Raw genomic sequence first — 72,089 nt, 5'->3', positions numbered from 1 at the left:
TTCAGGTTTTCCTTTATTTCTTCTTTGTATTCATCGGCTTTCATTGTTTTTATTTAACTTTTTCTTGCTTTTCTTTGCTTTCGTTCTTTTGAATTGGTTTCTTCAAGTTTTTTGTATACATTTAATTATTTCCTTTGTTTTTTCCTTTGGGTTTTTATGGGTTTCTTCATTTTCCTTTGTTTTTTTTGTTCAACATATGTTAACTTATTTCTGTACACATTCAATAAAATTCTTATACATCTGAAACCTTTTTAATAAACATATTTAACATTTTGAAATATATGATTTAAACTTTTTGAGAACTTATATTCTTTTATGTCTATTTTTTCCCATACACATTGTACATTGTTAGTATATATCTAATAAACGCTTAACATCTTTTGAATAGATCATCGAGATTTTTCTTTACATACTTAACATTTTGCACATACTTGGTTAATTATTATTTTCTAAATACAAGATTAATTTTTTGAATCATGGTCAACAATTTTTCTCTACACATATAACATTTTTTGAATGCTTGATTAACATAGTAAATGCGCACGTGCAACGCACGTTAAATATTTAGGCAATATATTAGTTGCGCGTGGATTTTAGGTATGCTATTATTTGTGTGTTAATCCTGTGATTAGTGTAATATATTTGGTATGATATTAATTGCATGTTAAACACGTTTACCGCTCGCCATTGGAGCAGTCTAGGTCATTGGATTAACTTAGTTCAATGGCTGAGATCAGTTGGATCTGCCCCTTTGGGTCTTTTTATATTGGTATAGATTTTCTAAATACTTGTTTAACATTTTTTTAATACACGTTGAACATTTTTAAATACATTTCGCTTTTTGAAATAATTGATTAACATTTTTCATATACAAGGTTAAAAAAATTTGATTACATGGTCAACATTTTGATATCACATTTCAAATTTATCAAACGGTTGATTAACATTTTTAATACCTTTTAAGAAAAAAGTCAAATAATTGATTAACTCTTTTGACTTTTTTCACATACATTTTATTTTTTATATACATTGGAACATTTTCTCTATATGCATTTAACATTTTTCAAATGCTTGGTAAACAATTTTTTCAAATGTTTTATGTAAAGTTCTTCTTGGAATATATTTATTTACTACCTCCGATATATATTACTTGTCGATCAAGCGGGTGTATTTAGCACTGAAATGCTTCTACATGCATCCATTTGTGCGACTAGTATGGATCGGAGGAAGTAGAGTATTTTGAAATATAAACTAAAGTAAAAAAGAAGAAGTAAAAACAAAATAATAAAACATTAAAAACAAAAAGGAAACAAGGTTGTGGCTCTCCCAGCCCTGGGCTCCCTTTTTGGGAGGGTTACCTCTGTCTCGCGTGAAGCGAGACATAGGCGCGACTGGAGATGCGAATTTAATGTGTTATTCCTCGCCACTATAAACATCTCCAGTGTGCCACTTAAAGCATGAATCCTGGCAGGCAGGCCCAAGAATACGTTGATTGCGTTGCCTTTTTCTTGAAGTAGTTCCAGGGCTATTCCTCGCCTACTGTAAGAAGACGGCCTTATAGGACTGCCCATATCTCGCTGGACGCCACATGTACGCTCACCTCGTCCAAGACGCAACGCGACCAGGCCGGTACAGTACTGTAGCTGTCTTTTTTTTTCATTTGTGTCCGGATTATCACTGTTTTTGGGCCGGTTTTTCTGTGTTGTTTTCTTTGTATTGTCTTCACTGTTTGGTTCGGGTTTTCTAGTTTTTTATTTTATATTTTTTTATCTTTATTTTTTCACTGGTTTTCTTTGGGTTTTTTCTTCCTTATAATTCTGCTCCCTTTGCTTTTTCCACCTGTTTTGTCTGGTTTTTTTATATGTTGGTTTTCTTTTTTCCTTTCTTGAAATTCTTCGCTTTTCTTTGGTCCTTCGCTTTCTCTTTAGTAGTACGACACATTGTTGTTCTATACAAAATAATTTATTTTTTTACATTGTATACGCATTTTTCAAAATTTCACATATATTTATTTTAATCATATAAACTTTTTTGTTACAATGCTTTTTAATTTATGAACATATTTTTCACTTTGTCAACATTTTCAAAATCACGGTTTTAATACTTAAAAGTAAACTTAGAGTTTTTACAATATAAAAATTTAAAGTGTATACAAAAATAAAAAATAAGGAAAAAAATCAGTGCGATGTCGATAAGGTGTCAGTGCGATGACCCTCGCCCCTCTTGGGGTGGCTCATTACTGGCTCCCAGCAGCTGCTGCCGGCGAGGTTGCGGTTCTTATCGCGTCAGGAGAGAAAGTGGCAGACAGCCCTTGTAAAACACTCGCAAGTGGCAGACAGCCGTGCCAGGCGCAATCCGAACGGATCGGCAGATTTGGGATGCAGCGATGCACAGGCGTTGACGATGAACTATAGATACACAGTATTGTAGCGTCCACTGCACTATAGCGGAACTATTTTTTTAGTATTCTTAACATTTTTTCAAATATGAATATTATTTGTAAACATGAACATTTTGGAAGTTTCTTAACAATTTTTAGAATATGCGAACACTTTGTCTGAAACTTCAAACATCTTTTAAAAAAATTGTAGGTGTGAATAGTTTTCAAAAATATCAATGTTTTTTGAATATTGTTCGGTATGTTCTTCAAATGAAGTTCATCATATACTCCCTCAATTTCACAATGTAGTACGCCCGCGTTTCTCAGCATATAAGTTTGACTATACATTTGTGCTATCGGGAAGCACGGGCGCACTACATTATTAAATGGAGGGATTATTGAAAAGGTTCGGTGCGTACTAAAAAGGGTTCATCGCTATAGCTAAAAAACTATTTATCGTAAATTAAAAAATGTTTGGTGTTTATAACAAAACTATTCTTCATATATTAAGAAAACAGTGTCTATACAAAAAATGTTCATTGTATATTAAAAAAAGTTTGGTGTATATAACAAAAATGTTCATCATATATTACTAAAAAAGTTGATTGCGTATTTGAAGAAACATCATATACTATATTGCAAACTCTATTATAAAAGGAAAATGTGCAAAAATAAAAATAAAAAAACAGAAGAAACTGAAATATTAAAAATAGAAGAATAGAGCAGATCTCTCGCAAAAAAAGAAAGAAGAAAAGAGCAGATGAAAAAGAAACATCCCGTCTGGGTGTTTGCTTTAGTGAAGCCGAGACTATTTGCTGTGCATGGCGACATATAGAGCCACACCTATGTCTCGCTTATTATGAGACGTATGGCAGCCTGGCCTGATGGAGAGCACAAATCTAGACCGGCCCAGCGCGTAAGGCGATAGGCCACAAACTCGTTTCTTTCCTGTTTTCTTTTTATTTTTTACTTTCTTCTTTTCCATTTGTTTATATTTCCATAATATTCTTAATATGTACACCTTTGTATGATTGTCACACATATGTCTCGCTTATTATGAGACGTATGGCAGCCTGGCCTGAAGGAGAGCGCAAATGTAGACCGGCCCAGCGTGCAAGGCGACATGCCACAAACTCGTTTCTTTCCCTTTTTTGATTTTTTACTTCCATTTTTTTACGTTTGTTTATATTTCCATAATATTCTTAATATGTACACCTTTGTATGATTGTCTTGAATTTTTCCTAGATACAGATGTATATAACACTAAAACATGTTTAGATACGTATGTATCTACACAAATATAAGCCAACCTTTTCGGGGCGGAGGTATATTACAAAAAGCAATTTACATAAAAAAATTGGAAAATGTTAAACATGTATATAAAAAGTAGACCTCAAAAACCTATATTTTTAATTTTGTTCTATATTTTATAAAATGTTAAACATGATGTTTGTTCCCACTAAAAAAATGGTTACGATGTATTTGAAAAAAATGTTAACCATGTATTCAAAAAGTTTTCACAACTTGTATTTATGGAAAAATATACATCGTGTATTAAGAAAACAATGAAAATCGGGAAAGAAAAAACAAAAAATAAAGAAAGAAACAGTGAAAAATGACCGAGAAATAACAAGAAAGGAAAAGGCAAACAAAGAAACCAAGAAAAAAAGAAAACCAACATGTGAAGAAGAAGAAAAATAAAATTTGTGAAAAAACAAAGTAACGTATGGCGAAGAAGAAAAAGAAAAATCGAAAGAAAACCGGTGAACAAAATAAATAAAAATAAAATAAAATCATAAGAAACAAAGGAAAAATAAAGAAAAATAAACCAAGCCGACCCTGCCAAACCAAGACTAAACGGTGAAAAAGCCAAACAATAAAACAAAGAGAAAGAAAAACGAACGCACTGTCACAGTGATTGGCCGCCTTGGTCGCGGTCCACTTCAAACGAGGGGAGCTGCGATGTCGCTATACGCAAGATATAGGTTCGGCGATGTATAGGATTGGACTGCCACAAAAGATAGGTGCGTCAAATAGCCTCGCGACGCATGCACGGACCCATCGACTGGGTCAACCCAATGATGGCTGTTGTAGCAAGCGCGGCCGTTCACCCCTATAGTGATGGGATGTAAAAAAAAGGCAACACACCCTCGCTAGGATTTGAAATCACCACCTCTAGCTGGTGAAGAAGAGCAAAGGGATGGCATCCGGCGGGTTTGGATACGGTTGGAGCCACCCCATATGCTTACCCGTCCTCCTTGAGATTACCCATCACCCAGACCTATACTTGCCAACTGGTACCATTTTTTCCCATGCTCATCACCCATCAAGGTGTATGGGTACACATACTTATAATTTATAAACAACAACACTCCGTATTAGGAGCGCGTAATTATAAAACAAGAACCCATCGTAAGTACCAACACATTCTAATAAACATCAGGACTTTCTTGGAAATGTCAATATATCAAACAACAACACACAGTCATACACTTCAATTTCACAAACTCACGAAAAAGTGTAGAGATAATTTGGCCGTACATATGAGATTTTATACGCGTACGTAGGTACACAGGGGTGGGTATATGATCTCATACCCGTACCCTCTTTATTCGATGGGTTTGAGATTTTCCTATTTATATACCCGTGAAGAATTTATTTTGTCACACTCCAACCATAATACGGTTTTACCCATCGGGTACGTGGGTGATGTGCACCCATAGCCATCCCTGAACTGACCAGTGGAGAAGACAAACGATGGTGACCAATGAGGAACACGCAACATTAAGAACTAACTACAACATAGAATCCAAACAGTTTTAGATTTTTTAAAACATTTCCTGAAAATTGTGAACACATTTTTATAAAGCAAGTAATGTTTAAAAATCTGACAATTTTTTTGAACAACTCAAATAAATTTTGAAAATTACTTTTTAAAGGCATGAACATTTATTGATACAAACAAGATTTGGAAATTGGAACATTTTATGAAAAGTACGAACGTTTTTGAAATTCCTATACATTTTACAAAAACGCGAAGATTTTTTGAGTTGAAAAATGTGAACATGGGAACATTTCTTTAACATTCTGATTTTTTTAAAATATGATTTCTTTTTGAAATTTCGGAACCTCTTTTAAATTTATGAACAAAATTTGAAATCAAAAACATTTTTTAATTATTTTAAAATACAAACATTCTTTGTTGTTTCTGAAAGTTTTTCTAAACCACAAACGAACTTGACAAAACACAAAAATTTCAAGACAAATCTAAAACATTTTTCGAAAAATCTGAAACATATTATGCTTTTTCAAAATACAATACCTTTTTTTAGAAAGCGACATAAAATATATTGTTAAATCAAAACAAATAATGAAAAAGAACAGAAATAGAAAAATGAAAAGAAACAGAAAAACAAGAAGGAAAAAAGGAGAAACAAAAAAATGAGAGCAAAACCAAAAGAAACCCGAAAACCGGTAAAAGAAGAAAAACAAAAGTTTGAGTATTAAATAAGCCGGCCCAAACACGTCGTTCCGCTTCTAGCCCTGTGCAAAGCGCCAGCAGTTTGCCGCATTATGCTGCAAATAAGGAATTACTTGAAAGCTAGATTAGCCTTTCCTCCGCCCGAGGCTAGTGAGCAGTCCCATTATTGGAGCTGCCTCTGGCTCGTGTTGTTTTATTCCTATGTTGTTTTTCTTATCGGTTTTCACTGTTTACATCAATTTTCTTGGATTTTTATTTCTTTTTCTTTTGTTTACATTGTTTCTTTCTTCACCTTATTTCATTTTTTATTAACATATTTCTTCTTCTTTTTCTATACACCTTTTACATTTTCTAATACACGTGTAACAGTTTTTTAAATATATATGATATATTATTATTTCAAAAGTAAGTTTTTGGTATATTATTAATACATGTCAAACATTTTTAAATACATGGTTACCATTATTTTTAAAAACTATGCGGGCATTGCATAATTTTTTTTAATGTCACAAGCATATTTTTGAAATCCATGAACTTATTTTTTCTAAATTTTTACTTTTTTTGAACAGTATGTAACCTTTCTTCTAAAATAAACGAATTTTTTTAACACACTGTGTAAACATTTATTTAAAATATCAAGTGTATTTTATGAAATGTGTCAACTTATTTTAAAAAATGCTTGCACATTTTTCTGATTGGCACAAAACACGTTTTTTTCTGAATTATACGAGCATTTACTATTATATATTGTATAAGTGTTTTAAAAAATGCCACCAACATTTTTTTGAACTGCGTGTCCATTTTGAATTTTCATGTAGATTGGTCTTGGATGCTAACATTGTTTTTTTTTAATTATTCATGCATCGGTTTTACATTGTATGAACATTTTTGGAACCATGATGGACTTTTTAACATTTTAGGATAGTATTTTATTTTAGATATGGTAGTAGTTAGTAGTAGGGGGCAGGCGGATGAACCAGGGTGTACTATATAGCATAGCATACAGCTGGCCTCAACCAGGGTGTACTGCTCGAAGCCCTGGTTGCAACCCACGTTGTACATGTACCGGCTAAGGCTAGCCATAGTGGGGTAACTTAGGTAGTAACTTAACACAGCTCAAGACAATTTTGCTTATGTGACAAGTATTTAATGAGGAGAGAGGTGTTTGGAGTAACATAATATGTTACTGTAACATAGCGCTTCCCGAGGTAAAATGAGTCTATAAGGCAATAAACTAAACAATCTATCACACTACTACTAAGATACTTTGCACTATGAAAGTAGTAATTTAGACTAGTGTCATATGCATGACACTATGTAACATCCCAAATTTTCAATTTGGAATGTTATACATTATATCATCATTGCATATTATAATTTATTTGCTTTTGGTTTTGATCCTAGAAATTCTACGCAACTCAAGGACCCACGGAGAGAGAGTTGGGGATTTCGTTATTTTCATATTTGAGTTTTCTCAAATTTTGAGAATAGGATCATTTGATTTTAATTATTTTATCGTCAATTATTTCTATTACAAAAATATGATAGAGGGGATAAAATGACTTTCCCAAAATAAAGAAATATTGAGGATTTAATAATAAAATCAAATAAGATTTTATTTCGGAGTTTTTCGATATTTTATTTGAATTTAGGAAAAATGTGCGTTTTTCAAAATTGCATTTAGGCCCCAAATAAATGTTCACCTTGTGCGGCTTGATTTTAAAAGCTGGGAAAAATTTATTTCAGGATTTTTGGAGTCCGTTTAGTATTTCTTTTATTTTCTTTTCTGCGCGAAATTATTAAAAAAACGCAACCGACCTACGGGCCGTGTCCGACCTGGACACTAGGCCGTCCGGGCTTTATAAGCCGGGGAGCCCAGCCCGGGGTCTCCCCCAAACCCTAGCGCGCCGCCCCAGCCCCGCCCTAGCGCCGCCGCCCCCCGCCGATCGTCGCCGACCGCCACCGGAGCCTCGCCGGAGTTGCCGGGTAGATTTTTTTTAGACGCCGGTTTTTTCCGAAAAACTGTTCGGTTTTTCCGACGGTTTTGTTCATTTTTTTAGTTTCGGTTTTTTTAAATAGATCGGTTTTTCCAATTTATTTAAATAGCGAGCGTTTGTTCGTTCGTTCGTTCTAGCGAACGTTCATCGTTTTTCTTTTCTCGGATTAAATCCGCGATTTTTCTGATCCGATTTTCATTTTAGTATAACTTTTCGCTCGTTTATCGGAATCAGGCGATTCAAGCGCCTGGAGTTTTGTCTCGAAACTCTCTATCCGTTTAACCAACTTAAAAAAGTTTTTGCCACTGTAAAAATTGCCCTAGATTCAGAATAGTAAACGAAGCCTGTTTCTTTTGCCGTTTGACTTTCGTTGCTTCGTTTGATTTGATTCTTTTTGCCAACCGGAGTTCTTAAGTTGAACTTTCTGGTTAGATCTCTTATTTGAGTTTTACCTGTGCATTAGATGAATACTTATTGTATGCTTGTTTGTTTGAGTTACTTCTACGTTTTCCTATTATGCCATGCTAGTAGACGTGGATTGGGTGAGTGATATCCATGACAGATGTGAGTTTGTTAATTAATGGTTTATCTAAGGTGGCAACTTAAACACACATCTGGGTGGATTGAGGTACCTGAGTATTCCAGGATTTGCCTGTTTTTCTTTATGGACCGCCACCCAGGCCCAAAGGGATCATGAGATTTTCATACTAGAAACTTCCGTGTGCAGCCACAAGCTATTATGGGCTCTAGCATAGTTGATTAAATCGTGCGAACTCTTACAGGGTAGACTAGCAGATGTAGGGGAAAGTAGGTGTAACGGTCTACCCATCGTAAGGTGCTAGCGCTTCTAAAAGACTATGTTTCGGTCATCCGTTTCTCAAACACCGTGTAGTGCGAGAAACCAAAAGGAGGCGATCGAGTCTTGTGGGGAAAAGTGCGCAAACCTCTGCAGAGTGTATAAAGTAATCATGGTTAGCCGTATCCCCGGTTATGGACATCTTGAGTATCTAGTACTTGGATTATCATGTGAATCTCAAGACATTACTCTAAAATTTAATTTTGTTGGGTTTTGTTTAATGATGATGCTTAATTGGGATTGAGAATGCTGTCAACCATTTTTAATGTTTAACAACTACCATGATAGTTAAATAAATTTTATTCCTTTGCAGTAGGGAAAAATTAGCTTTACGCAAAACTGTAACCATAGAGCTTTCCACCAGCCAAATATGCATATAGTATAGCTGTTTCATTCCATTACTCTCTATGTGTTACTTTGCCAGCATATTCCATGTGCTGGCCCGTTTTCGGGCTGCAACGTTAATGTTGCAGACTTTTTAGACGATGATTAAGGAGTTTTAGGTCGTGGTTCTATACTCAGTGATGCCGTTGGAGTTGATGGACTCACTTATCTTCCAAGCCTTCCGCTGTTATCGTTATTAGATGGCCTTAAGCCATATTTATTGTAATAAGTTCTCTATTGAGACACTCGATGTAATAAGTGTGTGATTGCTACTTTGTTATAAATCCTTCAAGTACTGTGTGGTGTCAGCATTGCTGATCTAGGGATGACACCTGAGCACAGAGATCAGACTGTTTGAGGTCTGGTCGCTACAAAGATGGTATCAGAGCACACGCTGACTGTAGGACACGACCACTAAGCTAAAGACCTAGATCACTATTCACTCTCTTCTCTTTTGACCTCTCATCTTTTCTACTCTTTAGGATGGCGGGTGCAAGGAACAAGTCCACGCAACCGGATGAAGATACACCCTTTGGACGTCACTTGAAGGAAGTCACTAGATACCTGAACATAGGAGTACCAAGCTTCACTGGAATCTACAACGCCACTTTACCTGAAGAAGAGCGCTGGATGATTCAAGTTCAAGTTCCAGGAAGGACGTTCATGCCAGTCATTGAGCCTATAGAGTTTTCTTTTGATGCACCAACTTGGAGTCTAGGAAAGAGCATGGCAGCTCACATCGCCATGGGACGCATTGGAGAAGTCTACCGCAATGATCTCAAGGATACTATCTACCAGATTTGTGGGTGCCGAGATGAGCACTGGGAGATGATCAGCACCAGGAAGGATAGATCAATTATAGCTTTTATCCAGGAATTAAACCAGCACATTCGACGACAGGAAAATCAGATGTGCGCCGACTTGATAGACCTAAAGAAGGCAAGGACAAGAATCAAGGAACTGGAGGAAGAACTCAAGGCTACACGTGAAGATTATGAAGAAGAAATAGAAGTATTGGTGGAGAAGAATGATGATCTAATCAAGAAGATCGGAATATTTATGAGAGGCCCTACACCAGTAGATGAAGACGAAGAACCCAAGGAGATTCGCCCGGAAGACTACATCATCATCGATGACACCGACTCGGATCCAGATGATAGCGATGATGACTATATTGATGAAGTCAGAGCAGATATCATGGAGTCTGCAACCGAAGAATATTTCTAGTAGACCACCTCATCAGTAGTAGTAGTCCACCATGTAAATACAGTAGTCTGAGCACTTTTGCGATAGTTAGATCGATTGTATGGCCTTGTTTGATTGAATGAAGTGAATTGTTTGATTTTGCCTCATGTGCATATGTGTAGTGTTCTCTCTTTAGACCCCCTCTATTCTTAAATCTCATCTTTTCTAAACCCTCAGATGCCTCCGAGACGTGACCCCGGATTTACCTTTCCACCGGAGCTCACCCAGTTGATCCAGCAGCAGAACACATTGATGCAGTTGCTAGTCCAGAACCAGAATCAGGGGAACAACAACAACCCACCACCACCACCATCACATGTTGATCACTTAGCCCATTTTCTTAGGCTGAATCCGCCGGTGTTTTCCAGTAGCACCGAGCCGATAGTAGCAGATGATTGGCTCCGCAAGACAGCTAGGGAGTTGACCACAGCGGGATGCACAGATGCGGAGAAGGTGAAGTTTGCCGCACATCAGCTTGAAGGACCGGCAGCATCATGGTGGGAGAATTTCACAGCCACTTTCCATGTCGACATTGTCACATGGGACCAGTTTCAGCAGGCTTTTCGAACTGCCCATGTTTCAGCAGGAGCTATGGCCATGAAGAAGCGTGAGTTTCGCAACTTGCGCCAAGGAGGACGGACAGTTGGCCAGTATGTGGAGGACTTTAGTAAATTAGCACGTTATGCCCAAGATGACGTTGCTACGGATGCAGCTAAGCAGGAGAAGTTTCTGGAAGGACTGAATGATGAGTTGAGCATGCATTTGATGGTAGCAACATTCAACAACTACCAGGAGTTGGTAGACCGTACTCTTATGATTGAAGGCAAGCAGCAGCAAATTGAGAATCGCAAGAGGAAGTATGGACAAGGGGAGTACAATCCTGGAGCTAAGCAGAAGCCACGTTTTACCCCTAGATCGGGAGGACATTTTCAGCATACCCATGGAGGAGGTAGCTCGCACAATCACAACGGCACCAAGAATGGTAATGGCAATGGAGGAAGCATCGGCCAGGACCGTACCAACCCATCAACCCCAGCCAAGAAAGACCTGGGCCAAGTCACTTGCTTTAAGTGTCAGAAGACTGGACATTATGCCAATGAGTGTCCTGAAGGCCAGAATGGCAATGGAAGCTCTGGGAAGAAGCCGAACCCTTTCAACAGGGGACAGGTGAACCACGTTAACGTGGAGGAGGTTGAAGAGCAGCCGGATGCAGTAATCGGTAAGTTTTTGGTTAAGTCATTTACTGCACTCGTTCTTTTTGATACTGGTGCATCGCATTCATACATATTAAGGGGATTTGTGGATAAGTATAACCTGCCCACTAAGGTTCTTAGAACACCTATACTAGTAAGCTCACCAGGAGCGGAGTATATGGCCAGTCAAGGATGTTTTCAAGTGCCATTGAGTATAGGTAGGCATGTGTTTCCCTCGGATTTAATCATTTTGTAATCACAAGGATTGGCTGTAATTCTGGGTGTGGATTGGTTGTCGATGTATGGGGGAAACATCGATTGCGCCAGTAAGACAATTTTGCTTACCACCCCAGAAGGGAGAAGGATCAAGTATGTATCCCGACATGTGCCAAAAGGGACTCAAGTAAATTGTTTAATAGGAGTTGTGCAGGAGGAAGTACCAGTGGTAAGGGATTTCCCTGAAGTATTTCCAGAGGAGTTGCCAGGCATGCCACCGGATAGAGATATTTAGTTTTTGATTGAGCTATTGCCAGGCACAGGGCCAATATCAAAGAGACCATACAGGATGCCCGCAAAGGATTTGGTGGAGATTAAGAAGCAAATTAAGGAGTTACTGGATAAAGGTTATGTTCGCCCAAGTTCGTCGCCATGGGGATCACCAGTACTTCTAGTGGAGAAAAGGGATGGATCGTTAAGGATGGTTGTTGATTATCGTGGGTTGAATGAAGTAACGATCAAGAACAAGTACCCACTATCAATGATCAATGATCTGTTTGATCGATTGCAAGGAGCTAAAGTATTTTCCAAGATCGATCTGCGATCAGGATACCATCAGTTGAAGATTCGAGAACAGGATATACCTAAGACGACTTTTACCACCAGGTATGGGTTGTATGAGTATACCGTTATGTCATTTGGTCTGACTAACGCACCTGCATATTTTATGAACATGATGAACAAAGTGTTTATGGAGTTCTTGGATAAGTTCGTTGTAGTGTTCATTGATGATATCCTGGTTTACTCGAAGAATGAAGAGGAGCATAAGGAACATTTGCGATTGGTACTTGAGAAGCTCAGAGAACATCAGTTGAAAGGATCGATATGGTTGACTAGAGGGGGGGGTGAATAGGCAACTACCAATTTTTATCTTTTCTTTACCAAATTAAACTTTGCATCAAAGTAGGTACTTTGCATCAAAGTAGGTTGTCTAGATGTGCAACTAGGTGAGCAACCTATATGATGCAATAACAACAATCATACAAGCAAGCAAGGGAAGAAACACTAAAGAGCTTGCACAAGTAAAGGTAAGAGATAACCAAGAGTGGATCCGGTAAAGACGAGGATGTGTTACCGAAGTTCCTTCCTTTTGAGGGGAAGTGCGTCTCTGTTGGAGCGGTGTGGAGGCACAATGCTCCCCAAGAAGCCACTAGGGCCACTGTATTCTCCTCACGCCCTCACACAATGCGAGATGCCGTGATTCTACTATTGGTGCCCTTGAAGGCGGCGACCGAACCTTTACAAACAAGGTTGGGGAAATCTCCACAACTTAATCGGAGGCTCCCAACAAGACCACGAAGCTTCACCACAATGGAATATGGCTCCGAGGAGACCTCAACCATCTAGGGTGCTCAAACACCCACGAGCAACAAGATCCGCTAGGGATGAGTGGGGGAATCGAAAATCCCTTGGTGGAAGTGTAGATCGGGGCCTTCTCAACCACTCCCGAGCCAATCAACAAGTTTTATTGGCTAGAGAGATAGATCGGGCGAAAATGGAGCTTGGAGTATTTAATGGAGCTTGAGCAATAAATGGAGCTTGGGGGAGTAAGAGGTAGGTGAGAAGGAAGAAGGGGACTCCCTTTTATAGTGGGGGCAACAATCCCGTTTCCCCCCACCAACCAGCCCCGCACAGGGCGGTACTACCGCTGAGAGGGGGCGATACTACCGCCAGGACAACGGTATTGCCGCGCCAGCCAGCGGTACTGCCGCGCTGAGGAGACCAGTAGGGAACAGACCCAAATGCGGTACTACCGCGGTGGTAGGGCGGTACTACCGCCACTACAACCGTGACTAGTGCCGCAAAACCCGACACGAGAAAAAGACCTCTCGAATCGAGGCGGTAGGAGCCAGACTGCCCAGCGATACTACGGCAGTGGGATCAAGGGCGGTAGTACCACTGTGGAGCGGTACTGCCGCTTGTGACCCTTCGGCCGTAGTACCGCAGGCAGTGCGGTACTACCGCTGGGGCGCGCGCGCGAGAGAGAAGAAATCTCTCAAAGATGCTGAGGACAAGGCGGAGGTGCCAGGCCCCCAGCGGTACTACTGCTGTGGAGCCACGGGCGGTACTACCGCTGCGGAGCGGTACTGCCGCTTGTGGCTCCTCAGCGGTACTACCGCTGGGTGCGCGGTACTACCGCTTTGACCCAGACAGGACAAGGAAGAGAGGAGAGATCCTTTCAATGGAAAGGAAATGCTCGGAGGGTGAGAAGCAGATGTGTACGTGATGATTCCACCCATGCAAAACCCCAGCGGACCCCCTCTTAATAGTACGGTGCCCTCTACGCAACTAGTCCACCGAGAAAGAAACGAAAGAGCTACACCGTCCTGAAATACACTCCGAGGGGAAGAAGGCGTCTCGTGCCAGGGGAGAATCTGTGAATTATTCAAAGCACAAGATTAGTCCGCAAATATGTTGTCATCAATCACCAAAACTACCTTGAGAGAGATATGCCGTAACAATCTCCCCCTTTTTGGTGGATTGATGACACCTAGGGATTTGCGCAAGGAAAAGAAATAAAACGAAGAAAGCTAAGAACTACAAAATACTACAAAATATAGACGGGCTCCCCCAGAATGTGTACACCAAGAGATGGCATGACACACACATTCGGATCAACACTCCCCCTATATTTTATAGTCCAACAATACTAAGCACAAGATATATGAGAGAAGTGAATAAACAGGACAAGCATGCATCTCACAATAAATTACAGTACTCTGAAATGACATAAGTAATAAGGTAGCGATAGGGAGCATATGTCTCACACCATATGTCTAGAACTTAGGACTCACACCAAACCAAACCAAAGAAGGACACCGAGAGAACACACAAGAAACCACAAGACGACTCAAAGCACGACACAAGAAGCAAATCCCTACACTCTCTCCCCCTTTGGCGGCGAGACACCAAAAAGGGCATAGAGTGACACTACGACTCCAGGTGATGGGAGGAGCAAGATCTCGAACATCACATCTCTGCATCTTCATCGTGGGTCGAGAACTGCTCGGCATCGGAGTCGGTCCAGTGGCAATTCTGATGAATCCAGTCCTCCTCTTCAGTGATCTGACCCTCAGACCCACTGGCAATAGTTGCTCCCATCTGACGCATGAGCTCCTTGTGGCGCGTCCTGGCATGCTTCTCCGCCACATGAGTCATGTACTGACCATGAGACTCCATGCAGAAAAGCTTCTTCATCTTGTGCTTAAGCTTCTGTGCCCACGACGGTTCTGCACTAGAGGGGCCAAAGTTCTCCTCATGAGCATCAGTAGCAGCCTCACCCTCGGTCCCTATGGCAGCAGCAGCAGCAGACGGACCCTCTGTGGCAGCAGTAGTAGATGGACCCCCTGTGTGAGGCGCTGTCCAGTTGTCCTTCTTCCTCAGACGCTTGATCTCATGAGAAACCAAGTCTCCAGTCTCTAGCAGCACTCTGGGATAGGTCTGTGCCCAGGCCCTCTCAATGAGCCTCATGATGAATGGGCCATAGATAGAACACTTGCGCTCAGACACGGCAGATAGAAGTTCAGACCACATGACATGAGAGATATCCAGGCTCTCTCCAGTGCTTGCTTCCTTCTCATGCTGACAGAAAAGGAGCATGTCCATGAGGTAAGAGTGGACCATATCTAGATTCTCGATCCGAGGGAAGAGAGTCTCACAGAATATGCGATGAAGAATGTCCAGATACGGAGACAGCTCATAGGTCTTCTTCTTAGTTACTGGGTGAACCTTCACAGTGCAGTAGGACCAAAGGGCTTGCTTGTGGGTGGACGTAGCATTGAGGTGAGGGCGGAACCCGACAGGAGTCTCAAGCCCGGTATCCACCACATCAAGTAACTCCATGAAAGCCTTCCACTTGACAGAAAGCAGCTTGCCATTGGTCATCCATGTCAGAGTCCTGTCGACATCCGTCCCAAGATGGACGGTAGCATAGAATTGAGCCACCAAATCCGCATCAAAATCCTTGTTGAATTGCATGATCCTGAGAATGTTCAGCTGAGTGCACATCTGAAGAGCTTTGCCAAAGTACTCCGGGTCCTTCTCCATAGCATCAGTGTCAATGGAGCGAACATCAACAAAAAGATTCTTCTTGGCCTTGATCACATCGAAGTAGATGGCAAACTAAAAACGGTTCCAGAACAGGTGGTTGACCAAAGTGGGTTCTTGGTGCACCGCATAGGGGTTGCTGCGACGCTTCTCCCAAAACTCCTTGTTGGTCATCTCAGTCACAGTCTTCCCTTTTGGCTTGTTGGCGGCTCGCTTCGATTGCTGAGGAGGTGGAGGAACACTTGCAAATGCACTTGCTGGAGGCGGTTGGGTGCTCGAGGAACCACCGGCTGGCTCTGAGGTGCGGTAGCGTTTTGATGTGGCACGCCCGGGGTTGATACGGCGACCTTGCTGCTCGGAAAGGTCATCACCTGGAGCCAAACACAAGAACACGCAAAACAACCAGAAAGAACGAGCATAAGCCAACAAACTCAACAAAAAGATCAAGGTAAGGCAGGAAAAAGATGGAAATTGGCATGTAGTGGTAGTACCGTGACCTGCCCGCGGTAGTACCGCCCCAAAGGGAGCGGCAGTACCACTCTAGGTCAAGCGGTAGTACCGCTCCAAAGAGAGCGGTAGTACTGCTTGAGGCGGAGAAACAGCAGTTTCTTATAGCACGAGGCGGTGAAACAGCGGGTTCCTACTACCGTGGTCAGATCCGGCACTACCGGCCTACCAAATTCAAAAATAATCCTACCAAACTCTAATCGAGATAGTCTAGTTGCCTTGTCCAACCAACTCAATCCTAGATTTAGCCAAAAATCTAGAGATGCAACCACCATTGCCCCTAAGAAACAAGAACTGAAAAAGAGACAAAACGAAAGAAGGAACGGGGGCAATACCGGCATCCATGGCAAGAGGACGAGGTGGGAATCGACTCCACCAAAGGAAATGGAGAGGGACGCCCCGGAGATGGAGATCCGCTGGAGCCCTCCCGCGGCGAGAGGAGGCTGGAGAGAGGAAGAGAAAAGAGGGGCGAAGTGAATGGGTATGGGGGAGAAGAAACCTCCCCCTGCCCCGACTTAACCCCCTGTTCTCGTCCCCCAGCGGTAGTACCGTGCTGGGGGGCGGTAGTACCGCTTACGAGCGGTAGTACCGCGCACCACCAGCGGTAGTACCGCCCAGCACGCCATGACAACTAAACAGACACGGCTTTAGCTCGACGAAACGACAAAAACGGCAAGAGAAAAAGAGAGAAAAAAACACACCAGCAAACGACCAAGACACACCTCTTCAAAAGAGGGCGGTGGCCGAGGCCACCTATGTTTGAGTCAGGTATGGCACCGCGAAGATTTTAACCTTGGGCCCATGACCAAAACTCGTCTTTGAAGCACAAGTGCCATCAACAATGGCTAAAGTGAAAGACTTGATCAATTTATGCATAATGGGGGGAGGGAGAGTTCATTGAGAGAACAACACTCCCCCTATGTCCATGCCTACACCTAAACTAGACAACAAAATGAGCGTGGTAGGGTGTAACGCCCCAAGACCAGAGCTTCAGATGCCTTCCAGGGTTTCCGAGTTTCGTTGTGTGATTTGTTTCGTCTATTGCATTCATCTTTGCATCGTGTGCATTGCATCATGTCATCATGCCAACATGTCATTTCTTTTCTTAACTAAACTAAATAAACCGTATGGATCTTCGATCCATTTAAACTGAGGGAATTCACGTGGTGATTCTCTTTATAACATATCCTCCCGATATTAGGGAGCTATATTAAATATTCCAATAATTTGGATTCACCCATAAACACACTTGCAAATATCCCAATGTCGTTGTTATCTTAAGTCTTGGTCTCCAACATTGCCATATATTCTTTCATCATATTCCGGAGCTCCACCAAAAACCCGAACATTTTGGCCACACCGAACCTAGTCCCAATTCAAAACCATTTGAAGTATATTCAAATGAATTTGAATTTAATTCCTGCATCTTGCCACTTCTATTTTTCTGTGGTCATGTTTATTTTTATGAGTCTAGGAAAATTGTCCTCCTACTCAAACTCTTTTCCCTAACCCCCCCCTTCTTTTTCCTCCCTCTCGCTATTTTTCTTTTCGTTTAAAGAATAAAGAGAGGAGAGGGAGAGCCCAATCCAGCAAGCCCAGCTGACTCCTCCTCTCTTTTGGGCCGGCCTCCAAGGCCCAACTGCGCCCCGGTAACCCTAGGCCCAAGTGAGACCCCATCCCTATCGATCCCCTCCTCCTCCTTCGTCCCTTTTCCCTCGCGCCGCCAGAAGCTCCCTCGACCTCGTCTCCCCTCGATCTCCCTCACGCTGCCAGGAGACAACGAGCGCTACTGTCTCGCTCGTCTCTCCTCGATCTCCCTTCCCCTCCTTCCACCTAGCGATGCCCCCGCTCCTCCCTCCTCTCGCATGGGCGCTCGCCCGACCCATGGCCAGCCTTCCTCCCGGACTCCGTCCGCTTCTCCTCACCTTGCGCCACCCCTCTCCCTCGAGTCCTCGCCATGGACCTGCTCCCAGCGCGTCGAACCCTCCAACCCTGTAGGGCTCCTCTCCTTGCGCGCCTGCAACCCCTGCCTCACTCCCGAAGGCCACCCTACGCGCGACCCTGACGACTTGCTGCAGTCGTTCACCGCCACAGGAGCCTCGCGCCTGGTTCCCTCGAGGTCCCGTGCCGCCGGACCTCTCCTGCACCTCCGCCGCACGCAGGGCCCCCGTGCTTTTCCCTACCGTGCTCGCCCGGCCAGATCCGGAGGTCTGTCGCTCCTTGCTGCCCGTTCAACCGTCCCGCTGCCTTCGTCGATCGTCTCCTGGAGGAAGTGACGAGGCAGTCGGCAGCGCCTGTGTCTACCCGCGATCCCCTACTTGCATGCTTTCCTCCCGCATCACGCCCGTCCTCAAGCCCCGCCGTGAGACCCCGGTTTGAGTACGACTACCGCCGATACCCCGAGGACACCGAGTATGACTACGTAGGATGATGCATCAAGTTCCGCGGCTGTCTACATGGAAGTACCACTACCGTCGCCTAGGCCAAGATGGCGCCAAAAGTACCAAGACGAACGGGAACGACTACCGAGGTCCCTCCAAGTTCAACCAAGATTGGCGTGTACAACTACTGTCGACTCGGATTACACCAAGTACACCGTCGGACTTGGTTTCGTCAAGACCACCTCGAGTACGACTACACGACCGGAACACAAGTTCCTTGTACCACTATCGTCACAAGAACCGAGTCCGGCATGTCTGAAGACCCCAAGTACCGTTTGGATGCGCCAAGTTCGACTACATGGACCGCCAAGTTCCTCCACCGATGACTCGAACTGCTACAAAACATGAACCACGATCGTCGACCCACAAGAACCCGTGGACGTCAAGTTCCAGGTCGCGACCTCGAACAACTACGAAACGAGAACAACTACTTCGACTACCGTCGCGGAATGTCTACTTCCCCTACACCGCATCAAACTCGAACCCCTCCGATAACGCATGCTTCGAAGGTATAACTGCCGGAACGACGTCCGTGAACGAATGCATGTGTGATGTATGAGTTGCTCGTGCTTGCTCCGTGCTCGAATTGTCGGTGCATGTTGCCCCTCTTTTGCCTTGTCACCATCGTCGACTCATGGGACACCCGGTATCCGGGAGTGCCCCACCATCTTTTGCACGCATCCGCACACTTCTCCTTTGCATCGGTATCTTAATCGAGTTACCGAAACCGGGACGTTGCCGTGGCACGGTTTTTGGTATCGTTGTCGTGGCATCCCTTTCTTTCCGCCACGATGACAAATGCCTCATATCTTATCATGTCAACTTTTTCATAAATTTTGCATATAAACTTGCAATGTCATCCGCATCATGATAACAACATCAAGAATGTTTAAAATTGTTGTTTACATTAAATTACTAATGCATATGGGGATTTACCGGATGCGTTGTTTGTTATATCCGGCCCCATTTAAATTTTTTAGATAGTATAGTTTTGTTATGCTTCACCATCTTGCCATGTTTAACTACATTTAATATTGCTGGGTTCATAACCGAGAGAGAACTAAATAATTGATGTAGTGTTTCGTCAATATGCAACTCGTTGCATAGTGAGCTCCACTTAATTTGTAGAATTGCTTGTGCACTTTGACATGACATGCTTCATTAAACCGGACATGCATCATACTTGGTTGTGCATCATGCCATGATTATGTGGTGGTTGTTTACTATGTTGTTTGCTCCTTTCCGGTGTTGCTTCTTTGGGTTGGTTCCGATAACGTCGCGTTTGTGAGGAACCGTTCGACTACGTCCGTTTGTCTTCTTCATGGACTCGTTCTTCTTCCTTGCGGGATTTCAGGCAAGATGACCATACCCTCGAAATCACTTCTATCTTTGCTTGCTAGTTGCTCGCTCTTTTGCTATGCCTATGCTGCGATACCTACCACTTGCTTGTCATGCCTCCCATATTGTTGAACCAAGCATCTAACCCACCTTATCCTAGCAAACCGTTGTTTGGCTATGTTACCGCTTTGCTCAGCCCCTCTTATAGCGTTGTTAGTTGCAGGTGAAGATTGAAGTTTGTTCCTTGTTGGAACATGGAGATGTTGTTCCTTGTTGGAACATGTTTACTTGTTGGGATATCACAATATCTCTTATTTAATTAACGCATCTATATACTTGGTAAGGGTGGAAGGCTCGTCCTTATGCCTGGTGTTTTGTTCCACTCTTGCCGCCCTAGTTTCCGTCATATCGGTGTTATGTTCCCGGATTTTGCGTTCCTTACGCGGTTGGGTTATAATGGGAATCCCTTGACAGTTCGCCTTGAATAAAACTCCTCCCGCAATGCCCAACCTTGGTTTTACCATTTGCCACCTAGCCTTTTTTTCCCTTGGGTTCTGCAGACTCAAGGGTCATCATTATTTTAACCCCCCCGGGCCAGTGCTCCTCTGAGTGTTGGTCCACCTCGTCAGCCGCCGGTGGCCACCAGGGGCAACTCTGGGCTGGCCTATCGGAAGTTTAGACAATCTGAGTGTGCCCTGAGAACGAGATATGTGCAGCTCCTATCGGGATTTGTCGGCACATTTGGGCGGTGTTGCTGGATTTGTTTTAACTTGTCAAAGTTGTCTTGTAACCGGGATTCCGAGTCTGATCGGGTCTTCCCGCTAGAAGGTTTATCCTTCGCTGACCGTGAGAGCTTGTGATGGGCTTAGTTGGGACTCCCCTGTAGCGATTTGAACTTTCGAAAGCCGTGCCCGCGGTTATGGGCAGATGGGAATTTGTTAATGTCCGGTTGTAGAAAACCTGAAGTTGACCTTAATTAAAATACATCAACCGCGTGTGTAACCGTGATGGTCTCTTTCCGGCGGAGTCCGGGAAGTGAACACGGTGTTGGAGTTATGCTTGACGTAGGTTGTTCTAGGATCACTTCTTGATCATAGTTTCTCGACCGTGCTTTTGCCTTCTCTTCTCGCTCTCATTTGCGTATGTTAGCCACCATATATGCTAGTCGCTTGCTGCAGCTCCACCTCATACCTTTTACCTTACCTATAAGCTTAAATAGTCTTGATCGCGAGGGTGTGAGATTGCTGAGTCCCCGTGACTCACAGATACTTCCAAAACCAGCTTGCAGGTGCCGTTGAACCGAGCAGGTGACACAACCAAGCTCAAGGAGGAGCTCGTTGAAGATCTTGTCCTTTATGTTGTTTCATACTAGTTGATCAGTAGCGGAGCCCAGTCGGGACGATCGGGGATCTGTGTAGCTTTTGGGGTAGTCTTCTTTTATTTTGGGTTCCGTAGTCGGACCTTGATTGTATCTGGTTGATGTAATGCTTTATTCATGTAATTGTGTGAAGTGGCGATTGTAAGCCAACTATGTATTCTTTTCCCTTATTGTATTACATGGGTTGTTTGCGAAGATTACCTCACTTGCAACATTGCTTTCAATGCGGTTATGCCTCTAAGTCGTGCTTCGACACGTGGGAGATATAGCCGCATCGAGGGCGTTACATAGGGTGTGCACGGGTTCAAGCCACATTGCTCGAATTAATGATATTTAGCTCATGCCTTAACTCGCGAAATCTTGCTTCATCCAAGGGCTTCGTGAAAATATCTGCAAGGTTGTCATGAGTGTTGACATAGTTGAGCTCGATCTCTCCTCGCCTAATGTGATCCCGGATGAAGTGATACCGAATCTCAATATGCTTCGTCTTGAAGTGTTGCACTGGGTTGAGAGAAATCTTGATGGCACTTTCATTGTCACACCAAAGAGGCACTTTGTCACAAGTGACACCGTAATCCTTTAAAGTTTGCCTCATCCATAGAAGTTGTGCACAACAACTACCGGCGGCAACATACTCCGCATCAGTGGACGAGAGAGACACACAACTTTGCTTTTTGGAAGACCAACTTACCAAAGAGCAACCAAGGAATTGGCACCCTCCGGAAGTGGACTTCCTATCCACTTTGTCTCCCGCCCAATCGGAATCCGAGTACCCTACAAGCTTGAAGTTTGATCCTCTTGGGTACCATAAGCCAAAGTTTGGGGTATGAGCCAAATATCGAAAGATTCGTTTGACCGCCACAAAGTGACTTTCCTTAGGTGCGGCTTGAAACTGTGCACAAATTCCCACACTCAACATGATGTCCAGTCTAGATGCACAAAGGTAAAGCAAGGATCCAATCATGGAACGATATACCTTTTGATCCACCACTTTACCATTGGGATCTAAGTCAAGTTGGCACTTGGTGGCCATTGGAGTGGAGGCCGGCTTGACGTCACTTAGCTTGAATCGCTTGAGCATGTCTTGAGTGTATTTGGATTGATTGATGAAGGTTCCTTCTCTTCTTTGCTTCACTTCGAACCTAGAAAGAACTTCAACTCTCCCATGGAGGACATCTCGAACTTTGAGGTCATGAGAGCGGTAAATTCCTCATTGAAAGCTTTGTTAGGAGAACCAAAGATAATATCATCAACATATAATTGGCACACAAACAACCCCCCTTTGACCTTCTTAGTAAAAAGAGTGGGGTCGATCAGCCCAACTTCAAAACCACGGTCTTGTAACAACTCGGTAAGGTGGTCATACCACGCATGTGGGGCTTGTTTAAGGCCATAGAGTGCCTTATCGAGTTGATACACATGATCGGGAACGTAGGGATCCTCGAACCTGGGGGGTTTCTTGACGTAAACCAATTCATTAATGGGACCATTAAGAAAAGCACTCTTCACATCCATTTGTTGTAACTTAAAGTTATGATGAGAAGTATATGCAATCAACATGCGAATGGATTCAAGACGAGCAACGGGAGCAAAGGTTTCACCATAGTCGATACCCTCGACTTGGGAGTAGCCTTGTGCTACCAAACGAGCCTTGTTGCGAATGATAATCCCATGGGCATCTTGCTTGTTCTTGAATATCCACTTGGTTCCAATGACATTATGGTTCCCCGTTGGCCTTGGAACCAATCTCCACACTTTGTTGCGCTCGAAGTTGTTGAGTTCTTCGTGCATGGCATTGAGCCAATCTGGATCTTCTAGCGCCTCATAGACCTTGTGGGGTTCCACACAAGAGACAAATGCGTGATGCTCACAATAATTTGCTAATTGTCTACAAGTGCTTACCCCCTTTCTTAAGCTTCCAAGCACATTCGTCATGAGATGATCCTTGGTGGAGAGCTTGGAAGCAACCTTGGCAGCACGACGCTCTAATTCCTCCTTGGTGGTGAGTTGAGGAGCAGTTACTTGATCATCTTGAGCGCCGTCATGAACTTGTTCTTGATCTTGAACTTGCTCGGGGGAGAGAACTTGACCTTGGGCATCACTTGGTGTGTCAACACCGTCTTGAGTATGATCTTGCCCTTGGTCTCGTTCATGAGGTTGAGGGCCTTCACTTTGTTCTTCGGAAGCGTGTGGGCCTTGGGTTGGTGATGGCTCCACTTGAGTGGAGCATTGTCCTTCTCCTTCGTCCACAATGGGTTCCTCAATGGGTAGGATGAAACCAACACCCATTCTTCTTATGGCTTGAGGAGTAATTTCATCACCTACATCACAAGTGCCACTTTGCTCCACTTGGGAGCCGTTATTCTCATCAAACTCCACGTTACAAGTCTCCTCAATAAGTCCCGTGGATTTATTGAGGACACGGTAAGCATGAGAGTTTGTAGCATAACCAACAAATATGCCCTCATAAGCTCTAGCCTCAAATTTAGACAACCGAACACCTTTCTTGAGAATAAAACACTTACACCCGAGTACCCGGAAGTACTTGAGGTTGGGCTTGTTACCGGTGAGTATCTCATATGGAGTCTTGTTCAAGCCCTTGCGGAGGTAGAGCCGATTGGATGCATGACACGCGGTGTTGATGGCTTCGGCCCAAAAGTTGTATGGAGACTTGAACTCCGCCATCATGGTCCTTGCCGCATCCATCAACGTCCGGTTCTTCCTCTCCGCAACACCGTTTTGTTGAGGGGTGTATGGTGCGGAATATTGATGATTGATTCCCTCATCACTAAGAAATTCATCCAAGGTGTAGTTCTTGAACTCGGTGCCGTTGTCACTTCTTATTGTCAAGATCTTTGCATTGTGTTGACGTTGTGCTTCATTTGCAAAGTCAATGACGGTTTGTTGGGTCTCGCTCTTCCTCTTGAAGAAATACACCCACGTGTACCTTGAGTAGTCATCTACAATCACCAAGCAATACTTCCTACCTCCAAGACTATCGAAGGATGGGGGCCCAAAAAGATCCATGTGAAGGAGCTCCAAGGGCCTCTTTGAATAAATGATAGTCATGGGAGGGTGAGCCTTCTCATGTAGCTTTCCTTCGATACAGGCACTGCAAGCACGATCTTTAACAAAACTAACATTCGTTAGTCCACGGACATGGTCCCCCTTGAGGAGACTTTGCAAAGATCTCATATTGACATGGGCTAAACGGCGATGCCAAAGCCACCCCACATCAACTTTAGCCATTAGGCATGTCGCGGTCTTAGTGGGTCGCTCCGAAGAGTTAATCACATATAGACCGTTCTCGACATGCCCAACAAAAGCTACTTTAAGAGTCTTGCTCCACAAGAGGGCCATGGTATCGATATCAAAGAAAGTGGCAAAGCCCATGATTGCAAGTTGACGAACGGAAAGTAAATTGTATGCAAGGGACTCAACAAGCATGACCTTCTCGATCATGAGATCATGAGAGATGACCACCTTGCCAAGTCCCAATACCTTAGAGGATGAGGCGTCACCCCACTCGACACTGGTGGGCATAGATGGAACTTTGTGCACGTCCACCACCAAGTCCTTGCTTCCGATCATATGATTTGTAGCTCCGCTATCGAGCGACCATGATCCACACCGGAAGCAAACACCTACAAGAGATCAATGCTTGATTTTAGGTACCCATTTTGTAATGGGTCCTTTGATGTTAGTAACAAGGGTCTTAGGAACCCAAATAGACCATTCAATGTACTCATGAAGAGAACCAACAAATTTGGCATAAACATGCCCATCACTAGCACGGCATAACACATAAGAAGGATTGAAATCGCCGGCTTTGTTGGGCGGGGTGACATTGCCCTTCTTGACATTGTTCTTCTTCTTCTCCTCGGGGGCACTCTCTCCCTCCCTCACAAAGGTTTGCATGAGGGGAGGAGGTCGTTTGGTCTTGTCATTCTTCTTCTTGTTCTTGGAGTCAGGCACGTACCCAACCCCTTCCTTGGCCACACCTCCCTTTTGGTTGATCAAGAGATCGTTGAGGTTCTTCTTGCCTTGTATGCAAGTCGCAAGACCTCTCTCAAGTTTCTCCTTCAACTTAGCATTTTCCTCAACAAGATGTATATGCTCACAACACGGGTTAGTAGCATTTGCATTATCAATTAAAACCATATGAGGAAAAGTTGCTTTCTCCTTAGTTAGCTTCACTTGGAGTTGATCATGAGACTCCTTGAGACTAGCGTGAATACCCTTCAAGGCCTTGTGGGCCTTGTCAAGTATATCAAACTCCTCTTTGAGTCTAGCAAGATCAACCCCGAGTTTGGCCTTCTCGAAATTTAGCACACGAGAAACAATGAGGGCATGATCATAATCTTTCTTTAACTTAGCATGATCAACGTTGTGTGACTCCTCAAGAGCCAAACGAAGACCATGCTCTTCCTCAAGAGCATTGGAAAGATCCGAAATCTCATCGTCATAGTCACGACTATGCCCTTCCATCTTAGAGATGGTGTCTTTGTGAGCCTCGATCATGTCATTGGCCTCACCAAGTTGTTCCAAGAGAGCAACAAAGTGCTTCTTGGATTTTCCCTTGAGTTTGCCCATAAAGTCCTCAAACTCGTTAGCCTCCACATTAGCTCCCTCAAGTTCATTAATGCTATCCGTTGGGGAAGGATGATTAATGATGGTAGTTTTGATGTTGGAGGTTACCTTGTTGGTGGCTTTAGCCATGAGGCACTTGGCGGTGATGCTCTCATTGGGTGAGTCGAAGAGAGACACCCATGACGTTGTTGCAATGGCAATGGAGGCCATGGCAACCGACTCATCATCTTCATCATCGTCATCATCCTCATTGTACTCTTCTTGCACAACCAAGGCCTTGGGAGGAATCTTCTTGGTGAAGTTGTTCTTGTTGGGGAACGACTTGGCCTTGTCCTTTCGGATGAGTTTTCCACCATTGTCTTCCCTCTTCTCATACGGGCATTCCGCAACGAAATGACTCATGTTGCCGCAATTGTAGCAAGTCCTTACACGTTGCTTGCCCCTTGTGCCACTCGAGTTGTTTTTGATAAAGTTGGGCCTCGAGTTTTTCTTGCTCCAAAATTGCCTTGACGCAAGTGCCATGTGTTCATGATATGCATACTTCGTATCTTCGGGGTTGCTCTCCTCTTCTTCCTCTTCTTCTTCTTCCACGGTGAGCTTGGCCTTCAATGCAAGGTTAGGCTTCTTTGCCCGTTGAGAACGGAGCACCGCATTGTCGGCGGTCTTGTCCAAAATGTTCATGGCCACAAACTCATCCAACACTTCGCTTGAGGTCAAAGTATGGAAGTCCGGTCTTTGACGAATGACGGAGGACATGGCCTTGTGGTAGGGCATCATTGCCTTGAGGAATTTGCGCTTGATCCAATTGTCATCCGTGTCCTTGCTCCCGTGATCTTGTAGTGAGACCGCGAGTTTGGTTACTCTCCGATAAAGCTCACGAGGTTCTTCATCTTCCTTCATTGCAAACTCATCGGCCTCATCTTGTACCACTTCATAGTTGGAGCATTGAATGCTTGCGCTTCCCCGGTAGAGAGACACGACACAATGCCATGCATCTTTGGCCAAGGCAAAGGGACGAAGATGAGGTAGGTCTTCGGGTGGAATTGCATCTTGAATGATGAAGAGAGCATTCTCATTGAATTGATTGTCCGCGGCTTCTCGAGGAGTGAAGTTGCTTGGATCATGTGGATAGAAACCTTCTTCAATGATTCTCCAAAGGTTAGTGTTCACATGATTTAAATGACGTTTAAAGTGGTAAACCCAAGAATCAAAATCCTCATTTTTCACAATCTTAGGGGGAGGACCGGCATGATTCAAATGAGTGGAAGGAACCGGTCCACCATAAACAAGTGGTGGTTCCACATGGGCAAAGATGCCGGTGCCATTCTTGCCACTAGAAGAAGGAGCCTTTTCACTACTAGCTTCCCCCTTGTCGGGGATAGCATCCGACACCTTGTTGGCGGGATCACCCAATTTCAACGGTGCGGTGGATAGTTTAAGCCCCTCAATAAATTTAGTAAACATGCTTTCAACTTCGGTCGTCATGGAGGTTTTCAATGTCTCCAAGGCCACATTGAACTCCTCACGAGAGACCGAAGTTCCCCCATCTCCCGTAGACGAGATCGGATTCACACCGGAGTGTTCCTCCACACCGTCTATGGTATCAACCATACTCTTTGGACGGTAAAGTCCTTAATAAAGAGACGAGGCTCTGATACCAATTGAAAGGATCCATATGGTTGACTAGCGGGGGGGGTGAATAGGAAACTACAAAATTTTATCTTTTCTTTACCAAATTAAACTTTGCATCAAAGTAGGTTGTCTAGATGTGCAACTAGGTGAGCAACCTATATGATGCAATAACAACAAGCATACAAGCAAGCAAGGGAAGAAACACTAAAGAGCTTGCACAAGTAAAGGTAAGAGATAACCAAGAGTGGATCCGGTGAAGACGAGGATGTGTTACCGAAGTTCCTCCCTTTTGAGGGGAAGTACGTCTCCGTTGGAGCGGTGTGGAGGCACAATGCTCCCCAAGAAGCCACTAAGGCCACCGTATTCTCCTCACGCCCTCACACAATGCGAGATGCCATGATTCCACTATTGGTGCCCTTGAAGGCGGCGACTGAACCTTTACAAACAAGGTTGGGGAAATCTCCACAACTTAATCGGAGGCTCCCAACAAGACCACGAAGCTTCACCACAATGGAATATGGCTCCGAGGTGACCTCAACCGTCTAGGGTGCTCAAACACCCAAGAGTAACAAGATCCGCTAGGGATGAGTGGGGGAATCGAAAATCCCTTTGTGGAAGTGTAGATCGGGGCCTTCTCAACCACTCCCGAGCCAATCAACAAGTTTGATTGGCTAGAGAGATAGATCGGGCGAAAATGGAGCTTGGAGTATTTAATGGAGCTTGAGCAATAAATGGAGCTTGGGGGAGTAAGAGGTAGGTGAGAAGGAAGAAGGGGACTCCCTTTTATAGTGGGGGCAACAATCCCGTTGCCCCACCAACCAGCCCCGCACAGGGCGGTACTACCGCTGAGAGGGGGCAGTACTACCGCCAGGACAACGGTACTGCCGCGCCAGCCAGCGGTACTGCCGCGCTAAGGAGACCAGTAGGGAACGGACCCAAATGCGGTACTACCGCGGTGGTAGGGCGGTACTACCGCTCCTGGAACGGTACTACCGCCACTACAACCGTGACTAGTGCCGCAAAACCCGACACGAGAAAAAGACCTCTCGAATCGAGGCGGTAGGAGCCAAACTGCCCAGCGGTACTACGGCAGTGGGATCAAGGGCGGTAGTACCGCTGTGGAGCGGTACTGCCGCTTGTGACCCTTGGGCCGTAGTACCGCAGGTAGTGCGGTACTACCGCTGGGGCGCGCGAGAGAGAGAAGAAATCTCTCAAAGATGCCGAGGACAAGGCGGAGGTGCCAGGCCCCCAGCGGTACTAGTGCTGTGGAGCCACGGGCGGTACTACCGCTGCGGAGCGGTACTGCCGCTTGTGGCTCCTCAGCGGTACTACCGCTGGGTGCGCGGTACTACCGCTTTGACCCAGACAGGACAAGGAAGAGAGGATAGATCTCTTCAATGGAAAGGAAATGCTTGGAGGGTGAGAAGCAGATGTGTACGTGATGATTCCACCCATGCAAAACCCCAGCGGACCCCCTCTTGATAGTACGGTGCCCTCTATGCATCTAGTCCACCGAGAAAGAAACGAAAGAGCTACACCGTCTTGAAATACACTCCGAGGGGAAGAAGGCGTCTCGTGCCAGGGGAGAATATGTGAATTATTCAAAGCACAAGATTAGTCCACAAACATGTTGTCATCAATCACCAAAACTACCTTGAGAGAGATATGTCGTAACATCAGTTGTATGCCAAGTTCAGCAAATGTGAGTTTTGGCTGAAGGAAGTAGGATTCCTCGGACACGTTATATCCGGAGAAGGTATATCAGTAGATCCCACTAAAGTTGATACCGTGACCAAGTGGGAAGCACCAACCACCGTTGGAGAGATCCGGAGTTTTCTTGGACTCGCAGGATACTACCGGAGATTTATTGAGAATTTCTCCAAGATTGCAAAACCTATGACGGAGTTGTTAAATAAGGATACCAAGTTCATATGGACTGAGGAGTGTGAGGCTAGTTTCCAGGAGTTGAAGAAACGCTTGGTTACTTCACCAGTGTTGATTTTGCCAGACCAGACCAAGGATTATGAGGTGTATTGCGGCGCTTCACGACAAGGACTTGGAGCAGTACTTATGCAGGAAGGAAGAGTTGTTTCATATGCCTCACGACAACTGAAACCCCACGAATTGAATTATGCCACGCATGATTTGGAGTTAGTAGCCGCAGTGCATGCATTGAAAACATGGAGACATTTCCTCATTGGAAATCATTGTGAGGTATACACGGATCACAAGAGTTTGAAATACATTTTCACGCAGAAGGAGTTAAACCTCAGACAAAGGAGATGGTTGGAGCTCATCAAGGATTATGATATGAGATTGCATTACCATCCCGGAAAGGCTAATGTAGTAGCTGACGCATTGAGCCGTAAGAGCCATGTCAATACACTAATGACGGGAGAAATACCAAAGGAGTTAGCCGAGGATCTTCGTGAGCTATGTTTGGAAATAGTTCCGAGAGGCTATGTAGCAGCATTGGAGATTCAGTCAACCTTGATGGATAGAATCAGAGAAGCTCAGAAGACTGACAAGGAGATTGCCTCTATAAAGGAGAAAATGAGCGAAGGAAAGGCTAAAGGATTTCGTGAGGATGAGCACGACACACTATGGTTTGAAGACCGTGTTTATGTGCCCAATGACCCAGAGATCAGGAAGTTGATTCTGCAAGAGGCGCACGACTCACCATATTCGATTCACCCAGGAAATACCAAGATGTATTTAGATTTGAAGGATACTTTCTGGTGGACCGGAATGAAGAAAGATATTGCGGAGTATGTAGCAGTTTGTGATGTATGTCAGAGAGTAAAGGCAGAGCATCAGAAGCCAGCAGGATTGCTACAACCATTGCCCATACCCGAATAGAAGTGGGATAAGCTAGGCATGGATTTTATCACAGGATTACCCAGGACTCGTTCAGGTTATGACTCGATTTGGGTTGTAGTTGATCGGTTGACGAAAGTAGGTCATTTCATCCCGGTAAAAACCACTTACACAAGTGCTAAGTTGGCAAAGATATACATGACCAGAATTGTATGCTTACATGGAGTTCCGAGGAGTATAGTATCAGATAGAGGAATCCAGTTTACCTCAAAGTTCTGGAATTAGTTGCACGAAACTTTGGGTACCAGGCTAGAGTTCAGCATAGCTTTTCATCCACAGACAGATGGACAGACCGAGAGAGTCAATCCGATTTTGGAGGACATGCTGAGAGCTTGTGCGCTAGATTATGGATCTAGTTGGGACGATAATTTGCCATATGCAGAATTCTCTTACAACAACAGCTATCAATCCAGTTTAAAGATGGCCCCTTCGAAGCCTTGTACGGAAGGAGGTGCAGGACACCGTTGTCATGGGATGAAGTTGGAGACCGCCAGTTGTTTGGACCTGATTTGATTAAAGAGTCTGAACAGAAGGTGAAATTGATTCGCGATAGACTCAAGGTAGCTCAATCCAGGCAGAAGAGCTATGCAGATTCTAAACGCAAGGAGACAGTTTACGAAGTTGGAGACAGAGCTTATCTTCGAGTATCCCCACTTCAGGGAACAAAGCACTTTGGTGTTAAGGGAAAGTTAGCGCCACGATTTGTAGGACCATACCAAGTATTGGAACGTATGGGAGAAGTGGCCTACAAGTTGGAATTGCCTGAAGGATTGTGAGGAGTTCATAATGTGTTCCACGTTTCTCAGTTGAAGAAGTGTCACGCGGAGATGGCTGACATACCCTTGAGAGACATAGTGCCATTGGAAGCAATTCAGTTGGATAGTGATTTGACCTATGAGGAGAAACCAGTTAAGATTCTCGAGTTTGCCAGCCGAGTCACCCGCAGCAAGGTTATCAAGTTTTGTAAGGTTCAGTGGAGCCACCACACGGAGGATGAAGCCACCTAGGAGCGAGAGGAAGATTTGCTCAAGGACCACCCTCACCTATTTTCTAGCCAACCCGAATCTCGAGGGCGAGATTCATCTTAAGGGGGGTAGGTTTGTAACATCCCAAATTTTCAATTTGGAATGTTATACATTAGATCATCGTTGCATATCATAATTTATTTGCTTTTGGTTTTGATCCTAAAAATTCTACGCAATTCAAGGACCCACGGAGAGAGAGTTGGGGATTTCATTATTTTCATATTTGAGTTTTCTCAAATTTTGAGAATAGGATCATTTGATTTTAATTATTTTATCGTCAATTATTTCTATTACAAAAATATGACTTTCCAAAAATAAAGAAATATTGAGGATTTAATAATAAAATCAAATAAGATTTCATTTCGGAGTTTTTCGATATTTTATTTGAATTTAGGTAAAATGTGTGTTTTTCAAAATTGCATTTAGGCCCCAAATAAATGTTCACCTTGTGCGGCTTGATTTTAGAAGCCGGGGAAAATTTATTTCAGGATTTTTGGAGTCCGTTTAGTATTTCTTTTATTTGTTTTTCTGCACGAAATTATTAAGAAAAAACGCAACCGACCTACGGGCCGTGTCCGACCTGGACACTAGGCCGTACGGGCTTTATAAGCCGGGGAGCCCAGCCCGGGGTCTCCCCCAAACCCTAGCGCGCAGCCCCAGCCCTGCCCTAGCGCCGCCGCCGCCGACCGCCGCCCCGCGCCGCCGCCGCCGACCGCCGCCGCCCCGCGTCGACCGCCGCCGACCGCCGCCGGAGCCTCGCCGGAGTTGCTGGGTAGATTTTTTTTTAGACGCCGATTTTTTTTTCCGAAAAACCGTTCGGTTTTTCCGACGGTTTTGTTCGTTTTTTTAGTTTCGTTTTTTTAAAAATAGATCGGTTTTTCTGATTTATTTAAATAGCGAGCGTTCGTTCATTCGTTCATTCTAGCGAACGTTCGTCGTTTTTCTTTTCTCGGATTAAATCTGCAATTTTTCTGATCGCGATTTTTGATCCGATTTTCGTTTTAGTATAACTTTTCGCTCGTTTATCGGAATCAGACGATTCAAGCGCCTGGAGTTTCGTCTCGAAACCCTCTATCTGTTTAACCAACTTAAATAAGTTTTTGCCACTGTAAAAATTGCCCTAGATCCATAATAATAAACGAAGCATGTTTCTTTTGCCGTTTGACTTTCGTTGCTTCGTTTGATTTGATTCTTTTTGCCAACCAGAGTTCTTAAGTTAAACTTTCTGGTTAGATCTCTTATTTGAGTTTTACCTGTGCATTGGATGAATACTTATTGTATGCTTGTTTGTTTGTCTGTGATAGAATACCCGGAGTGCGTCGCCTGTTACTTCGAATCTCTAGGTTTCGCGGGTCATCAGCAAGGCAAGTAACACTTTGATCATACCTCCTACTACCCAGTTTTATTGCATTAGATCAATCCTCAAACATTGCATGATTAGGATCTAATTAAATTGTGGGATGGGAAGTAGTTGAGGTATTACCTATTACCTGTTGTATTATCAAACCTTTGGGAGTTACTTCTACGTTTGCCTATTATGCCATGCTAATAGACGTGGATTGGGTGAGTGATATCCATGACAGATGTGAGTTTGTTAATTAATGGTTTATCTAAGGTGGCAACTTAAACACACATCTGGGTGGATTGAGGTACCTGGATATTCCAGGATTTGCCTGTTTTTCTTTATGGACCGCCACCCAGGCCCAATGGGATCATGAGATTTTCATACTAGAAACTTCCGTGTGCAGCCATAAGCTATTATGGGCTCTAGCATAGTTGATTAAGTCATGCGAACTCTTACAGGGTAGACTAGCAGATGTAGGGGAAAGTAGGTATAACGGTCTATCCATCGTAAGGTGCTAGCGCTTCTGAAAGACCATGTCTCGGTCATCTGTTTCTCAAACACCGTGTAGTGCGAGAAACCAAACGGAGGCGATCGAGTCTTGTGGGGAAAAGTGCGCAAACCTCTGCAGAGTGTATAAACTAATCATGGTTAGCCGTGTCCCCGGTTATGGACATCTTGAGTATCTAGTATTTGGATTATCATGTGAATCTCAACATGTTACTCTAAAATTTAATTTTGTTGGGTTTTATTTAATGATGATGCTTAATTGGGATTGAGAATGCTGTCAACCATTCTCAATGTTTAACAACTATCATGATAGTTAAATAAATTGTATTCCTTTACAGTAGAGAAAAAATAGTTTTACGCAAAACTGTAACCATAGAGCTTTCCACCAGCTAAATATGCATATAGTATAGCTGTTTCATTCCATTACTCTCTATGTGTTACTTTGCCAGCATATTCCATGTGCTGGCCCGTTTTCGGGCTGCAACGTTAATGTTGCAGACTTTTCAGACGACGATTAAGGAGTTTTAGGTCGTGATTCTATACTTAGTGATGCCGTTGGAGTTGATGGACTCACTTATCTTCCAAGCATTCCGCTGTTATCGTTATTAGATGGCCTTAAGCCATATTTATTATAATAAGCTCTCTATTGAGACACTTGATGTAATAAATGTGTGATTGCTACTCTGTTATAAATCCTTCAAGTACTGTGTGGTGTCAGCATTATTGATTCAGGGATGACACCTGAGCACAGAGATCAGACTGTTTAAGATCTGATCGCTACACACTAATATAAGTTACTTCCCACTATGACCAGCCTAAGTCCAGGGTCGGCGAGCCAGCATGGGTTTCCTTTGATAAAATCAGCCGACACATACCTCGTTCAAGGCCCCTCTGTCATCACGACTCCACATAAGTATATTATTCCTCGAGGACCAAACGTATCACACATCGCAAAGCCCAATGCCCGTATGCGCGGTTTGCCCTAACGTTCGTGTGTCCAACTGTCCATCGACGAAGGCGCATTCGTCAGAGCCCTCGTTGGCAGCCCATGTTGGTACCGGCAACTCCAGGTTGCCATGGTTCGTTAATAAATAAAAATATCCACAATGGACTAAAACAAATATCCACTGACAGACTGATTTATCCTCCACTCAACTCAGAGACTCCACCTAGCTGTTCCTTGACGACCAAATGCGCCACAATCGGCATCGCGACGATCACTAAAAGTCTTTCTCCGTGGTCAGATTCCCATGGAAACTCTCCCAAGTATCTAGTTTTTTTTTGCAGGTAAAAAACATGTATTACTCAACTCATAGAATTATAATCATCAACAACTAGCTGGACAGTTTCCTCAAGACCAGAACCTAATCATGTCATGGTCCTACCTTTGGTACGAGCAAAAATTGCTAAACTATCATTAACCCTATTTTTGGATCGAGAATCATGAGTAATGCGACATTCACGAAGACTCAAAAAATGTCTAATTTCTGTAACTAGGGAAGAATGAATCGATCTATCAACTTCTTTGGCTTGAGTAAGCTTTTACTGCCACACTTGAGTCCATCTCTATAAATATAGAAAGATCACTTCTCTGCGAAGAAAATGAGAGACCCTGCATGCATGCACACAACTCCGTTTTAAGAGCATCTCTACAGAAAACAATTCCCACATGCCGAGAAAGCAGTATTGCCCATGCAGTCCCTGAGCATCATACCGGCTCCGGCAGAGACCTCGTCGGAAAATGAGCCATCGGTATTCAATTTTACCCATCATGAACAAAAGGAGGCTCCCAAGATTCAGTAGGTAGAGCAACTGTGACTTTATGTGGCCGAAGTACTAGTCTAGCGCCCTGCTAATCGGTCTGTGTCAAAAGTGAACCGATTCAAGCTTTGGACCATGGATTGTTGACAAATACTAAAACAGATTCTTTCCCATCTTCACACGGTGTACGTACGTGCTTATTGACAAATAAACTGATTCTTGGTGAGTGAGTTGGTGGCACCTCCACCAAAATTAGTCATCCTCGGGCCTGCCCAACATCTCCCCGTGTCGGTGTGGTCGTCCATGAGCAACTGTGGTTCCTGACCAAGTACTGCACCGGAACACCTTTTGCACTGTAGTTCCACCGTCATCTTCCACCGACCCATCTCAAAAACAGGTATTGACGCATCGACTTTGCCAGACTTGTCGTCGATGCCACTACGGCACCAGACAACGTCACCATTCTGCACGTTTCACACGCGCCCATCATCGAAATTCCACAGCGCCATGCCGACGGGATCCGCCATCGGTCTTGCGGTAGATGTAACACCGCTCCTCCTCTTGTCCCCTTCAGCCAACATTTGCTCCAAAACGATACCTCAAAAGGGAGAACGATATCGAAGGCGCCGTCGGCGTCCGATCCGGTAGACCTAGATCTAGGGTTTCCTTTGAAACATCCCGATCGAGTCGACGTAACCTGCAACAACGATGCCTCGAGAAGGAAACGACGTCACAGACGCCGCCATAATCCGTCAAGACCGCAGTCAGGAGCGGTTTTCATCGGAAGCCGCGTCGTTCCGGTCTCGCAGTTGGCTGGAACCGCAAGACGCTTAGGTGAGATGCTGAGAGAAATAAACAGGTCTTTCTTTATGCACAGATGCTTATTTGTAGAGGGTAGATGCTTAACTAGACATCTCTCCTGTAGAAATAAGCACCGCTATTTCAGAAAAATCATGTTTATTTCTCATAAGCACATAGCATTGTACAAGACCTAAGAGGCTCCTCCAACGCTCATGCCGCGCCGTCTATGTATGAAGGGGGAAGAAGACTTTGACACCCAAGGATTTTTTTCTATATATGTGTGTTTGTAACAACATGTGGTTTTTTTAAATGTACTCTAAATTTAAACTGATGAAGTAAGTATGTACTCATACGTTCGACCTACTACTCCCTCCACTCCAAAATAAGTGTCTCGGCTTTGTATTAACTTTAATGCAAAAGTGTACTGTAAGCTTGGGACATTTATTTTGAGACAGAGAAAGTACTTGTTTTTTGTGGGGAGATGAAGTACTATATAGTACTCCCTCCGTTTTAAAATATAGGTGCGCCCGCGTTTCCCGAGGTCGAACTTTGACCATAAATTTAACGAATGAGACCGACTGCGGTGGGAGAAAAAGTTACATAATTAAAAACTTCTTTCGAATACGAATTCATCGATATAACTTTTGCTTCCGCCGCAATCGGTCTTGGTAGTTAAATTTACGGTCAAAGTTGAAGCACGGGAATAGAGAAAGCACTACATTGTGGAATGGAGGGAGTACTCCCTCCGTTTCTAAATAAGTCTTTTTATACATTTTAAATAGACTGCAACATAAGGATGTATGTAGAATATTTTTTAGTGTAGATTTACTCATTTTATTCCGTATATAGTTGCTAATTGGAATCTAGAAAGACTAATATTTAAAAGCGGAGGAAGTAGTACTTATATAGCATACAGCTGGCCTAAGCCCTCAACCAGGGTGCACTCTGCTTGAAGCCCTGGTTGCAACCCACGTTGTACCGGCTAACTCCAGAGGCGGCGAGCCAGCATGGTTTCCTCGTTCAAGGCCCCTCTGTCATCACGACTCCACAAAAATTCGTCGAGGACCAAACGTACCGCACATCGCAAAGCCCTACGCCCGGCATGTGCGGTTTGCCGCATCGCTAAAACAAAACAAAGTCTGCTTCCGTTGGTGTGCCCCTGACCAACAGCTCTTATCCCGGCTGGAAACCCTCCGTCCAACGCAAAGGCGCATGCATTCCTCAGAGCTCTCGTTGGCAACCCATCCATGTTGGTTGGTACTACTGGCAACTCCAGGGCGCCACGCTCCGTTAATAAAATCCACTGACAGACTGACTTGTACTCCATTCAAACTCAGAGAGTCCACCTAGCTGTTCCTCGACGACCAGACGCACCGCAATCAACATCGCGACGATCGGTAAAAGTCTTCCTCCTGGATCAGGTTCCCATGGAAACTCTCACAAGTATCTAGTGTGGCGCCCTGACTGATTTTTTTTTTTTTGCGGGGGACTTATTGGTTAATTAGTCTGTGTCAAAAGTGAACCGATTCAAGCTTGGACCATTGATCGTTGACAAATAAAACAGATTCTTTCCCATCTTCACACGGTGTACGACGCACGTACTTATTGACAAATAAACAGATTCTTGGTGGGAACAGATTCTTGGTGAGTGAGTTGGTGGCACCTCCACCAAACTCAGTCATACTCGGGCCTGCCCAACATCTCCCCGTGTCGGTGTGGTCGTCCATGAGCAACTGTGGTTCCTGACCAAGGACTGCACCAAAACACCGTTTGCACTATCTAGAGTGAAAAAAGTATAGATAACCCCCACAAGTATCCCGTTTCGTCCACTTCACCCCCAACGTTGAAAACCAGGATTTTAATCCCCTCAAGTATTGAATACTGGCAAAGTAACCTGTGGTTGGATGGTTGGAGAGACAGTGATATCTCCAGCCCATCAGGGTTCAAATTCTGGTGCTTGCATTATTCCTGGATTTATTTCAAGATTTCCGGCGATGCGCTTTTAGTGGGAGGAGACGTTCCCGTCGACGACGAGGCGCCTATGGTGACTTCGTAAATTTCAAGATGACATGCCGTTCATAGGGATGAGTGTATGCGCGTATGTATGGGCGCTTGCGTCTGTACTGATGTTCAAAAAAAGAGTATTGAATACTGGACAAATCACCCCCTGATCTTTGTTTAGCGGTTTCTGATGGCAGTTTTGCCTACGGCGCGAGACGGAAAAGGCTGTACTGGCCTCGTCATTTTGCCGAACAGTTCACCTGCACGCATGAAGAAGCCGGCATCCGCGCCCAGGACTGAGTGGTCGCAGCTGCAGGACGAGTTGGACGAGGCCATGGTGTCGCCCTGAGTTGGGAGCCCCCCGAGAACTCGCGGGAGGCGCGGTAAAGGTGGTGGTATCATGTCGACAGAACGAGCCGCCATCGAGGTGGCCCCCGCGCCATGGCATAGACCATCCAAAGCAGAACGTGTTCTTAGGATCCACCTGCGCCGTCGCGCCGATCATGATCTCCATGCTCGGGCCTGCATCAACGTGGTGCTGACGGACAAGATGGAGGACGTACTCTTCCGCGCCCGGAGCTGCCGGCCCTTGTCATCCTGGCGAGCTCGCGCAGCTTGCACTCCGGCACCTCCGTGTTCCCATGGACATCTAGGCAACTTCCCCTCCCGGAGGCCATTATCGTTGTCGGAGACCGTCGAACGGGCTGCTGCCGTCGATGCGGAGCAGCGCAGCGACTATACGGGCTGCTGAGTATCTCATCTGTGTAAGATGTGGGAATGTTCTTTTCTTCTCTCTCTATCTTGTATATCTACATGATGTGGATCACACTGAGATGGCATGGCTAGCGTTAAGGACCATCAACCGTGGAGGTGGAGAAAAGCACGAGCGGGAGGCTCACCAAGTCACCATGCATGCATGCACACGTACGCGCTCATTAGCAGGCCATGGAGCCCAACGTGCATGGCGTGCCTGCTTTCCACTGGATCGATGGCCCCGACTACGAGTGCATCGTCTCGCTCGGCACCGACGGCGGCCAGCCCGTTCGCAACACCATAGGGCGCCTCATGTAGCTGCCTTTGTACGCTTCTCCTTTTGCGTTTCGTCTTCCTTTGGCTGTTCTGGCCGGTGGCGAAGTAGCCTGCGTGTCGCGCGCGCCTTGGCTCGGCGCTGGCGGCCGGCCGAGAGAGTGGGCCGCAGCAGAGGGAGTGGAAAGATCAGAGATGGTCGTGGTATATATTGTTACACTAACATGTGGGTCCCAAAACGAGGTGGCAACTTAAGTCAAATCTGGTCAGCATGCTACGTGAGTAAAACCATCTACAAAACCAGTTTTGAGGACCTGGGGTGATTTGTCTGGTTTGTGAAAGTTAGGGGTATTAAGATTCCGGTTTTACACTTGAGGGGGTGAAGTGACCGAAACAGGATACTTGTGGGGGTTATATACTTTTTTCATCTAGAGTAGACTAGAGGTGTTTTTATGTTTTCTTTTGGAGTACTCCAGTATAGTACAATGAAAGGGAAAATTCATAAACTAATACTCGGCCACGGTCCTTGTACTAATACAGTACTACTCTCTCCGTTCCAAATTACTCATCGCAGAAATGAATATATCTAAAACTAAAATACATTTAGATACATCTATATCTGCAACAAGTAATTCGGAATAGAGGGAGTACAAGACTGCTCGCCAGAAGACAAAATTACTTGGCCTGGCCCTTGCGCCTGCACTGCACTGCAAGCGTGCCAGTTTCATGCAGGCCTTTTAACTGCTGCACCACAGCGTGCAGCTCGCCAGCCAGCTTTCATGCACGCCTTAACTCGGCCGCACAGCTGGTTTCATGCTGCGGGCGTTAACTCCGCGCCATGGATGCGTAACGCCTAACGTGTCCTGGTCGCGGTTGGCAAAAAGCATAAAATGACCTTAGATCGAAACTATTTCATAAACTAAACTGTTCTTGAAAATATTTCATCCGGCTGACCTTTAATGTGCAGCGCCTTACAGTAAGGCGCTGCACTCTATTGTGCAACGCCTAACACTTAGGCGCCACACTGTGCAGCGCCTAGCTGTAAGGAGTTGCACAGTAGAGTGCAGCGCCTTGTTGTTAGGCGCTACACAAAAAGGTCAGTAGTGTGAAATACTTTTAAAAACAGTTTAGTTTATAAAATACTTTTGCTTTGAGGTCAAATTTGTTAATTTTGCCGTCGCGGTTCAAACACCCAACGCAACGCTTGGGAGTAACCTGGACGTCAACCGGCCCGCGACTGCACCTACCCCACGAACCGGTCCGCGTGCGTTGGGCCTTTGATGGCGCGATCCGCTGCCTTGCTTCTTCCCAAATTAAGTCGCCCCTCACCTAACCTTCCTTTCAATCCCTCCCTCCCTCCCTCCATCCCCGCCTCCACCCGGCCAGCCGGCCAGCCTACTAGCTACCGCCGTTCGCCCGCCGCTATATATACCGCTCCGTCTCCCTACCCGCTTCTCGTACCCATTTGTCTTCGCCCTCCTCGAGTCCTGGCCTGCGGTTGGTGCTGAGATCGAGCTGTGGTTGTGCGGCCGTGTAATCGCCCGTCCCTTGGTTTGCGAGATGGCCGGGGTGGTGGAGGAGCTGGTGAAGAAGGCCGGCGGGTGCGCGGTGATCGACGGCGGCTTCGCCACGCAGCTGGAGGCGCTCGGCGCCGACATCAACGACTCGCTCTGGAGCGCCGCCTGCCTCATCACCAAGCCGCACCTCATCAAGGAGGTAACCCATTCACCCAACCGGCCGACGTGCCGGCGTGCACAATGCCTGCCTCCTCGTATTATCATCACAAGTTCATGACCACGATCTGTCTCTCGTCGTGCTCGCCGCATCATCACCTCACAATACGATGCACCAGCTGATAAATTAGTATCGTACGTGTACCTAGTATCGTGTCTGACGCGGTTTGGCATGTGGCGAGGGTTTGCGCTTTTAAATTGTAGTGTTAGCTACGCGTCAACTCTATCTCTACAGCTAACATGAGCAGATCAAAAGTGGAATAAATCAATCTTGGCGATGACCGGGGCAATAACGCTGCTTTCATTTTCCTACCTACCTTTTATATAGCATTTAAAAAGGGATTGAAGAGGAGATCACCTACCTCTTTTGACGGGCAGAGGGTAAAGGGGAAAAGAGATCACCCACTTTTACCAACGATCGAGAGTCCAACATTCTCCCGCTATTGAGATTTATGCCCAAGTAGCCTTAGAGGATGTTTGTTTCCACGGATTAGGGACTTTAAAAAGTCCTTATAAATCTTATCTAAACCAAACAGAAAAAACTTATAAGGACTTAAAGTGAGTATTTGGGACTTATGAAATAAGACTTTTAAGAAGGGACTTATAGTTGTAATATGGTCTTTTAGTCTATATCAAGTCGCAGGAATCAAACATATAGAGACTTTTTAGGGACTTGAGACTTATAAGTTGGGACTACAAAAGTCGTAAGACTTATGAACCAAACATGGCCATTCCCAACTATAAGTCCCTATAAGTCCCAGCAATTTGACTGGACTGCTTCATCGCATGAATTTCATAGTGCGTACGCCTGAATTGTGTTGCAAAACGTCAACTTCAGATGAATCTCGAAGCTAACTCAACTTCAGCCATTGCTTGTTGAGTACCACTGTCCTGATAGTTTCGTTTACACGTTCGACAACTTGCACTGGTGTCGGCAGGTCAATGACCGTCCAGCGGGAGTACTATTAAAATACCATCATGTGCACTTGATTTAGAAACGAATAGCGTATGAAAAATATTGAGAAAAAGTGACCATGAGAAAACTAATAAATATTACAGAAAAAGACTTTCGCCCTGCTTTACAGCCACCAACACAACAAGAAACAAATAAATATTTGGCCGTTTTGAAATATTAATTATTTTTTGCTTTGTATGAATAGCATATATTACAAAAACTTATTTGGGTGGCATTTGCTTGCAATGGGCTTCATATTTTTGCTGCATGGAAGAAAGAGTGTGTCAAGGGCATTTTTGTACTTTTGCATGGCTGCATCACCAAAATAGAGTTTTTAGGAGATTATCAAACAGCTTGACCGGGCCATAACAGTGACAGATAGTAGCAAATAATGCTTAAAATAAACCTGTAGTTAGCCCAAAAATGCTGAATTAGCTTTGAGTCTAATGGCACATACTCCCTCCATTCCAAAATATAGTGCGCCCACGCTTTCCGAGGTCTAACTTTGACCATAAATTTAACCAACGAGACCAACTGCGGCGAGAAAAAAAATTATATAATTGATAACTTCTTTCGAATACGAATTCACTGATATAATTTTTGCTCCCGCCACAATCGGTCTTGGTAGTTAAATTTACGATCAAAGTTGAAGCACGTGGATAGAGGAAGCGCTACATTGTGAAATGGAGAGAGTATATGTTTTCTTAATGGAATTCCACAAGTGTGTGTTCTGTGTGCAGATGGTCCAGATCCACAATAGACACTAGGAGGAGATTTTTTTACGGGAAAAGTTTATCATGCATATAAATTTACTACCTCCGTACCAAAATATAAGATAGAAGTTTTGGTGTGAAGAACCTAACATCTTCCTTTTTACAACTGCAGGTCCATATGCAGTATCTTGAAGCTGGTGCCGACGTCATCATCTCCTCGTCCTACCAGGTACTATCATCATTGCCGTTATTCTACCGCTTCTCTTCTATGGCTTCAAAGTTCAAATTTCAAACACAGATGAATAAGAGGTTCCCATAAAAATTCTCTGAATCTATCATCTTCCAGCCTAAGAGAAATGCCATTATGCCTTCCATTTTCTGCAGGCAACTATCCCGGGGTTCCTGGCCAGAGGACTGCTCCTGGAGGAGGCAGAAGGATTACTGCGAACCAGCGTCCAGCTGGCACGGGAGGCCCGAGACGAGTTCTGGAAGTCGACGCTGCGGAGCTCCAAGCCCGTCTACAACCGCGCCCTCGTTGCCGCCTCCATCGGGAGCTACGGAGCCTACCTAGCGGATGGATCAGAGTACAGGTAAATAACACACCAGCTCCGTCGCAGAAGCACTGCAAATGAATGAACTCTTGAACCATCCTGAGAAGCACACGCGTTTTACAGTCATCGTGCAATTGGTTGTTTTGCAGTGGGTCGTACGGAGACGACGTCACGTCGGAGAAGCTCAAGGACTTCCACCGGCGCCGGCTGCAGGTCCTGGCGAGCGCGGGGCCCGACCTGATCGCGTTCGAGGCCATTCCCAACAAGATGGAGGCTAAGGTATGCTCTGTGCTGTGATCCTAATGGAGAGTACTGGTTTAAAAAGGCCTGTCAAGTTCGTTTGCTGAAAGGAACGAACACATTTTGTAGGCTCTGGTTGAGCTTCTAGAGGAGGAGAACATCCAGGTGCCGTCGTGGATCTGCTTCAGCTCGGTGGACGGCAAGCACCTCTGCTCGGGGGAGAGCTTCGGGGACTGCCTCGAGATCCTCAACGCCAGCGAGAAGGTCGCCATCGTGGGGGTGAACTGCACGCCGCCTCAGTTCGTGGAGGGCATCATACGCGACTTCAAGAAGGTCTGCAGCTTCTTCCCTGTTTGTTCAGCAACTATGTAGCCGGTCACCGTTTTCTCCACAATGTACACCTGTTCTACGGTAGTCCGAAATCTCAAACATAATGCATCTTGCTCGTGATTGATTCTCCAACAGCAAACGAAGAAGGCGATCGCGGTGTACCCCAACAGCGGCGAGGTCTGGGACGGGAGAGCCAAGAGGTGGCTGGTGAGTAGACGACTGACGCTACGTCGTGTACTTCATTCTAGTTATTACTTACTGACACATGATGTTCTTTAACGAGCGGCTGATGCCTTTTGTGATGTGAAATTGACACAGCCGGTGGAGTGCTTCGGCCGCAAGAGCTTTGACGTGATGGCGAGGCGGTGGCAGGAGGCCGGCGCCAGCCTCGTGGGAGGATGCTGCCGGACGACGCCGTCGACCATCCGGGCGGTCTCCAATGCGCTCAAGAGCAGGAACGGGCAGTGACATCTTCTTCAGAAGTTCAGAGTCGCGGTTTCGTTTCAGTCCCGAGGAGGTGTAGAATGTCTCATGATGTGTACTTCTGACGTGCGCCAATCGTATTTGGGCACTGGTTATCCAGTCATCATGGATTCGGGTGTAGGATGTCAGGTTCTTTACCAAAATCAGTCCATCAGGATGTTCTAAGATGGCTGCTCCAGATTTGTCTAAGAAGATTATGATGTAATCATGATTTTCACCTGATTCCCTCTAGTTAACCTAGCAATTCTTTTATGCTTAATGAAAATGGCAAACCGTTGCCTCGTTTAAAAAATATCGACTGTGATGCAAACACCCGTTACGTACTGAAACTAACCAGTGAAGCCACAAAGATTATTTCACCTTTGATGACTACCACCAACTAACCACCAAAGCGACAATCTGATGGAACTTTTGGATCAAGTTACTTTGCACTTAACTTCAATTGTTGAAATTGAACAAATGGCGAGCTTTTACAATTCGATTCATAAAAATCATGTGTGTTATCTTTATTAAAATTTCCTAGATTTTGCACCCGACTTAATTAGCTAAATAACATTAAAAAAACTCCCCATCCTTTTTAAAATAAAAGTATTTTTTTTGCGGGTGAAAATAAAATTACTACATAGACACGATTTCAAAAGTATAGGTAAAAAAAATTACATGTCTGGATGATAAAAATTACACACATATATAGTTAAAAAATCAAAAGCGTTTCCATGTTGTGGACAAAACTTTGACGTGCTCTGAAATTTCCCATGGCTCTTAAATTTTTTGCTATTGTTCAGGAAAGTAATTTGCCATGGCTCTGAAATTAAATTAGCCATGATATCTAAATTGTCATTTTTGAGAGAACAAAATTCGTGAAACAAAATTAAACTGACATGAATCTGCTGTGAAACAAATTTCTAAAAGTTACAAAATTTGCCATGTTACCATGTTTTCAGGATTTTCACATACACATATATGTAAACTGACGTGTTTTCAGGATTTTAGATAATGGCAACCATACAAGTAAACTGCCATGAAAGGGTTTTTTTCTTCTAAAAATGGCCATGTGATGTATTCAAAACAATGCAAAATTTTCCATTTTGTACAGAACACACTTTCCTTCTAAAAATTGTCATGTGGTCAGTCCAAACACATTCACATCTTGCCATGTTCCACAAAACACATGTTCACAAATTTGCCATGTGACTATTACAATTTTAAAAGAAAAATTAGGATGATGTATGTAACAAAACAATTCAAAAATTGTCATGTTTTACCGAACACACTTCCCCCCTAAAATTGCCATGTGATCAGTCCATACACATTCACAACTTGTCATGTTCTACACAACACATGTTCACGGAATTTGCCATGTGACTATATATAATTTTTCTAATTTGTTTTCATCATGTATGAAACAAGCTTTTTCTAAATTTGCCAGATTCTACGCAACACATTTTCATAAATTTGCCATGTGACTGTTACAAAGTTTCCATTTTTTTTGCATATGTAACAAACTTTCTGAATTTGGCATGTTGTACAGAAACACTATCCCCTTAAATTGCCGTGTGATTAGTCCAAGCATTGTCACAACTTGCTATGTTCTAAACAACACATTTTCATAAATTTGACATGTGACTATTACAAATTTTCTAATTTTTGTCATGATGTATGACACAAACTTTTCTACATTTGTCATGTTGTACAGAACACACTTTCACCTAAAAATTGCCATGTGATCAGTCTAAAACATTTTTCACAATGTTACCATGTGACTTGTTACAATTTTCCTAAATTTTTCCATGACATAAGAGACCAATTTCCCCCCTTAAATTTGCCATGTGATCACTCCTAACATTTTCTTAAAAAATCATTTTTCTAGATAATGAATCTTCATAAATTTTCCATGTGACTACTACATTTTTTTTCTTGAACATTGTCATGTTGTAGTAAACAAAACGTTTTCCACATTTGTTATGTGACATGTACAAACATTTGCCAAGTGAGACTTTTTTCGGAAAAAGGATCAGATCTATTATAAAAGGTCAGTTAAAGTACAAAGCATCTCAAATATAATAGAAATTACATCGAGATTCCGAGACTACCGAACAACCACTACTGCCGTCAGAACGAGCCACCAACGCATTGTTGTCGCCGCTCCTCTACCAGAGCCGGATTGACCCTGTCAATGACAGCCGGGAAGTCTTCGTGTACGTGCCCCTAAGGACCAACGTCCTGGAGCCGCGGTCATCGCCATTGAACCCTTGCATAGATCTGAAGCACCAGACACCAAATCTCGCCACATGACGAGACCCGGAACTCACTGCCCCAAAGAGACGGTAGGAATATGCTTCGAAGCTCCGCTGACTTAGGACGGACGGACAAACTCGAGAAGAATCGGAGCCCGGAAGACAAACTTGAAGAAGCACCGCCATCTGCCCGAGTGTTGCACCTGCTAGGGTTAAAAAATCCTAATCTAAACTACTAACTGGAACGAAGACACCGAGATTTCCCTCCCCGCCACCAACCGCCGGAGTGGCTGGGAGAGAGAAGACAAACCCACAGACTCGTTGGTGGGGTCTGAAGGGGAGAGTTTTTCCTAGCGTCCTAGGGTTAGGGGAGGAAAACTTGACAACCTATATAATAGAGTTTAAAACTAGTCATGATAAAGTGTTAACCCCCTATACAAAAAAGTTGCCACACTAAGTTAAAATAAAGCTACAATGGACTATCATGTATGGTAACTATGTTGATAATTTAGTGTATGTGTGCAACATTATTATTGCCACGTAAACCTATCAAATACACAATAGATCTACTCCAAAGGTGCCAACTAAACGTGGCCATGAAAGGGGAAATAGCTCAAAACAAGGCTTTGAGACCACAAGTTGCCAGCCTAAAATATGTCATAGAAAATTGATGGTAATACCCACTCCATCCAATCCAAATTAATTGACGCAGCTGTAGTACAAAGTTGTGCTGAACTTGTGTCATTTAATTTGAATCAGAGGGAGTACATGAAGAAGAAAAATTTCCGTCACGAATACACAAAGATTGCCATGATGAATACACAATGACGAACATGGCAAATCTTTCGTATCCCCTCTGTTGCAATCAGCAAGAGGCAACACCTATATGAACAAGCAAAACTACCGTCATGAATACACAATGATTGCCGTAATGGATACACAAACAATGATGAACATTGCAAATGTTCCTCATCCCCTCTGTTACAATCAGTAAGATCCCCTCTGTTGCAATCAGTACGACTGACAATCCTATGGGATTCATCTCTTTTGTTTTCTAGAAGAAAAATAGCCTTCACTCTACCATCCTCGCCTCCTTCATCTGCTCGTTCTATCGATCCGGTGAAGCAACACATGACCACACAGTGCTTTCCCCTTTGATCAAAATCAAGCGCAAACCATTGCTAAGACATAGGGTCAATTCTGCCTCTCCCCAAGTTAAATCTAAAATTTGTTTAGACTTCTAAATTAGTTATTCTATAACTAGTTTAGAAGTCTCAATAAATAAAGAGATGGCTTATGAAAAAAGTTGGCAAAGAGGCAGCTTATTTTTTTAAGCTGACAAGAATTGGCCGATCCCACGCTAACCAATACCTGCGATGATTATCCCCCATAACTCCAGTACGAAATGAACTAAAAAAAGAGGAGGAACTTCCCCACGGTCGCTGCCACAGCTCAGCCCCCGTGCGGCGTCGGGTCAGTTCCTCCGTGCCAGCTAACGTCAGATGATCAACATTTCCATTTCAACAAGGATACCAAAACACTTAAAAGTTAATGTCATCATGGATAAACCATCTTCTTGTTACAGCAGATACAGTACTGTTCACTTATTCCAGGACCCATACGCTACAGTACACCATTTCAGTTTCGATGAGACTAGCTAAGTACTCGCTAGCAGCCTTCTCCATGTTCCTATGACATAATAAGGTTATTCACATGGCGACTGCTGGCCTTACCCCATCTTTGCAGCGCCTGCTAAACGAACACTATGTCATACATACAGGTGCACATGAATACCCACAACATGTTGACATATCCATGGTGAACACTACAACTTTACAACACCCACCGAGAGGAAGGTTGTCTATGGACGCCACCACAAGCCCATGTATACAGTGGAGATCTCATCAAGGATTCTCCAACTTGATTTCTTCTGAATTCAGTGGAACATGAGTTATGATCAATTCCCCCTCAGAATAACCATTCATTAGAAGCTTTCCAATCTTCATCCTCCAATCTGTGCTATATTTCTCGTTCCACCTGTCATGAACCACCCGATCGCGGTAGTTCAGCAACGTCCCAAGCCCAGTGTTTGGTATCCAACCATATTCTTGCAAAACCTTCGCCTCACCTTCTGATAAATCTTCACCGATCTGAACAAGAAGATATTTAGATTACACCAATGGAAGCAGAACGAACATCATAAACATAAGATTTGCTGGAACTGAACACACAGTTAACAACTTGGGTGATGGCGACCTTAAATTTACTTTGATAGGTTGAAGATATACATAAGCATTTGTACACACACTGTCAGCCACAAGTTTTGCTGCACAAGACGGTGAAAGAAACAGGGAGCAAAAAAGCTTACCAATAGTGGCCTGTTTTCAATAAGAGCGGTCCTGCCACAGCTACTAAGCTTCATAGCAGTAACCATCCTTCGGATCTGCCATTCTATTGGCACTGATTGCAGAATTTCAAAGAAATAAGTTGCATAACCATATTCAGGACGCTCAAGAACTAGCCTGTGTAAAAAAATTACAAAGGAGTTGCATAACTATACACATCAATCACCATGTTGACTAGCATACAAGGTAAGAAAACTCACCTATTATGGCTTTTAAATACAAAAATGAAGGATTGCAAATCCCTGCACCATCCCCACTCCACAGGACAATCACGGAACTGAAGATAGCGCGACTACAAGAGATAGCGCTGTATCAAGCTAAAGAAGCTTGTATCAACTGGAAAATGCACAGATTATCCAGGGAGATGGATTCATACCTGCTCAATGAGAGAAATTAAGCAAGCTAAGCAGTAAATAGCCTTCCCCCCCTTCCCATGCTTGGCTACGGACTTCAACAAGGATGTTCTTTGTGGAAACAACTGCACATTGACGAGCAGCAGTGTCATAATTACATGAAAAAATTACCAATACCAATGCACAGCAAATACTTTTCATACATTAGATCATACCAAGATACAACTGCAGCAGCTAAGAATGCATATACAAGAGCTGTATCCGTTTACTAATTTACCAATTACATAAATTAACTCGTGGAAGCATCTACCTCAATGAAGAGTACACGATGGTAAATGCGGGACTATTCAAAACAGTATATTCAAGAGATCACTTGTCCATTTGTGGAATTCTACAGTACATTTATGTTTTCAGATCTCCAAAACTTGTTTGGGACTGAAAGGCTTTGTTGTTGTATTTATGTTTTCAGATCAATATGTCCGTACAGTGCCAGCGGTATAGACTTCTTTCTCGAACTGCTTTATGTTTAGGGTCCCACTCCCTATAAGCTGAAGAATTTCAGATGGGCACCTGGCAGCTCCTCAATGTTCTGTACTTCTGTATTTGCGAATGACAGCATTTGCTAACAGGAAGCTTCAACATCAATGTATGCTGGATATAATTAATATGATTTCCATTTTTTCAGAGACTGAGTTTTTAAACTCAGAGAACAATTAATTCAAGATAAGAAAATTAACCTATTTACAAAAGAAATAGCATACAACAATTCTTTTCTGGATTTGTTCACAGGCCATTTATTAGAAAACCACATGATCTTCTGTAAGGTAAGGTGAGTAGGTATTGCAGCAGTCAATCGTAAATATAGCAATTTGGCTTTTGCTACCGCCCCTCAGCAAAGTGACTTTGCAGTTCAAAAAGCGCCTCCTTTTGCTAAATTATGTATCATAAGTAAAAATATTTTATATACTATGTTTTACTGAAGTGCTATTTTCAGAAGCATCAGTTCGTGTTATACTAAGTAGCACTCTAGAACAGCTTACTTTTGTAATCACATTTTCAAGGTCTTGAAAGTCACTTTCTGTGCAATCTGGAAGCATTTCATCGTCTTCTACAACGTCATAAAGTTTAATCTCTTTGACCACTATTCCTTTGTCCAGAAGAATCTACAGGCAGGAAAGGACACACAAAGAATCACAAAGCTGACGTTATTGCTTTTAGATAGAGTTATGTATGTAGCGGAAAGGTACCTGTAGAAGTCCTGGAGCATCTTCTTCAAGAGCTGTTTCAATCGAATCCCTGCACACATAGTTTCTGTAAGCATAATTTCAAAGATAGCATTAACGTACAAACAAATAGACCATGCAGTCCAAACAATTAGACCATGTAACATACGTCGCAGTTTTCTTCTTCCTCTTTTGCCTAGAAGGGTAAGGAATACCCTCATCATTTTTGTAACCATCTTCTTCAAGCACCTTTTCACTTGAATCCCTGCGAATGTCATTTTTTATAAGCATAAATATGAAATACTGTGTGAACATTAAAAAAAGTACTCATACTGCGTACATTGCAATTTACCTCTTCTTCCTTTGTCGAGAACAAGGTGCAAGGCCCCCATTGCAGTTCAGAGTTCTGGTGTGAGGTTTTTTCACAATAGGCTCCATACTACTGATAAAGCTGTTCTCACATAAGCCAGGCAACTCATACCCACTTAGTTCACTTTTTACTCCTAAAGATGGTAGTGAGTCTTCAGCATCTTTTGGCACACATTCCAGAATAGAACCAGAGACCTTGAGGCCATCGTTGTTTGAGTGCTGAAATTTCACAGGAGATTCAGAAGGATAAATCGCATAACCGTCCAATGCAGGCTCCGTTTTTACATAAACCAAATAGGTCCCAGAATTTCTCGGTGCCAGCTGAACGTTTTCATCTCCACAAGCCGGTGTTTGACTTAATAAGAGCTCAGCACTAGAATTAAAAGCCTTGTCATTTACTGGACCTTCAGTATCTTCAACTGGAATTTCCTTGCCATTCACAGAACATTCCCTGTAGGCTGTTCCTTCGTGATTTCTGTAATCAACATTGCAAAACAGAACATTAATCAACGTAACAGGGATAAAGTCATAGACAGCTAAAAAAGATCCATACATTTCCTCACTCTCACTTTTGGGAACTGGCCCACTTGTTTCAGCATCCATTTGCATGGATGAATTTCCCATATCATTCAAAGCACACTTTTCAGCAGATACCCTAGCAGAGCAAGAACGCATGTCTGCTAGAAGGATTCGGTAGCGGTCTTGAAGAGACATGTGATCCAGCTCAGTTTCAGCCTGATCATTAATTTGGTTTTCATGATTAACATCTGCAGTATCCAAAACATGTTTGAGGGAACATGGTTTGTCCTGATCAGGATACATCTCAACCAGCATCTGTTCCTGATTGTTTCCATTGCCTGGAAAGGAAATCACTGTCACAATCTTTGGAACAGAAAGTACATTTAAAATAAGAAAACTACAAATGAAGATCAAAACCTTCAACAAAATTACTTTTAGTAGCCATATTAACAGAAAGTTTTTCCAATTGTGCGTCCTCTTTTTCTTCTCTGGAATCATCATCAGTCACAGAATTATCCTGCACATATACCCCATAAGAATTAACCATCTATTTACAAATGACAACCTACAAAACCAAGCATTGTAAGCTTTAGAAAGTAGGAAGCCTGATGATTTCTAAAAGTTAAAAAAATGGTAATAAATACATAAGAGTTGCTCTTACCACAGTCAGATAAACTACAACGAATTTTTTAAGGGTAATAATGAAACTTTAACTACACTGAAAAGTTAAGCACAAGGCATTAAACATGACAAAAGGAATGCAGAACAGGAAATAATAACTAGTGCAACGACAATCAAATTGATACCAAAACAAAATATAGGAGAAAGAGCAGGTATTGATACAAAAAGCTCCAAAGGCCAAATACAATATCATTACTTCTCTACGTAGTGCTGGAGCAACATTACTTTGAAAAGTTCATCTTTCAATTTCAAGTAGGATAATGAGGTTCACATAAATAAACATAAAACAACAAGAGAACATTTCAAAAGAACCAGACAATGGCCAAAGGGTCAAAATTATGTCATTCTGTATAAAAAACAAAAAATTCTGCAATATGGCCTGAAAATGAAGCCTAACAGGCAGTTTAGTGAGAACAGGTTATCAGTGAACAAATGTAACATAAAGATCTGTCCCGCCCTAGCTGGCTAAGCCAGGGATAGAATGGGAAGATATACCTTGTGGTCTTTCATCAAAAAGGAATGATATAAGTTTTTAGCTTCTCAGAAAAAGAATGAGGAGATATGTCGTGTTTATCTCTATATAGGCGAAAGTATCTTCGCAACAACGTTTACATGATAATAATAAAAAACTAGACAATCATATCAAAAGTAACAACTTATCGGCATAACATTACCCTGCTTGTTGTCAGGATAATAAATAGCATGTATTATAGTTACCTGATTCGCGGTTCGTTCGGTTCACAATTCGAATTTGCTACATCCTATGAATCAGGTTCGATGGGGGGCATGGTTTTTGAGTCGCTGACTAATCGCCAAGTCGTTTTCTAGAAATCAGGGCGACTCGCGACTATACAGCGACTTGAGTCGACTAATCGCCGAGCCGCAGGGCTGGCGGCGACTTGACTAGTCGCGACTCAAAAACCATGATGGGGGGGGGGGGGGGGTACATCTTTGATCCGCAAATTGGAGATCCAGTTCACGAACTTGCTGTCTTGGATTTCGAAAAGGCTACTATAAGATCCGCATGCAAATAGCCACAGAAGATCCTAGCTCCGGTTAGCATACTTGTTATCTTGGATTCAGAAAAGGCTACTAAGATTCGCATGCAAATGGCCACAGAAGATCCTAGATCGATACTAAATGAAAAATAGAAAAGAATGTAGGTTGGCCCAGCACAAACAGGCCCACGAGGCGACGACCTGCTCCAGTAGTTCCCGATAGCCTCTAGCTTAAGCCAGCGCCACTGCCTCCATGCGATTCGGCGTATGCTGCTCGTTCTCCCTGCTAGCTCCCAACAACCGGAAGTCGCCGCTGCTCTCTCCTGTAATCCCCTCCTGCTCATAATCCTGTAGATGGAGAGTAGCATGTCCTCCGCCGTGCATCCGCAGAGAGCAGGAGGGGCTGCTGTTGCACGACAACGACAGACCAGCCGCCGGATCTTGGCCACTGCCAGACCACCGTCTGCTGCGCCGGCCACCGGGTCTAGGCTGCCATCTAGTCCCCGCTGGCGTTTGACAAATCAGACAGCGATTTCAGATCGAACCGAGCGAATTCGAACTCTGATCTGGATCGTTCAATATAGATCGGAGTTCGAGGCCCCTCCCAGCGAATCTGGTAACTATGGTATGTATTCCTGGTATCTTTGAAAAATAACTATGCATATGATTATGATGTGAACAGTCAAATACTGAAACCCACCATTAATTGACTGTTGAGCACAATCATAAATAGCAACTCATTTCTTCTTCTTTTTAACTACTGTGTAAATTTCATGGTGCCACTTTCACCAACTTGAAAGGGGAACTTTTCAGTTTCCAGTGCGTGATGAGACTGCGTAACCAAAATACTAGATGAAAATGGTGTAGATAATAATGGTCACCCCCTCACGAGAAAATTTAACTGTGATGTACCAATGGAAGTAAGAACAAATAATACCTGTGCAGATTGAACAGAAGCTTTTGCAGCGCATTCACAATGACTTTTCTGTGACTTGTAGAATACCTTTGAAAGCACTAGTTCGCCCTCATTCTCCATTGTGTTTTTGATATAATATTGATGTAGTTCCCAATCAGTTCTCCGAGGGCTGTTCTTGAAGGTGTATAGGGCAAATGTTTCCTTGCAACCTCGTAGACCCCCATCCAAGATAATAGATCTAGAGGGGCCATTTTTTTGCCAGCTGATATCTTTGTCATTCTCATTGTTGTCTAAGTTTATTTTTTTGTGAAAGAAGTACAATGCATGTCCATCTTGCCTCATACCTGTAGGATTGCAGCCAAATGTACAATTGCTAGTTAGTGACAAAACAAGCAAACAAGAGATGTAAATACATCAGAGTGGACTTTTGGGACATGGCGGCAAGCGAGGATGATATAAAGTCTGTCTCCCAGTGCATGCAGATTCCTACTTAATATAGCTGCTTAGTGAATACGACGCGGAGCCGATTGTTACGCAAATAAGTAATACCTGGGCAAACAGTGCAATACGTACATCGACGGTCTGCATTAACTGGAATCCAAATAAAGATCGATGGCAGATAGTAATCCCTCTACCAATCCTGTACAAATTTTCTGGCTGGATTGCATCTCTCTCTACCAATCCAAACCGTCAATGCAGACCGTCAATACAAATTTTCTGGATTAACTGGTTTGTGTACACGCTTACCATTAATGGACACATCAACGGTCTGCATTAACTGGATTGCATCTCTCTCTAACAATCCTGCACAAATTTTCTGGAATTTCTAGCAGGAGAGAAGATGGACAGATGGTAATCCGTCTGGATCGTGGAGTTGCACTCAGTTCCAGGATTTAGTTGTTTTCAGTGCTGATACTACTCGGTTAGACACTGTGGTTGAGGTGACAGAGGAGGATTCGTCAGAGGGTGATCTATACAAAGCACCTTGACACTGGCGACTGAGCAGCAACATGTACGATTTGCATTGATAGTGCATGCACTGACAATATTTAGTATGCGCAACGTCGATGGGGTCTTTGTTACGTCCGGCTAACGAGAGTAATAAGTGAGAGGGGAAATAATGAGGTACAAAAAGTTCTATGTATTAATTAGTAGTTGTCCAGACGGTTGGTACATAAATTCTGTCTCTGGCAGTGTGTGCATAATTAAAACTAATAACCCGCTATGTATAATTAAAGCTAATAACTCGCTATGGATTGATGCTGATTAAGAAGAAATAAACTACATAGAGGAGGGAGATATAATCTATCGTCTTTTACATAGTTATCCTCTTAATAGATCAATGGATTCTTGATTAGGCCATTAGGGTAGTGGCCGTCTTCAGTGGAGATGGATGAGGACCATGCAAATGACTAAGAGGTTGAACCAACTGGGAGAGAAATATAGTGTAGCAGGATTTCAGAGAGATCAGAGCTGGAATTTAGGAACTGGGAGCGTTGTTTAGTCATTGCTTGGTCAAAAGATTACATGGCCAGACCTTAGGCCATCACTGTGCTCTACTGATTCATCAGAGGCACTAATCTGCTGGCATGCTTTTGCTGCGAGGAGAGCAATGAAGGCGGTCCTGTTCAGCATTGTCCCTATTCAATGTTAATACATACCGTAAACATGAAATGTCCAACAAAATTGACATATCCCGCTAACAACAATCAAATGATCCTACACAACATTGTACACACATTATGATTGGATCTCAGATACCATGGAGGAGCCGATGAACTATTGTGCATATGCATACAGCAGCACATGAGCACGAGGGTAAACAAGAGGAGGAAGAAGGGGAGGGGAGAAGAATGACTGAATGAGAGAGGGGGAGCTGCGAGGTGGAGGTAATAAATCCCTGGTGCATAAATCTGTGAACAGCTGCTAAGCTTAAATGAGAGTGTGTCGCCAGTGGGTAAATGAGGTGGGTCTGTGTCATTACTGCGCTGTGGAATACAACCTTAATACACCATCGTTCCATTTCCCTCTGAGTTTATACGTGAATCGTTGTATGAATAAAGCATGAATCTTAGAGGATTGAACGGTGAAGATATGGACCTTGCCTGGCACCATGTCTCAAGGTGCATTTTCGGTAAATACATCCCATAAAGAGTAAACATACCTGGCATATCTAGAGGATGGGTACAGCCAAATCTTGCACCTTCATCACCAGATTTAATAAATTCACTGATGAATGGATGACGATGAGCCAGGCCATTCCCCATTTCTGCAGCCAGATGCCATAGAAGATCACTGTCGCTGGGGTTAAATTCCACACCCCTTGGTAACCCTGGCCAACTCTGCAATATGACAAGCACGATCCAAAAGTCAATAAGTAATTTAACATGTTGCTAAGCAGCTCCACTACCGTTGCTTCGTAGGAAAGATCTTGGCACATTTAAAGGTTACAAGAGCAGATCATTGAATGGCTCAACTTGGTAATGAATAGTATGGTACTAATTTCAGCAAGTGCGCACGTAGAACAAAGTTCTCTTCATTATCAGGTGATAAAAGAAGGTTCATAGGCATAGTCAAAGCAATTGCATGGAAATGGGTAGCTAGATAAGCAGGGCACGGCAATGTTTGTGCGGTATCAGGATACATGACATATTTTTATTTATTTTTGACTGGGGACTGTAGGGAAAAACCCCCACAGCATATCAAAACTTTATTAAAAGGCAAGACAAGAACAAGTACAAGGGGGATTACAAGGGGTAATCAAGCTAAACTAAAAGGAGGAAAAACGATACATGACATATTTGCCACCTCCCTACTTCAAAAAATATATATATACTCCATCTTAAGAGAAGGTGGCAATGCCCTGACAGGCATGGATTATGACACGGATGGAGTAATCTTTATGGCTGAAAATGTGGACGGAATTAGGTCCACAGATGATGCAGGGATGCAAAAATTGGGGAAAGCCCGTGCTGACCACAATTGTCCACTTGCCAAACTTCAAAACAAAATTTCCTTTCGAGATAAGCGAATTCATGGGCAGTGGCACATCCACGAAAGAAAGGCTTAACAAGAAATGTGGTTATGAAGCCTAAAGCCATCCCCGAGACCCAGGAAGACGGAATCTGCAAAGATTGCAACTTCCAATAACCACGCATATAAGACGTTGAAGAACCGCACCTGCTGGGCCGCTCCGCCGGTGCCCTCCGGGGCGGGGGTAGCCTCGCACCTGCAAACCAGAAAGGGATCACGACACGAAAAATCTCGCACGGCAGAAGGACAAGAACGAGGCGCGCACGTACCTGGCAGGCGCCGGAGGCGAGGGTTCCACCCGCGGCGCCGGTGGAGGCCGAAGAGGGCGGCCACGGCGCGGGGCCGGGGGGAGGTGGTCGGAGTCGGAGTCGGAGTCGGGGTCGGGGCCGAGGAGGGGAGGAAGAGAGTCGATGTCGAAGGCCATTGTCGGATTAGGGTTAGAGCGGGAGAAAGGAGGGAGATTTTTAGGCGAGGAGAACTTCTTTTTTTTTGAGACAAAGGCGAGGAGAACTGTGATACTGCGAATAGATCGAGTTTGGCCGATATGATTGGAGGGCTCAGTTAACTCAATGCCACCCAACAAGCCCAAAGTTGGGCTAGTCAGGCAGGCCTCGAATTTAGGGTTTTGGTTTTGTCCATTTTGGCCCGTGATCAGATTACACGGCTTTCATGTACTCCCTCCATCCGATCGTCATAAAAAAAAAAGTACTCCCTTCATCTGGTTTTGTTTGTCTCAAAAAAAAATCTGGTTTTGGTGTAAAACGGGGACTTGCAGCCTAAAAAAAACTACAGAAGGTTCAGATGAAGATAGGCCTGAAACAAGGCAAAAATTATTCAATGGGTTTTGCTGGTAGTATTTTAGGGTATGTTTGGATCTATGAAGAGAGCACATATATCCCATGGATGCGCTTGTGCATGCGTGGTACGTACACGTAGCAACTCCCATCGAAAATTCAAGGGTACGGCGTTTGGATGTATAGCAAAGACTATTCTAGACTTGTCATGCCAAGTTTGTCGTTTGGTGTCGTTTAAAAACATGAAAACGCTAGCTTTTAGTGATGATTTTGTCGGTTACTACTACAAGGAAAGGCTTACCAACTCCCCGCAAAAACAAAGGATTACCAATGGAGGCAAGCCAAAGTGGCTCTCTCACGCGGGCAGGCATGGAGAAACCATGTGATTTCACCATGCAAACTGCTCGCTAATGAACCCGCGGTCCAAAGAAGGTGTATAGTTGTTTACTTGCATTTCTAGTTTTCTTTCTATTTTAAAATATCACAACTAACTGAGTAGAGCGTGCTTCGTTGTCTTACAACCAAATAATGAATCATGTTCTAGTGGGCTACAGCTCAACTTAGTTGGATGAGCTTAGCCTAGCAAGTAAGGATGGCTACAAATCCAAACATTCCCTTAGACTCCATGTCTTTAGTTAGCGAGTCAAAGAATGAGTTTTCTCGTTGCCTTCTCCTCCTCTTCCTCATCCGCAGCAACACTCCCTTTGCATTAATCATCGTTTGAATGCCAAACATTTATTGGGCATGCTAGGGAGATTAGAATAGAGTTTAGCAGTAGGGCTTGCCAAAAAAACTCAAGGGGAGGGGGTCTCGGACGCTTTCCGACTGCCTGCAATAGTTGGCATTAATCATTAATGGTCCATGCAGTTGTCCATATTGTTCCCTAGCCACATATATAGTTTGTGATCCTCTCACCTAACGGTACCACCAAGGGGGTTAATCCAGTTACTCCATGGCTAATGACATCCACTTTCCATGGTTGGAAAACAGAAATTAATGCCCAAGCGTCTGGACATGTTAAACTTCTCCTCATGCCCGCACTTCTGTCCACCATATCCTACTTGGATGCTTTGTCATAGTTTGCCACATGAATTTTGCTAAACTTACCATGCTTAGTGCCGATATTCTTAGCCACATTTTAGCTTGCCTAAGAGAGTGTTGCCATTTTTTAAAGTTTTCAGCATACATGGTGTTTTTGTTGAAAACAATCTTGTCTGGCATGTGGCCAAAATGGAACACCCACCCGACTTTGCAAAACATCCCTAATTTGAGGTGTGACAATGTATGGAAATCGTTGCTAGGAATCAAACAACCCCTCAAATTCTCACTCGGGGCGGACCCACCACGGTGGTTCACATACAAATTGTATATCAATGACACTCCTAGGAGCATGTTCGCATCTACTCCCTTTGTAAAGAAATATAAGAGCAGGGGGATTGTTGTTGGGAATATGCCCAAAGGTAATAATACCTATATTATTTATTTTTAAGTTTATTGTTAATGTTTATATACTTTGATATAACTGTTGTGGTTCTTTAATATGCGTTTCAGAGGAAAACTCATTAGCACATGTAGAAGTATAAACGATAAAACCAATTTCCTATTCTTGCCTCTAAGATTAGCTCAAGTGTTAATTTGATGATTCTGGTTTCCTAATCATGGGGATATGCGAGTTACATTTGAGAGCACAATGTTGGTAGAACACTCAAGTTAAATTGACCCAAGTTGTTTGTCATGCTTAGAGATTATATTGTATAGAGCCCATAGTTCATAATGCAGGAGTTAACGTATGTATGATTCCTTAGACCATGAGAGCATCGAGGTACTCCATACTGGACATTACGCTTTGGGGTTGGTCCAAACGTCATCCGTAATAGGGTGATCATAACGACAACTTACGGGTTCATCGAAAACGTATGATGACAAACTAGATAGCTCGAGACTGGGATTTGCTTTGTCGATGTCGGAGAGATATTCTTATGTCCCTCTTAGTGTGACGGCTCATCGTCTAGCCATACAAAGAGTGAATTGATCACGGGGATGCTGGAACACGAGAACGAGAAAAGAGAATGAAACAGATAACGAGGAAAGATCGATATAGTGAGCATGTGTTGCTCCCACGAGGATACCGATATATCTTGCCTCGAGTTTTGTAACGTGTCGCAAAGCAAAGGGAATAACATATAATAATCGATGGTTCACTCGAATATCATTCGTGTAAGTATAGGGATCAAAGTGGATGTCAATGGTTCCACTGTTGATCATTGAACGAATGGTGTTTTCGTTCATGTCTATATTTTACCGAATCTGCAGGGTCACACGCTTAAGGGATTATGATGTGTTGAGTTTTTTAGGAGTTAAGGAATATGAGAAAACATTAGCAGAAAAGATTTGGGAATAAAATAAATTGTTTCAAGAGAAACTGGAAGCGTCTCGGGGTTACTGGAGCAATACCAAATAATGATATATATGCTGGAAATGTTTTGGGGACCTAATATAAATAATAGAGGTCCCAAATAGTCTCCTTGATCAAACTCCGTGATCATGTGTATTTACAGGGTCGAAGATTGAGAAAGAGACAAGAGACAACTATGATGATATTTTATTTCACGCATACATAACAGTTATTCAAAGTCATTCTATCGATCCCTCATACAAACACATAGGGTTAGAAGGCTATGTCTCAACCCATTTCTTTAAAGAATTACTCACACATGGCGATCGGATCCAATGAAGAAATCATTGAAAAAGACATAAAGAGAAATGTTTTATTGATAATATGTCTTACAATGGTTGCCAGATGCAATACACGGTTACAAGTATGGTTAACCTGGAGATGGATTAATGCGGTGATGGTGATGGTGGTGGCTATGAAGATGAGATGGGAAATGGCGGCGGCAAGGGTTCAAAAATAGCTTCTAGTGCGGAGATGGAGGTTTTCGGCGATGCTCCTTTGCGATTATTGTTGGGGAACGTAGTAATTTCAAAAAAAATTCCTACGGACACGCAAGATCATGGGGATGCATAGCAATGAGAGGGGAGAGTGTTGTCCACGTACCCTCGTAGACCGAAAGCGGAAGCATTAGCGCAACGCGGTTGATGTAGTCGTACATCTTCACGATCCGACCGATCAAGTACCGAATGCGCGGCACCTCCGAGTTCTGCACACGTTCAACTCGATGACGTCCCTCGAACTCCGATCCAGCCGAGTGTTGAGGGAGTGTTTCATCAGCATGACGGTGTGGTGACGATGATGATGTACTACCGACGCAGGGCTTCGCCTAAGCACCGCTACGATATGATCGAGGTGGATTATGATGGAGGGGGGCACCGCACACGGCTAAGAGATCAAGTGATCAATTGTTGTCTCTTTGGGGTGCCCCCTGCCCCCGTATATAAAGGAGTGGAGGAGGGGGAGGGCCGGCCCTCTCTATGGCGAGCCCTAGGGGAGTCCCACTCCCACCGGGAGTAGGATTCCCCCTTTCCTAGTAGAACTAGGAGCCCTTCCAAGTAGTAGGAGTAGGAGGGAAGGAAAGGGAAGGGAAAAGGAGAAGGAAGGAAGGGGGCGCCCCCCTCCCTAGTCCAATTCGGACCAGCCCATGGGGAGGGGTGCGGCCACCCTTTGAGGCCTTTCTCTGCTTTCCCGTATGGCCCATTAAGGCCCAATACGAATTCCCGTAACTCCCCGGTACTCCCAAAAATACCCGAATCACTCGGAACCTTTCCGATGTCCGAATATAGTCGTCCAATATATCGATCTTTATGTATCGACCATTTTGAGACTCCTCGTCATGTCCCTGATCTCATCCGGGACTCCGAACTCCTTCGGTGCATCAAAACACATAAACTCATAATATAACCGTCATCGAACTTTAAGCGTGCGGACCCTATGGGTTTGAGAACTATGTAGACATGACCGAGACACGTCTCCGGTCAATAACCAATAGCAGAACCTGGATGCTCATACTGGCTCCTACATATTCTACGAAGATCTTTATAGGTCAAACCGCATAACAACATATGTTGTTCCCTTTGTCATCGGTATGTTACTTGCCCGAGATTCGATCGTCGGTATCTCAATACCTAGTTCAATCTCGTTACCGGCAAGTCTCTTTACTCGTTCCGTAACACATCATCCCGCAACTAACTCATTAGTTGCAATGCTTGCAAGGATTATAGTGATGTGCATTACCGAGTGGGCCCAGAGATACCTCTCCGACAATCGGAGTGACAAATCCTAATCTCGAAATATGCCAACCCAACAAGTACCTTCGGAGACACCTTTAGAGCACCTTTATAATCACCCAGTTACGTTGTGACGTTTGGTAGCACACAAAGTGTTCCTCCGGTAAACGGGAGTTGCATAATCTCATAGTCATAGGAACATGTATAAGTCACGAAGAAAGCAATAGCAACAAACTAAACGATCAATTGCTAAGCTAACGGAATGGGTCAAGTCAATCACATCATTCTCCTAATGATGTGATCCCGTTAATCAAATGACAACGCATGTCTATGGTTAGGAAACATAACCATCTTTGATCAACGAGCTAGTCAAGTAGAGGCATACTAGTGACACTCTGTTTGTCTATGTATTCACACATGTATTATGTTTCCAGTTAATACAATTCTAGCATGAATAATAAACATTTATCATGATATAAGGAAATAAATAATAACTTTATTATTGCCTCTAGGGCATATTTCCTTCAATTATCGTGCTAGCCCTTTTATAGAAGTGGTAGGATTGGATGCAATGGCACCGCTGGCACCTGGTATGAACGTTGGCGCTCGTACAATACGTCGTTTTTTTTGCTCTGTCTGTACTTGTGAGCCTTCCATTTAATTCCTCTTTCTTCATTTTGCTTCTTTCCTTGTAAATGATGATTTTTATTCATGTATGGCATCTTTTCATGTGGAAACAAAATAAAGAGAGGATTTGGCAATGTCTTGCATTCATTATTTATTAGTGGCAATAATGGAGGGAATGTCTCAGATTTGATAAGATATACCAGATTAAACAATTGTGTGACGAGCGTAAAAATTACACTCATCACATAACTGAACTAAACATCCATTACATAACTAACTAAACATCACATTGCACATCTCAATGCATAACTACATAAATTAGGAAATGGTCATCGATCGTATACTGAAGGAAGTATTCCCTAGAGGCAATAATAAAGTTGTTATTTATATTTCCTTATATCATGATAAATGTTTATTATTCATGCTAGAATTATATTATCCGGAAACTTAGTACATGTGTGAATACATAGACAAATAGAGTGTCCCTAATATGCCTCTACTTGACTAGCTTGTTAATCAAAGATGGTTAAGTTTCCTGACCATAGACATGTGTTGTCATTTGATGAACGGGATCACATCATTAGAGAATGATGTGATGGACAAGACCCATTCGTTAGCTTAGCATTATGATCGTTTAGTTTTATTGCTATTGCTTTCATCATGACTTATACATATTCCTGACTATGAGATTATGCAACTCCGGAATACCGAAGGAACACCTTGTGTGCTATCAAACGTCACAACGCAACTGGGTGATTATAAATATGCTCTACAGGTGTCTCCGAAGGTGTTTGTTGAGTTGGCATAGATCAAGATTAGGATTTGTCACTCTGTGTATCGGAGAGGTATCTTTGGGCCCTCTCGGTAATGCACATCACTATAAGCCTTGCAAGCATTGCAACTAATGAGTTAGTTGCGGGATGATGTGTTACGGAACGAGTAAAGAGACTTGCCGGTAACGAGATTGAACTAGGTATTGACATACCGACGATCGAATCTCGGGCAAGTAACATACCGATGACAAAGGGAACAACGTATGTTGTTATGCGGTTTGACCTATAAAGATCTTCGTAGAATATGTAGGAGCCAATATGAGCATCCAGGTTCCGCTATTGGTTATTGACCGGAGACGTGTCTCGGTCATGTCTACATAGTTCTCGAACCCGTAGGGTCCGCACGCTTAACGTTCGATGACGATTTGTATTTATGAGTTATGTGTTTTGGTGACCGAAGTTTATTCGGAGTCCTGGATGAGATCACGGACATGACGAGGAGTCTCGAAATGGTCGAGAGGTAAAGATTCATATATTGGAAGACTATATTTGGACATCGGAATGGTTCCGAGTGATTCGGGTATTTTTTCGGAGTGCCGAGGGGTTACCGGAACCCCCCGAGGAAGTATTGGGACAACATGAGCCTAAGGGAGAGAGAGGGAAGCCCGCGGGGGTGGCCGCGTGCCCCCCTCCTAGGGAGTCTGAATAGGACAAGGAGGAGGGTGCGGCGCCCCCCTTCCCTTTCCCTCTCCCTCTCATTCCTATTCCCTCTGGTGGAGAAAGGAAAGGGGGGGGGGGCGAATCCTACTTGGACTAGGAGTCCAAGTAGGACTCCCCCCATGGCGTGCCCCTCCTGGCCATCGGCCTCCTCCTCCCCCCTTTATATGCGGGGGCTGGGGGCACCCCAAAGGCACACTAAGAATTCTCTTAGCCATGTGCGGTGCCCCCCTCCACAGTTTATGTTGGGGAACGTAGTAATTTCAAAAAAAAATCCTACGCACACGCAAGATCATGGTGATGCATAGCAACGAGAGGGGAGAGTGTCATCTATGTACCCTCGTAGACCGTAAGCAGAAGCGTTATGACAACGCAATTGATGTAGTCATACGTATTCATGATCAACCGATCCTCAGTACCGAACGTATGACACCTCCGCGTTCAGCACACGTTCAGCTCGGTGACGTCCCGTGAACTCACGATCCAGTAGAGCTTTCGGGAAGAGCTTCGTCAGCACAACAGCGTGGTGACAGTGTTGATGAAGCTACCGACGCAGGGCTTCGCCTAAGCACCGCTGCGATATGATCGAGGTGGATTATGGTGGAGGGGGCACCACACACGGTTAAGAGATCAATGATCAATTGTTGTGTCTCCAAGGGGTGCCCCCTCCCCGTATATAAAGGAGTGGAGGAGGGGGAGGGGGCCGGCCTCCTATGGCGCGCCCCATGAGGAGTCCTACTCCTGGGAGTAGGACTCCCCCCTTCCAAGTAGGAGTAGAAGAGGAGAAGGAAGGGAGAGACAAAGAGAAGGAAAGGGGGGCGCCTCCCCCCTCCTTGTCCAATTCGGACTAGAGGGGGGAGGGGGCGCGCGGCTGCCCTGGCCGCCCCTCCTCTTCTCCCACTAAGGCCCATTAGGCCCAATATACTCCCCGGGGGGGGTCCGATAACCCCCCGGTACTCCAGTATATGTCCGAAACCTCCCGAAACACTTCCGTGTCCAAACATAGTCGTCCAATATATCGATCTTTACGTCTCGACCATTTCTAGACTCCTCGTCATGTTCGTGATCATATCCGGGACTCCGAACTACCTTAGGTACATCAAAACACAAAAACTCATAATACCGATCGTCACAGAACTTTAAGCGTGCGGACCCTACGGGTTCGAGAACTATGTAGACATGACCGAGACACGTCTCCGGTCAATAACCAATAGCGGAACCTGGATGCTCATATTGGTTCCTACATATTCTATGAAGATCTTTATCGGTTAAACCGCATAACAACATACATTGTTCCCTTTGTCATCGGTATGTTACTTGCCCGAGATTCGATCGTCGGTATTTTAATACCTATTCCAATATGACTCTGCCAAGTTAAAAGCGTCCCATCATAAATGGCATTTCAACAAATTAGAAGCAGCGCATGCTATAAATCATATGAAAGATGCAACTAATATCACACTGCATATACTAAAGGTGTCTCGTCATATTGATTTATGCGGGATACAAAAAAATAGTTTTATGTAAGGACATGCTTAATAGACAGATGTACTATGTACTAAAAACAGGAAGGCATGTCACATTAATAGGTATAATGTATAAACTAAGCAGAATAGCACATGCAATTTAACCAGATTGGAAGAATTACAATCTAGACACCATATGCAACATGCAACCTCATATCACGCTGCCAAGTTAGAGCAAGCACCTGCGATGCTAGTGTAGGGGACATGCAGTAATCAACTATAGAGCTATGTTCACTATCTTCATCTAGCCTTGTTGTTTCTTGAGAATCATGTGTGGAGGCTGACGTTGCATTCTTTAAATGAGGATCTTTTATCACAGTAGTCCACTGGCCTGACTGCCTCATCATAAGTGATTGATGAGGGATACACAAGAACATTAGTTTGATGTAAGAACATGGTTAATAGACAAATGTACTAGTATGTACCAAAACAGGAAGGCATGTCATATTCAAAGGTATAGTGTGTAAGCTAAGCAGATGCAATTTAACCAAATTGGAAGCAATACAAGCTAGACATCCGTCTGGAGTGGTGAGCATGATCATCTAGGACGTGAGAGCCTGGTGGGAGGCGGGCTGCTTCGCTACCATCATGGCTTTTTAGTTGGCTTCCAGGTGATGCATGCCTATGCTGGGCTTGTCACTGGCTCGGCCAGTGCCCTGACTAGCTATTTGTCTTCTGGTGCTCCCGGGATGGTGGTTCATGTAAAAAATATCTTTCCTTATCTTGCTAAAGACCGACTTCGGCCTTTCGAATACAAGCTAGACACCATATGCAACATGCAACCAGATATGACACCGTGAAGTTAAAGCAAGCACCTGGGATGGTAGTTTACGGCGAGCGAGATCATCAACTCCAGAGCTACGTTACCGTCTCCATCTGTTAAACATCCAACCTTTAAAGCGAAAACACGTGTCTTGCCTGCCCGCGAAGCAAGCATGAGTGCCTTCTCTCTTTTCTTTTCTGCTTCTGTGAAGGCAGAGTCCGAAATACCCTTGCATAAAAACACAATAGTAAGAGTATGGGTGAAGTGTGTGCAGAACTAGTGCACTGTAAAAGTAGCAGATAGTAGGTGGCTGAAAAATAAATGACAGGAGACATATGATAGCTCTACAGCATTGCATGGCATTCTACTCCGTGTAATATATGAGCACAGGAAATGCAGGTACTCCTCCAGCACACCACCACATGTGGTCCTATCAAGTTAACAGTCGACTGAAAATAAATAGGTCAGTCGATTTTTTATGAACCGTCCGATCTATAAGGAACGGGCAGATGGCCTTCGTCTACCTCCCGCCAGTCACTGTTGACAATCTTTCTCGAACCGCCAGCGACCACCGGCCCAGACCCCTGCCTCCATCGCCCCGCCCTCCCCTCGACCTCACACCACCGCCGTGCTTGGCAGCGCCCCCAGGCCATCCCTTTAATCCCGGCCGACCTCCAGATCGGGCGCCAGTAGCTCTAGGCCCCACATGCCCCTAAGATAAACACGAGGTGCTGCTTCCCCGGCGTAATAGGCGGACTAGCGCCTGTTACGCCGGGGAATGATTCCGTCAATTGGGAATCAACTGACCAGGAATTGAAATCCAGGGAGGTGACGGACCTCTAGCTAAGGTGAAATAGTATATGAGGAGAAACCTTGTGCATCGCGAGTTACTAGCAGTATCTAGTATCAAGAAGAAGCGGTCAACTAGTGTCTTCTGTGGGATGAATACCGTGCAAGAAGACACGTAAGATTTGCACGAATAAGGGAAGAGGAGTACCATTTTCGGTTGCCGGTCTGGTCTCCTCCACATGTCGCGGCGATCTTCTTCTTTTTGCCAGGGGAATCGTTGTTTCGGAGGAGGGTGCAGGCTTGGATGAACCCATGGCCAAATTGTTGACTGTGTTGCCATGGCCGTATGTCGGCGAAGGGGAAGCAGATCCGAGGCGGCAAAGGATGATGTAGTAGGAACAACTCCGGTGCGGTGGACGGTGGCGAAGTTGGAGTGGCAGCGGTGAGGCGCAGGACGACATGGTTGAACTGGCTCGGGCTCGACTTCAACTACTAGTCGTGGAGGGCATTGCGGTTGAGGCTGCGGTGGACGACGACGTCGGGGTATCGGCTCCGGCGTGATGGAGGAGGGCGGCGGTTGATGGGTAGGATGGGGTGGCGGACGGAGGACGTCGGGGTTTCGCGGCAGGTGGAGAGGTAGTTTTGGCGCCCACGGAGTACGAATGAGGAATCGGACAGGGGGTGTGGGGGAGCTAAGGGAGATCCATGTTTCGGTCTGGGACGCGCTTGTTTTTGGCTTTTTTGAATAGATGGGACGCGCTTGTTTGAAATTTGGGGAAAGTACAAACTTTACCCCCCTCTTAAATTTCGGACCTACTGCGGGTCGGGGGTATGATGTTAATCCCAGGTGTCCCAAATGGTGTGCGGGAGCGATTTCGGCCGCACGCATGTGTGCTTAGGTGGCCATTGTGTATGAATGTTTTTCGGAGGCAGTTGCGTGGCGTCTAGAAGAAGCTACAAACCTACCCCGGTTTAGAGCTTTGGACGTCGGGCCGGTAGGTTTCACGGGTCGGAGTTAGAAAAGTAATTTCCTTCTACTACCAAACATTGGTCTCACACGGTTTCGAGTGAGTAGAGGCTCTTTTGGCACTTCATTCGAAATTTTGAAATAGAAGCATTCACGTTTACAGTACTCTTGAACTTTGAGGATTGACCTAAATAGACAATGTTAAATTTGACCTTGTATGTTTGAAAACCTCATTAAATTAGCCGCTTCTTTTTGAAATTTTGACACTTGAAAATCCTATAACTACGATTATTTTGGAATGGAGGAGCTAAATTTGAATCTATTTTGTACACGACTATATATGCTATTATGTACAAAATCAGAGCAAAAATTGGTGCCCCCATAATTTAGGTATGATTTACAAATGCCATGGTATCGAATTCAAATAATTGAATGGACTTCATGTTGAATTCGATTTTTTAAACCACCTTAAGTTGAATTCAAATGTATGATAGTTCATAGCTAGCTATTTATAATGTTCATTGTGTAACTTTCGTATGTATAATGTGCTTTACACACACAACATGAACTATACTCACGTTTATATTCGATTGCTAAAGCGATGCATTGTCAGTAGTTCAAAATACTAACTATGTGGATCAATTATGTCGAATAATAACATAGGCATGCTCAAATTCGATAGAATCTAGATGTCTGATGGATCAATGACCGTTCCTTACGCGAATTGCAAATATCATTATCCCATCCTAATATTTGGATACAATTTATATCTTTAATCAATGTGTACATCGGTCTTTTACGTGTAGTTTCACTCTCCATCGGTGGTCTCTCTCACATGATCACACTCTCTCTCCCGAGGTGTCTTTCTCACAGACATGCTCTCGATATAACCCTCCCTCTCTCTCGTAACCATTTACGACTGTTTTCACTAACCTTTATCACAAGCACTCTTCCTCTCACAAGCATACACATGCACAATTCCCATCGACCCTTTCAATATACATAGACATGCCTACGTGTCTCCTGTACGCACATTATCTTTAGGCCTGTCTCTCACGCATTGTCTCGCACCTCTCTTCCTAATCGACGAGTATGATTCTAGCAGAGCATTCTGTAGGATGCCCCTTAAAGTTAGGTTGGATGAATAGTAATATCAGAGATAAGGGGTTACCTTAGTCCGAGAACCCAGGGTTACAAATCCTAGCCGGTTTTGTCAGTGGACACAGAGTGCTTCACAGTTCTGCTATCGTTGTCTTGTACGGCAAGTCATCCATGGGTCTCCCTAAATGCGTCACGGGCCGACTAATGTGGCGCGGGATAGAACCTAACCAAGGGCCTCACCTCGACCCACCGGACCTCACGCAGTGACACACTCTCTGCCCCTAGGCCTCGTTATCTTCTCACACCCACACATGCCAACACAGACACCACACAAAAAATCTCCTCATGCCTCTACCCCCCCTTGCATATACACACTTAGGGAATCTCTCGTCGTGACATCATATTAGTCTCTCTCTCTCTAGACCTCTCTCATTTCTCGTGATATCTCTCCCACGCCCCCCTCCTCCCGCCGGCCCCTCTATCCATGCCTCTCTCGAATACGTAGTACACACACATACCTCTCTAGGCCCTGCCAAATACATCAATTACACATTCACACATGTTACATCACGTACCCCATTGATCTAAAAATCCCTCTATTCACGTTTATTTCGCATACAACATTCCTTTTGAATAAAGTGTTGCCAAAAAATTATTTTAGAATTTCTACATATATACAACATTACAAAGTTATATGGAGGAGTATGAACGTTAATTTGCATTGCATGGTGCCCATGATGATATTTATTCCGCACTATGAATTTTTATATTTTTATACTATATATAAAGTTAGTAATAATAAAGAGAAACGAAGAGCATCTCTCTTCAGAATAAGCTGATTACGGTCACTATATACGTTTTGCGGTGATTATACGGTCACTTGCTCACGGTTCAGCATCGGATTACACTCTGTGCACTCACACAAACACATGTAGCCATGCACGCACGCAACACTCACACTTACACACACAGCCACGCACGCACGCAACACTCACACGCACACATGCACGCATGCATGCACACACCACACGACCAACACACACTCTCACGCTACACGTGCATGCGCACACATCAGGCCCTGACAGACACATACACAACCAAGTGATTCCCGCTCACGGGTTAGAGTCTTGTCGCGCCTGCATAAAATTGTGTTTATCTGACCTTTTTCCTGTGTGAACTGACATGTGGGACCTGATACGTCTCCAACGTATCTATAATTTATGAAGTATTCATGCCAAGTTTACAACAGTTTTATATGATTTTGGTATGATTTGATTAGAACTAACTCGGACTGATGATGTTTTCAGTAGAACTACCGTGGTGTTGTTTTTGTGCAGAAATAAAAGTTCTCGGAATGTGATGAAAATCAACAGAGAATTTTTCTAGAAAATATAAAAATACCGGAACAAAAATCTATCGGAGGGGAGTCCCGTGGGCCCCACGAGGGTGGGGGCGCGCCCCTGTGCCTCGTGGACTTCCCGTGGGTCCCCCTGACTTGTTCTCGACGCCAACCTCTCCTATAAATGCCCAAACCTCCAGAAAATAACCTAGAACGGAAGTTCCGCCGCTGCAAGCCTCTGTAGCCATGAGAAATCAATCTAGGCCCTCTCTGGCACCCTGTCGGAGGGTCCATCATCACTGGAGGCCATGGAGGAGGATCCCGGAGGGGCCATCATCACCATGAAGGCCAAGGACCAGAGGGAGAACCTCTCCCCATCCAGGGGGGCCATGGAGGAGGAAGCATAAGGGGGAGAACCTCGCCTCCTCTCTCTCGGTGGCGCCGGAGTGCGGGAGGGAAACCATCGCCGCGGTGATCGTCTTCATCAACATCACCATCCTCATCTCTTTTATGCGGTCCACTCGCCCTCACCCCTCTATAATCCCTACTTGAACATGGTGCTTTATGCCACATATTATGATCAAATGATGTGTTGCCATCCTATGATGTTTTGAGTAGATATCCTTTGTCTTTGGGTTGATTGATGATCTAGATTGGTATGAGTTGTATGTTTTATTTTGGTGCTGTCTTATTGTGCCCTCCGTGTCATGCAAGCGTGAGGGATTCCCACTATAGGGTGTTGTAGTATGTTCATGATTCGCTTATAGTGGGTTGCTTGAGTGACAGAAGCATAAACCCGAGTAAGGGGGTTGTTCCGTATGGGATAAAGGGGACTTGATGCTTTAATGCTATGGTTGGGTTTTATCTTAATGATCTTTAGTAGTTGCGAATGCTTGCTAGAGTTCCAATCATAAGTGCATATGATCCAAGAAGAGAAAGTATGTTAGCTTCTGCCTCTCCCTCATATGAAATTGCAATGACGACCACCGGTCTTGTTAACGATTGCCTAGGATAATTCCGCACACCGACCCATCATTGTGGAACACTCGCTATTTATAATATTTAGTAATATATTCTAACTTTATGATAACATCACCTACTTTTATATATTATCTCTCCAATATCATGCAAAGTTATCCTCTTCATACCCACAGCGTAGTTTTATTTCTCGTTTCTAGTTGGAAGCAAACGTTCGGTGTACGTAGAGTCGTATCAGTGGCAGATAGGACTTGAGAGAACATTGATCTTACCTTTAGCTCGTTGTGGGTTTGACACTCCATACTTATCACTTCCACCTTTGGGAATTGCTATGATGATTCCCTGCACTTGGGGATTATCAAGCACTTTTCTGGCGCCGTTGCCGGGGAGCAATAGCGTGGGGTTGATATTCTCGTGTGTGCTTGTTTGCTTTCTTCACTAAGTAGATTTTTTTTCCCTCTTTGTTTCTGTTTAGTTGTGGGTGAAACATACAATTTTTTAAAATAATGAAAATACAAAAAAATTACTTGCCTCTCATGCCTAATTTTTTTTTCAATAAGAGAAGTGATTGGAAGGTTATGCATTGGATAAGTGAAGGTCGACCTTGAACACTTGTGTTCATGCTCATGGAAACAATGTAAAAAATTTCATGGAAGCTTCTCTGAAAATAATTATCCCCTTGTATATATCCATTGTATTATAA

At 44.0% G+C, this 72,089-nt stretch overlaps 2 protein-coding genes across 3 annotated transcripts; one reads left to right on the top strand and one right to left on the bottom strand.

Moving 5' to 3' along the window:
- The first annotated feature begins 40,502 nt into the window (after positions 1–40,502).
- Positions 40,503–44,337, top strand: HMT-1 (Homocysteine S-methyltransferase family protein). Its single transcript, XM_048716067.2, has 7 exons — positions 40,503–40,804; positions 42,662–42,718; positions 42,874–43,079; positions 43,190–43,319; positions 43,410–43,613; positions 43,746–43,817; positions 43,929–44,337. The coding sequence occupies exons 1-7, from the start codon at positions 40,649–40,651 to the stop codon at positions 44,076–44,078; spliced, it is 975 nt and encodes a 324-aa protein (XP_048572024.1). The 5' UTR covers positions 40,503–40,648; the 3' UTR covers positions 44,079–44,337.
- A 3,511-nt stretch (positions 44,338–47,848) lies between these two features.
- On the bottom strand, positions 47,849–57,349 carry LOC125552495 (uncharacterized). 2 transcript variants are annotated; one of them, XM_087518743.1, is made up of 14 exons: positions 57,097–57,347; positions 56,975–57,023; positions 55,959–56,136; positions 53,816–54,138; positions 51,617–51,716; positions 51,234–51,537; positions 50,664–51,155; positions 50,481–50,576; positions 50,336–50,384; positions 50,129–50,251; positions 49,112–49,213; positions 48,936–49,027; positions 48,699–48,852; positions 47,849–48,480 (listed from the first exon to the last, which is right to left on the bottom strand). In XM_087518743.1, the coding sequence occupies exons 1-14, from the start codon at positions 57,249–57,251 to the stop codon at positions 48,235–48,237; spliced, it is 2,463 nt and encodes an 820-aa protein (XP_087374869.1). In that variant the 5' UTR covers positions 57,252–57,347; the 3' UTR covers positions 47,849–48,234. The 2 variants fall into 2 exon arrangements, with proteins under 2 accessions (XP_087374869.1, XP_087374868.1); XM_087518742.1 differs by having other exon boundaries at positions 50,664–51,537; positions 51,632–51,716; positions 57,097–57,349.
- Between the last annotated feature and the right edge of the window lie 14,740 nt (positions 57,350–72,089).

This window comes from Triticum urartu, chromosome 4A (genome assembly GCF_056163025.1).
Source record: "Triticum urartu cultivar PI428250 chromosome 4A, HENAU_Tu73, whole genome shotgun sequence".
Lineage (NCBI taxonomy): Eukaryota > Viridiplantae > Streptophyta > Magnoliopsida > Poales > Poaceae > Triticum > Triticum urartu.
This window is presented reverse-complemented; position numbering and strand designations above follow the sequence as displayed.

Coding starts and splice junctions, on each gene's coding strand:
- LOC125552495 (XM_087518742.1), bottom strand. CDS start 57,251: ATGGCCTTCGACATCGACTCTCTTCCTCCCCTCCTCGGCCCCGACCCC. Junction 54,139..55,958: donor CCATCCTCTAGATATGCCAG/GTATGTTTACTC, acceptor GCAATCCTACAG/GTATGAGGCAAGATGGACAT. Junction 49,214..50,128: donor TTGAAAATGTGATTACAAAA/GTAAGCTGTTCT, acceptor GTCAATGTGCAG/TTGTTTCCACAAAGAACATC.
- HMT-1 (XM_048716067.2), top strand. CDS start 40,649: ATGGCCGGGGTGGTGGAGGAGCTGGTGAAGAAGGCCGGCGGGTGCGCG. Junction 42,719..42,873: donor TCATCTCCTCGTCCTACCAG/GTACTATCATCA, acceptor CATTTTCTGCAG/GCAACTATCCCGGGGTTCCT. Junction 43,320..43,409: donor CCAACAAGATGGAGGCTAAG/GTATGCTCTGTG, acceptor CACATTTTGTAG/GCTCTGGTTGAGCTTCTAGA.